General features: G+C 33.7%; 4 protein-coding genes, 1 non-coding gene and 1 pseudogene across 11 annotated transcripts in view; all 6 read right to left on the reverse strand.

The window, feature by feature from the left end:
- LOC132285857 (oxysterol-binding protein-related protein 2A-like) overlaps window positions 1–271 on the reverse strand; it is a 12,990-nt gene extending 12,719 nt beyond the window's left edge. For 2 of the 3 annotated variants that reach the window (XR_009472626.1, XM_059788089.1), the window contains exon 1: window positions 1–271. This exon is cut by the window's left edge and continues 553 nt beyond it. The gene's annotated coding sequence lies outside the window, so the exon portion shown is untranslated. The other variant, XM_059788088.1, reaches the window with a different exon arrangement.
- Window positions 272–11,734: 11,463 nt separating this feature from the next.
- On the reverse strand, window positions 11,735–22,325 carry LOC132284995 (adenine phosphoribosyltransferase 3-like). 5 transcript variants are annotated; one of them, XM_059787149.1, is made up of 7 exons: window positions 21,879–22,324; window positions 21,636–21,746; window positions 19,264–19,356; window positions 17,067–17,216; window positions 16,268–16,329; window positions 13,336–13,394; window positions 11,735–12,085 (listed from the first exon to the last, which is right to left on the reverse strand). In XM_059787149.1, exons 1-6 carry the CDS (start codon window positions 21,958–21,960, stop codon window positions 13,356–13,358), a joined length of 537 nt encoding a protein of 178 aa, XP_059643132.1. In that variant the 5' UTR covers window positions 21,961–22,324; the 3' UTR covers window positions 11,735–12,085; window positions 13,336–13,355. The 5 variants fall into 5 exon arrangements, with proteins under 5 accessions (XP_059643132.1, XP_059643133.1, XP_059643131.1 ...); XM_059787151.1 differs by having other exon boundaries at window positions 12,017–12,111; window positions 21,879–22,325; XM_059787150.1 differs by lacking the exon at window positions 16,268–16,329 and having other exon boundaries at window positions 11,735–12,111; window positions 21,879–22,322.
- A 13,833-nt stretch (window positions 22,326–36,158) lies between these two features.
- TRNAG-GCC (transfer RNA glycine (anticodon GCC)) lies at window positions 36,159–36,229 on the reverse strand. Its single transcript has one exon. It is a non-coding gene; the product is annotated as a tRNA-Gly (tRNA).
- Window positions 36,230–40,940: 4,711 nt separating this feature from the next.
- On the reverse strand, window positions 40,941–50,318 carry LOC132281524 (protein RGF1 INDUCIBLE TRANSCRIPTION FACTOR 1-like). Its single transcript, XM_059783225.1, has 5 exons — window positions 50,215–50,318; window positions 41,999–42,188; window positions 41,810–41,884; window positions 41,560–41,709; window positions 40,941–41,438 (listed from the first exon to the last, which is right to left on the reverse strand). The coding sequence occupies exons 1-5, from the start codon at window positions 50,316–50,318 to the stop codon at window positions 41,100–41,102; spliced, it is 858 nt and encodes a 285-aa protein (XP_059639208.1). The 3' UTR covers window positions 40,941–41,099.
- A 1,155-nt stretch (window positions 50,319–51,473) lies between these two features.
- LOC132281525 (uncharacterized) lies at window positions 51,474–51,836 on the reverse strand (annotated as a pseudogene).
- Window positions 51,837–69,440: 17,604 nt separating this feature from the next.
- Window positions 69,441–71,209, reverse strand: LOC132284187 (probable xyloglucan galactosyltransferase GT19). Its single transcript, XM_059786270.1, has one exon. The coding sequence runs from the start codon at window positions 70,916–70,918 to the stop codon at window positions 69,584–69,586; it is 1,335 nt and encodes a 444-aa protein (XP_059642253.1). The 5' UTR covers window positions 70,919–71,209; the 3' UTR covers window positions 69,441–69,583.
- Window positions 71,210–72,089: the final 880 nt, after the last annotated feature.

The following is a 72,089-nucleotide window of genomic DNA, read 5'->3' on the forward strand; positions in this document are numbered from 1 at the left end:
GAGATCTGTGATCGCTCTGAAACTGAGAAATTGGGGATAGAGAGAGAAGTGATGATTTGGAAGGATTACTAAAATAAGGAGTGCTTCGCTTTTCGATTGATTACAGAATTATAAAATAGTGTGAGTTTGCAACGACCGGATGGCAGAAGCGTAATTAACCACGTCATAGAAACAGAGTTTAGTAAATGACACGACACCATTTTCTCTCACTAACATACGCAGCAGAGAGAGAGAGACACACACACAGACTGTTTTGAAGACAGTGTACCTAACGTTGTGTATACTGAGATGATTACAGCCCAAATGTTGCGAGGACGAAGAATTATAGTGCGTGGGAAATATGACGCTTTTAAATTCGGATTACTTGTCATTTATTTATAATTATTCCAAGTCAAAATTTAAAATATATATTATTTTTTAAAATTCTTAATTTATCCTCTTTATATTAAAAATATAAAAACAATTAAAATTTTGAAAATTCATTTCTCACCACTAAAATAAAAATAAAAAATACGCTCTTAAATAGTTAGATTCCTGTAAATGAACACTTTTTAAAAAAAATTATGAGAGGTAAATATTTAATATCAATGATCACACACGTCATATAAAGACTTGAATCCTCATACGTTACCGGATATGATCCGCCTTTCCTTTATCATTATATCTTATTTATTTTCCTCTGGTTTGAGAGACATCTTCTTCTTACATAATATAACCACTTCTTACAAAAACACATATCATATCAAGAACTGTAGGTGATGGTAAAAACCGTTGATATGATCCATATGATGATATAAGAAATGATTTGTTAGAAGTGATGATATTGGAATGGTTGTGACACACAGTAAAAACTATTTAAAGGTTGTCTTGTATAGTTTTGTATTGTACCACGTTGATTGAAGTTGGTTTCCACGGAAGATGTTGGATAAAGTGAGTACTTTTGGCAAACACATCCCACTTTACGTTATTGGTTGGGTGAGGGTTACAGGGTTGTATGATTATTAGGTTTTAGCATTGCCCTCTTTTTTAAGTGCAGAAGGAATACTACTAGCTAGTCCTTGTGGTGTGCAGAAGCAGAATAGTAATGTACAAGGTACCTAGGCTTATATGGTTTTGGGATCTCAACATTGTCCAAGAATATTTTGCAAACCCACTTTCACTGTACTACTTTTTCTTTGAAACGTCTCATCATCTATGTCCACGACAAATAAAAGCTAGAAACCACCATACAATGGAGACTTGATCAAATGTATTTTTTTTTTTTTGGTTTATAGAAAATAAGACATATACACAGACAGACGAGAATGTGTGTAAAAGAATATTTATATAATAATGCAAGATTTAAATTTTACTTGTTTTATTACAGCTTAGATAATAGACACAGATGAATGTTTTTGCTTCCTGTATGGACAAATATGGGTGTGTGTGTATATATATATATTATATTTTAATAAAATTATTATACCATTGTGTTCGACTAATTATTTTTATTATTTTACAATTTTTTTGTAAAATAATAAAATAAATGGTTAATTACATGTGCCTCCCTTATTGTTTGAGAAATTACTTAAACCTTCCCTAAAAATGAAACTAACCTACACGAACTTTCCTTCTGTGACAATCAACGCGAGTCAATGACGGATTCTGCTAATATCATACACTGAATAAGATAAAATTCCAATATTTCCCGTTGTTGCGGTCAATGACATTTTGAATCTTCAAAAGTAACAAAAATTACCAAAATACCTCATCCCTGCTAAATGTTGAATCCATTAACTATTCATGGAAATATATATATATATATATATATGTATATATATATATATATATATGTATATGCAAAGATGGAGGAAAACATACATGGTGGTGGTGACTGTGGCCCCCATGGTGGTTGGTGTTTATTTATTTATTTTTGGTGTATATGGCATACACTACTTTATACAATTTTTTTTTTTTTTTTTTTTTTTGGTGCACTGCTTTATACACACACATTTGGTCCCCAATCACATTAGAGTAATGATACTTATACATGATTTGTTACAGCGAATTACCTAACTGAATGTTTCTTATTAATTATTTATGCATAATACATGTAAATGGAGGACCCCACTTCTTTACTTATGTATAAATGGACCAATTAAAAAAAATAGGTTTGGGATTCACTGCAACAAATGAGATAAACAAAGGAGTAGGCCCTCTACTTACATGTATTGTGCAGAAAAAATCAATAAAAAATATTCGGTTAGGTAATTCACTGCAACAAATAGGTGCAAGTATCATTACTCATCACATTAACATTGAACAAAACTGAAAGCATTGGATAAACTTTGAATGCAAAATAACAACTCACTGGATTGGTAAAAAAACCCTATGATTCATATCCACTATCTCAAAATGCACTGATACTAGGGTGCTTTAGACATTTATCATAGAAAGTTGAGGGGATTTCAATAAATTAGATAAGTCTATTAATGCAAGTGATGGTCCGTAACTAGGAATGGAGGTATTTTTTTTTTAGTTAAAAGGGATAAGCTTGTATATATAAGAAGAAGAATGTACATTGAGGGCCACAATTAAGTGAGGGGAAAACAAAAGAGAACAACCAGCAGGAGGCTTCGAAAAATTCCAAAATACAACAACTAATATTTAGGAATGGAGGTTCATATTTAGGAATGGAGGTTCATGTAGATTAGTTTCATTTTTAGGAAATATTTGAATAATTTTCCAAATCATATGAGAAGTACTTGTAATTATGACAAACAATAGAGAAAGTCCATGTAATTAACCCTAAAATAAAATTATGCTCAAATCTAACCTTTTTCTTTAGAAGAGATCCTTTTATTTTTTAACAAGACTCACAGTCTTATTTTTAAACCACTAAATTAATCTTTCATGTATACCCTTATCAAATTAGATTTGAAGTTGTGCAATTAAAATTTCTATCAAATAAATGACATGTAATTCATTGATTTTATATTTGACTATTTAAATACGTTTAAACTTTCCCTTTGCAGTTCAACTTTTTGGAATGTATATATATATATATATATATTCACAGGCAATGCTAAAAATAGTCACTCATTTTAAGCTCCAACAAAGCAAAATTAGGGTTCGAATCTTTGAAAAACCGTGAGTATTCTATCCAACAATTATAAAAAGCCCACAATTAGAAATGCGCTCACAATAGCCTTTTAAAATGAGTGACTATTTTTGGCATTGCCTGTGAATCGTATTGATGTTTATCCAATGTTGTTAGTCGTTCAAAGGGTTAACAATAGTTGATGTGCCTATTCCAATGAGTTGGCAAACCAGAGATTCAATTATGTAGTTGGGCATTGAAAGTGATCAAAAAATGTCAATTGGGCAGATCAAATCGTAAACACCGAGTCCCAAAAATAGTGTCACTCCTTTGCTAGACCAAAACTATCACTGTCATTTCATAGCCCATGTGTATTTTAAGTCGTGTTAATACCCCATTCAATGCGGGCCAAATCAAACCTTAGCTTTGTCCCAATCACACGTCATTATCTTAGAATTGGAAAAACTACCTCTCTAAGTCTTATATAAGATGCACTAAATCTCACTTTGCAACAACATCCAATTAATTTCATTGTTTTGAGTGTGTTTCTATATGTGTGGCATGTGGGAGAGAGAAAACTTTTATTATTTAGTCATTTTCTACATTCTTTTCAAGCCTAGTTGCACCGATTGACTTGGGTTAAATGTTTGTTTTATACAATCAGTAAGATATAGTAGATATTTGAACAGTGATAGAAGCTTAGATGGGGTTTAGATGGCGATGGGGTGGAGATCCACATTCTCATGTGTTATGATAGAGAAGGGCGCCTTAACACACGCTAGATACCTCTATTGTTATTTATTTATTTATTTATTTATTCATATAATTGTTACACATATATTTAAAAGTGTATTAATAATTTGAAGTTGAAAAGTCCAATAATTTTGATTCATTTATGTAAGTAGAGACTAACGTTATCATCATGATATTGTTAATACATATGACATAAAAAAATTAGCGGAATTAATTCAAATGTTGGACTCCTATCATTTACTTAAGTACATAACTATATTATATATTTTCATCCATTTTAACACTTTATTTCTTCTTTTTTCCACACTTTTAACACATTTATATTCTATTGATGAATTCATAACTAATCTTTATAGTTTATAGTCATTTATAAACTAAATGACTATAATTACCTTTATATTTAAGGAGTCAAGTCTATTGATGAATTCATTACTAATCTTTAATCTCAAAAGTTATGTCTATTACATGTACATTTTCAAAAAATTACATCTAATTTAAAAAGTCATGTTTATTGGTGAATTCTCAAAAGTCACATCTACTTCCTCATGTCTTTTTTTATTAGTAGTTCCTCACCTCTTAATGTAAAATAATATTTTTCCTTTTTTTTTTTTTTTGGTTAAAAGGTAAGCTTGTATAAATAATTAAAAGAAAAATATACAAACAAACCTCGAAGGGGGGAAAACAAAAAGGAACAGCAACTCTAAGAACAACTCTAGGAACAACATCTCCTTTGGCAACTATAAAGGAAAACAAAAGCATAACATCAAAGACAATATCAGCCAAAATATAAGGCACCCTCTCTAGCCTTCAACCATGGTAGCATTAACCATGAACAATCATCACCATTGCTTAGGATAAAGGCCAGAGATGTCCACTAGATGTGGAGCAGCCCTGCTGGAAGAGTGTCTGTAGCTGTGAGGGAGAAGAGATCAGCTTCAATTCTGAACTATTCCTAAGCTTGAGTGATGCAAGTCTACTTCTTACACACGTCTTAATCTGGGCAATGATGTTGTGGGCAGTGGAGGATTGATTCCTGAAAGCTCTGGCATTTCGCTTCATCCAAATGAAGTAGACTGCAACAGCCCAAAGAAGCTTATGAAGCAAGAATTGTGTTGAAGCCCAGTGTATTGAGCACCAAAGGAGTAAGTCAGCCCAACTGTTTGGCAAAATGTAAAATCTAGCAGTATATTGGATAAACTTCTAAATGTGTGAAGTGTAGTCACATTTGAAGAAGAGGTGATCAATAGAATCCCATGCTGTATGACAGAGATAACATCTGTTTGTGTAGTGCTTGTAAAGCATTGGTTTTGCATCAAGTGTATATAATCTCCCTCTAGCAGCTAGCCAAAGGATAAGGCTGTGTTTGGGTATGTGGTGTTTAAACCACACCACTTTACACCAAGGAAAGATTGGGGATGGGGGGCTGAAGTAAGCAAGGGTATGTGCCATTGTAAAGACCTTAGTAGAGCTTGGTAACCATTCAATGCAATCTGGATCAGCAGAGGGCTGGGGTAATTCATGTAACTGTGAAATGAAGCTTCTTGATTGGAAAAAATTGTGCAGCTGAATTGAGTTTGGATGGACCCATTGGTGGTTGGAAATTAGGCTATCAACTAGAATATTGTTATCTAGTTAAAGAATTTCCACACCAATGAGACTCAATTGCTGCACAATTGCCCTATTAGGTAGCCAGTAATCTAACCATAAGCTAGTATCCTTACCAGCCCCAACCTTGTGCCTTATCAGCCCTCTTGCCATGGATATTAACCTAAGAAGCTTCTTCCAAAAACCTGAGCTCAGACCATTAGTTTTCACTGACCAGAAATTCTTTGTTTTGATGAGGTAGCTAAGTGTCCACTTCACCCACAAACTGTCTTTCTTCGAACAAATATTCCAAATGTGTTTCAGATTGGTTACCCTGTTGGCTAATTCCAAGTTAGGAAATCCAAGACCACCATTAGCTTTAGGCCTGCAGATAGCTTGCCATGCTACTTTAGCTCCTTTGTTTTTCATATCCACCCCAGTCCAGAAGAATCTTCTGAGAATTTGGTTGATCTGCTCTATGACCATCTTTGGTAGAACAAAGGCTTGGGACCAATAAGCTTGAATTGAATAAAGCACAACCTTGACAAGGACAACTCTACCAGCATAGGACAGAAATCTAGAGGTCCAGTTCCCTATCCTTGAAGAAATCTTCTCCACAAGGGTTTGACAGTCCCTTGCTTTGATTGAGGAAGAAGATAGTGGTAACCCTAGGTATGTAACCGGCAGTGAACCAGCTTCAAAATGTAGAAGTTGTAGGATTTCAGCCTTCAATGTATTGTCAATACCACTGAAGAAAACCTTGGACTTTGCTCTGTTAAGTTGCATTCCAGAGATGTTGCAAAACTGATTAAGGGTATCCATTAGAGTCTGAACTGAGGTTGTGTTGGCATGGGAGAGCATCAAAATATCATCGGCAAAAATAAGGTGTGAAATTGAAAACTTCTTGCATCTCCAATGATACTTGAACCTTGTATTTGACTCAATATGTTTGTTAACACACAAGGTCATGACCTCTATTGCAATGACAAACAACATAGGGGATAAGGGGTCCCCTTGCCTAATACCTCTCTTCCCTTTAAAGAAACCAAAAAGCTCCCCATTGAGAGAAATGGAAAATGATGTTATAGTTATGCATTGTCCAATCCAATGTATGAAAGTAGGAGGAAATCCAAACAAATGCAAAGCATCCAAAATGAACTTCCAGTGCAGTGTATCAAAAGCCTTTCTTAGGTCAATTTTGAGTGCCCAGTTGGGAGGGTGGTTAGCTCTGTGATAGCCATTCATCAGTTCATGAGCAAGTATAATGTTATCTGAGATGTGTCTTCCCTTAATGAAAGCATTTTGGGCATTGCTAATAAGAAGGGGAAGGATAGGTGCAAGCTTAATTGATAACAGTTTGGAAATAGTCATGTAAATGAGGTTGTAGCATGAAATAGGCCTAAAATCATTAACTGATGAAGGGTTAGGAGATTTTTCCTATTGAAACATAATATATAACAAAAAAAAGTCACCACTCTCTTATCATTCTGACATGATATTAATATTTAACTCTATCAAGGTAGATAACTTTTTTCATTTCTTTTTTATTTTTTAAATGACCAACCAAATGAAAAGATAAGTGAACATTTTAGTTGGTTATTTAAAAAGCTAAGAAAATTTGAAGATAAAATGAGGTGGTTTACTTCTTCTTCTTCTTCTTTCCCTTTTTTTCCTTTTTTGGTTTTGTTTTTGTTTGTTTAGTTGCATTAAGATTTATTGTAATTATAAATTTATAAAATAATTATTGTGGTAAACTTATGTTACATCAATTTGCAAGTAACATTTTTTAATCACATGCACTTTTATTAGTTTACAGTATGTATGAATTCGTTACTTACTTGGATCTTTTCGGATGCATTGAACGGTCCGTTAATCATCTTATAGGTGATGAGGTCCACTGGCTAAACATCCCCACGCCGACAAAGGAATTCAAATTCGTGTGTGTGTGTGTGTGTGTGAGTACGCGTAAACGATAAAATAATCAATAAAGTGGGGGACAAGAAACAACCTTTAGAGTGTCTCGTCAACGGGCAAGGCTGGTATTTAGTACTATTAATAAAGATTAAGCATAAATAAACCTATTAATTATTCAAAACAATAACTAGCAAATTTAACTTGTATGTTATATATGTATAGACATGTTAGTGTTCTGTTTGGTAGCAGCATTTTTCTATCGTTCATGTGACAGTGCATCTTTTGACTGGTGGTCTCCATTTGAAATTAAAATCGAAGTGTATTTACATAATTAATCCTGAAATTTGTTGGTTTATGTCTGAATTGAGTACACAACAAATTGAACAATCAATGTCGGAGATATAAGATTAATAAAGAGAACAACGGTACATAAAACACAATAAGGAATCACCTGAAAGGTCTACTTTATATATATATATAAAGAGTAGTTTTAAAAGTATATTAGGACAATATATGTTTAATTAATTATATACATTATGGTATCAACCAAAAACAGAATAGCGATTTTTTTTATATATATTTTGGAATGAATATAATAGATTTTGCTGTATTTTTGGGCCCAAGAGAGAATGGATATCGTCATTTCCAAGTTTTATGGGATGCTACGCTAATAATTTTATACATTGTGCATCTAAAGATGTTAGCCAGGGATGATGACTCCATCACTTTATATATATATATATATATATATATAGAGAGAGAGAGAGAGAGAGAGAGAGAGAGAGAGAGGTTTTGGACATTGGAGACAGAAAATAGTAAGGTTCATATGGGTTGTGTTTATTTTTGGTCCCATAGATTGCTTATGCATTGCAGACCACCATGGAAATTGAGATTTTTTAGAGGTGGGACAACTAACATCTATGATGTCCTGCAAAGCTTCCTAATTTTAATTTGTTAATTTCCAAATTTCGCTGTAACTTTTGAGCAAAAAAGATCAAGTTTCACAGGCGAAAAACACGAATTTCAAAGACGTGCTTGCCATGAAAGAGAGTATAGGGCATGGAGGAATGGGTCATAGAGAGAAACCAACAACATGCAGGCCATCAATGCTTCACAAGTACTGAACAATGGAAACTATTTTCATTTTTCAGTACCAGCTACCAAATTAAGTTTCACAGTGCTAATAGAGACCATGAATTCATTCATGACCAATTTCCAGATAGGAAACACCTCATTTGACACCTATGACTGGCCCCCCACCACTCCTAGTGTCCTCAATCCATATAGCCATTATAGTTATATATATAAAATCATATCAAATGTGTCCCTCCATCACAACAAGTGCCAACCCATACCATTTTTCTTTCGAGGCAAAATTCAAAGGACAACTTTTTTATTTTTATTTTTATTTTTTTCTATTGATTTGATTATTGAATCCCAATATGGGTTATGATATCTTGATGCTCCAATCAAGACCGTGTGTCCGTGATGCAATGGGGCATAGGGGGCATGGTCCATGGACCATATGTCCTACTAATTATTGGAACTTTAAATTGTGTGTTTGAGTCTAAGCCTTGAGATTTTCCTTTTAAAATTTGATTGTGACTCGAAAATGCTAATAAAAAGGGTCAAGAAAACAATAGTTTAGAGGTGCAAAGACTCAAAGCTGTACTCCCAAATTTAAAATAGTTTATTTTTAAAATTTGATTCGTGCGTGTGCTTGCATAAAATGCAAAAAACACTCTTCAAGTTTATCAAATTTACAGATGACTCCCTTGAATTATCATTGTAAAAATTTACAATTTATTCCTTGTCACATATTTTCCATTAGAAAAAAATGGCATATGCACCTCATAGGACGTGTTAATGTTGTATTTTGTTCAATATATTCTTTTTAGTAGATTAAATTATTCCTAGAAAACAAAAAAATTACGGAGGGATCTACTTTTGGGACTTGAATAAGAAAAGTCTCACACAGACACACACACACACACACAGCCTTACTCAAAGATTGAGAAAGGCAAAAATAAAACAAAACTAGCCGCATAAAAAAGAGGAAGAAGCAACAAAATGAGACGCAGAAACACAGAGAAAGAAGCACCTGGGAAAGCTTTTTGCATGCATAACAGTCGTGGTGTAAGAGAGGACAGACCTACTAATGATCTGTCTTCATCTCCTCAATTTTTACCAACATATCCCTTTCAGTAATATCATTTTTTTTTCCTTCTCTTTCTGGCGGTGAATCAGTGATCAAGGTGTAGTAAAATGTGTGTGTGACTGTGTGTGTGTGTGTGTGTGTGTGTGTAAAGTTGTAAAAGAGAGTCTATAATGCGTTTTCACCTCATAATCCAAAATTGGCACAGTGGTCCTCTTCTGCTTTTCCCAAGTACACCATAAAAAGAAGATAAGCATATGTCAAGAACTCAGTTCTATGTTATCATGAAAAATGGCACAACCACCAAAATTTACATTTGTACAAACTCAAATGTAAATTGAGGTTAGCCTCATGTGATTGCACAAATTTCTGGGTTGTCCTCCAATGTAGCATAGATATGTGAAATTGAGCATAGGATCATCCAACACGGGCTTATCTCTCCTTGGATCTTGTCTAAAGTAATTTCACAATCATAAGGTCCTGACTATGCCCAAAATTTTGCAGCTCAAGGATTTGGATACAAGCTCAAACATCAAGAATGTAGTACAATCACACATAGATAAGATAAAGTGTGTATTCTACATGAGGGAGAAAACATACTTTTTTTTACTTACATTGACAGCTTGATGACAAAGGCCTTGTTTGCTATGCATTCTATTTTTGCTGTTTTTGTTTTTAGACTGCTACAATGTCGATTTTAGTAACAAAAGCATGTTTGGTGCGACCTTAAAACACTTCGTGAACAGTGACCCAATACCAAAATACCAAAAAAAAATTTATTTTTTTATTTTAACAACTATTCATAGCCCAAAACCATAACAGTAGCACAATACGGGCCAAAAACAAAACGTCTAAAGTTCCCAAACGTGCTTTCGATTTTTTTTCAAAACACTCTTACAGCAAAAACACTGTTTTTGTTTTAGCCAAAAACAAAATATCTAAAACAAATCGCATGTCAAACGTGCCTTAAGCTTTTAGAACCCAATCTTGACACTGGATAAATAAAATAACATGAGACAAGGTTATTAAAAATGACTTTAAAAAACTATGAGAAGTAATTATTAGGAAATAAAAAACAACAATCTCATGCATTGGAAAAGTTGAACATCCCGGGGACCAGCCATTAAGACACTATTAGAGATGCTCAAAGAAAGGATCATAAATTCAACGTCAGTGTCCTCAGTATTGGGCCATGGCCATGGACTAATGCTTCTGCCTATCAAGCAAGATATAAATCATACAATTAACAAAAATCAAAGACAAGGGACCATTTTCAGGTTCTGCATATAACAACGTGATGGCAATTAAAAAAATGCAGAGTGAACAATGAACATGTACAGTATTAAAAGAAGGTTCACATTAGAATATGACATACAAATACAAATGATGATATGCATATATAATTGAGGGAATACGAGTTTAAAGAAGTTTCAAGCCACAATCAGACACCTTATGAGGTCCTTTTGGTCCCCTAAAGCAACCAGGTGACCAACCCACGTGTCCACCCAATTCATGTAAGGAGGTATCAAATTCTTCCTTTGTAGCGTGTTTCAGTTTTCCACCATCATAACCATCACTGTGCAAGCTAACCAAAGTGAATTATTCGAACTTCGTCAACTTGAATATACATGTATCAATCAATCAAAACATAGCCTTATCACCAAGCTTATCTATCGCTAACTGATTGAAACAAACATGCCACAAATGTTTGGGCCTACTACTTTGAATGATATTAGTCTAGATTCCATTATAGAATTTACAAACAAACATCAAAAAACATGAAACATACGTATTTCAGAATGAGTGATTTTTTTTTTCCTACCCTTTTTTAAGTGCTACCATCGCTTCCTCTAAACAATATGCAGGATGAGATAAATCAAAAAATGAATATAACTTTCTTGTAGTTCAAATATATCCACCATTTTCTTACTGACGATTTTTCTACTAAAACATCATGAGACAAGACAATTGGAGGGAAACAAAGGAAATCATGCCCCGTGAAACAAAGCATTTTTTGGATCAACCACCCTCCCTTGGCACAAAAATCTATGAAATTTCGTCGGCATAAAACCTTTAAAATTATGTTGTGTGTGTGGTGATCTCAACACCCACCCACCCAATATACAAATTCTGGCACAATTTCAACAGCCACATTGGAAGAAAATACTTGGGTTGAAATGCTTGAACCCGTAGAAAATGGATCAGAAACCTGATCAGCCAAGACCAGTCAAGCCAAACAATAAGACTACTACAGCCAAATGCACCAACGTTATTCAGAAAAGCTGAGTCCAAAAACAAATCCAAGAAGGGCTATATAATACATCCTCCAGAGAAAATGAGAAATTCCTACAAGATTATCTCAACAAGTCCTCTGTGCATAAATTTAATGTTTCTATGCTAGAAAAGAAACAAAGGTCTCAATTGTTGAGGTTCATCAAGTTCACTACTCATAGCAATGGGGCATAAAAATGAAAGAAGATTCCAGTCCACCAATGTATTTGTCAAGCTACAACATGCCGACAGAAATGTATTGTCATCTGCCAGTGCTAATGAGACTCCACAAGTACATATAATGGCTTGCCTTTCAATCGCTCATGGCCCTGCAATGTCCAAGAAAGTTCAGAGACTAAAAAGCACAGAAAAAATCCGTCATCAGTGGCTAATCAAGTTTCGGATAATTTCTACTCTGCAATAACACGTGTTAGAGCAGAATGCAAACCAAATTCAATCTGCAGATTCTGAAAAAGTGAGTGGATCCTAAAGTTGTTCTGCTCTTTTTATCAAGTTGACCTGGCATTCCTTTTGATTCCATATCCAAGGCTTAATTTCTATAGTATCAGAACTTTGAAGAAAAATAGTTTTCAAACAAAAATGAGGGTAAGCACGTGGGATCTCAGACTTGGGCCATCATCAGTGTTTAGCATATTTAACAGTAAAGCTTTCATAATGGAAAAACAATAATATGTGAATCATTATCATCATCATCTTTGCCTTTATCCCATATGAATGGGGTCAACCACATGAATTCTCTCTTAACTTTTCTATTACATGCCAATTCAACTTCTATATTTAACTTTTTAAAATCATTTTTAATAGCCTCATCCCATGTTATTTTTGGCTGCCCTCTTTGTCTCTTATCTATTATAACTCGTCTGACCAGCGCATCACTAGATCTCCAATGTATATGTCTAAACTATCTAAGTCAAATCTCTCCAATTTTCTTACCAATGGGTGTGACGCCTAATTTTCTCACTTTCATTAGTGACCCTATCTCTTCGAGCCACTCCACTCATCCATTTTCAGATTCTCATTTATGCTACACGAAGGCTGTGTTCTTGTTTATTTTCTAGGGCCCGACAATCCACTCCATACAACATAGTTGGTCTAATAATGGTCCTATAGAATTTTCCTTTTAGCAGCATGCGTTATTCTTTTATCACATAAAATCCCACTAGCTTGCCTCTATTTTGTTCAACCCGCTCCAATTCTACTAGTTATATCACTAGCTTCCAGCCTTCTTTATTATCGATCCTAAATACCGAAAGTGGTTGTTTTGAGTAATCCTTTGTTTTGATGTGAATGAGAATGTGTTATTCACAAAAACCCTTCTTTATTTTTTATTTTTTATTTCTTTTTTACAAAAACCATTATTTCGTGATGCATCTCTCACCAGAGGGTGAGGGGAAAAAAGAAGAAGAAAGGATCAACAAAAGCATTACAATCTTTTATTTATCCATTTCTTTTTGTGCAGAGTATGAAAATTGATACATACCTACAAATACAAAACACAATCTTACAAATTTGAATTTAAGGAAAAAAGTAAAAGTTACAAGAGAAAAAGAATATTAACCTTTAAATCTGGCAATTCAATTACGCAAGCACATTCAACAACTTCAGCTCCCGCCCGTTCTGAGAAATAACACTCTCAAGTCAAATAAATAAACCTAATTTGACAAAGAAAAATGCTTATTTTCAGCAAAGGTATATAATCTCAAGAAGAAATGGAGCATCAAACTTCCTACAGTTCCGAAAATTTAAACTAAATATGTTACAATCAAGCAATAAATCAGTTAATCAAGCCACAACAGTACAAAATTAATTTATGAGATATAGGAATAATCCAAGACCAAGATATTTTTATTTTTGACTCAAAGTGGTTGATATCCTTTAACGATAGAAATGAAGACTTCACCAAAAAGCTACATTATGCAGTTCAGTGACATCAGCAGCTGATATATACAAAGACGAATGCACACAGCTATGGACGCCTAAAACACAGTATGTTTGTTTCCTTTGCTGCAAGTTATGCATATGTTGTGTCTATGATTGCCCCCGATTAGAAAATGACATATTGTTGTGACATCCTTGGACATAATTGACATTTCTTCACACTTTAGAAAAACTATAGTAAATGCTATTAACTCAACTCAGATAATAAATAGCCTCACTAAATCGCATTTTGAGTTCCAAAAATATATTTACCATATGACATGTTTTATCAGATATTTTACAATTATCATGAAACGTGGACTGATTGCATTAATTAAATGTAGAAAACATCAATAGCAGACAACCTTAAATTACATGCAAAGTAGCGCATAAATAATTGCAGCAAGACAACTATAGTTTAGTTTACTTCATCAAGAGGCCAAACCTGTCAATATGGCGTGTACATTCCTGGGGTGCTATATTCTAAATGCAAAATGAGTATAGGACAACATATATGAATCCAACATGCATAAACGTCAGAAACTAAAAAACAAATGTCTTAACTTCTCATTAAGGCTGCAACTCAACCGTGTTGAGTGCGGCACAATCCAGCCAATAGTTAGGTACGACTTGTGTTTTAAACTCAGGGTTGTCTAAAGGTAGGCCCCAGGTACACCCTTGTTATCAACTACATAGAAATTTATAGTCATTTCCATACTTTTCTTTTTCTAACATTGAAACAAATCCAGGAACTCCCCATCTACAACTGGTTAAATAACTTTTTACTTTACATAAAAATAGTTGCAATCAAGTATATGGCTTATGCCAGGTAGATTCACTATGTAAATCATATACTTTATAGGAAAATTAATATACTTTAGTAACCCTCCCCCCTTGGCTCATAGGTTTTCTCGACTTTTCCGGATTGTTGTGAATGGAGATGCTGTGGTTGCCGACTATTATCGCCTTGATAATGGGAGGGTGACTTGGTATGTGCAGTTCTGTAGGCAGTTCCACGATTGGGAACTTATGGAGGTTATAGACTTCCTAGCGTTCATCTATAGCCAGGTGGTGGTTGGATTGGGCACGGACGAGATGGTGTGGGTGGGTACCTCGAGAAGGGTTTTTGAGGTAAAGTCCTTTTACCACAGTATGATGGAGCTTGCTGGCCCTGCCTTCCCTTGGAAAGCTATTTGGAGAACGAAAGATCCACTAAATGTGGCCTTTTTCTTGTGGACTGCTGCATTGGGAAGCATCCTTCTTGACAACCTTAGAAAGAGACGTCAGACTGTGGTTAAAGCATGTGCAAAGAGTCGGGTGAATCTGTCAATCATCTTCTTATTCATTGCTCGGTGGCAAGGGTTGCTTGGTCTATGTTTTTGGTTGCGTTTGGTCTTCCATGGGTTTTCCCAAAATCCACAGTCGCCTTGTTAGAGATTTGGAAAGGGTGTACAGTGGAGAGCCAAGTCATAGATGCTTGGAGGGCCACTTCCCTTTGTATTTGGTGGGGTTTGTGGTGCGAAAGGAATAGCAGATCTTTCGAGGGAGAGGAGTCCCCCATTTGGGCTCTTCGATACAATATTCTTACTTCTTTATTCTTTTGGGTTAATGGGCAGGATTGTAGTTCTATGGATTGTCTTTTGGATTTTGTTGATAGCTTAAAGCTATAGGGGCAGCCTGAACGGCTTTTGTTTTGTTGGGAGCACTCCCCTTTTGAGTTCTTTTATGAAATCATACTTATCAAAAAAAAAAAAAAAATAGAAGAATGTAGGAGTAAACAAAAAGTTTATCATGGTTCTTATAGACTTTGGAAAGACGTATGGTATGATAGAGTGCCAAAGGACATAATTCGATGGGATCTACAAAGAAAACAAGTTACTATAAAACTTATCAAACCTTATTCAGGATATGTATAATGAGACATTGACTACATGTGAAGAAACTAGTGATTTCTCTATAAAAGTAAGATTACATCAAGATCAGTGTTAAGTCCATATTTACTTACAATAGTGTCTGATGAGATAGCGAAAGATATCCAAGAAAACATTCCATAGATAGTGTTTTATTTAATACTTCCAAGGAAGCCTTAGCGACCAAGGTAGAAACATGGAGAAAGACTTTAGAAGTAAAATGCCTAAAAATTAGTTAAACTAAAACAAAATATATGGACAGTATATATATTACAATTCAAGACCAAAGAGTTACTCAACAACTACTTTTATTATTTAAGGTCAATATTACAAGAAGATGGGGAGATAGATGGTGATGTCCTAACTAGGATTAGAGTAGGGTGGACTAAATGGAGGCAAGCTAGTTGTATCCTATATGACAAATGAATATCAAATAAATTAAAAGGAAAATTACATTAGACAATTATTAGGCCAGCTACGTTGTACGGAGTAAAGTGTTGGGCGTTGAAAAAGAAACAACAACAAAGCATTCATGTAGTGGAAATGAGGATGCTACAATGGATGTTAGGAGTTGACAAAAAGAGATAAATTTAGTAATGAACAAGTAAGGGAACAATTAAAAATAGCATCTATTAGTGATAAAATTAGAGAACGTATACTTACGTGGTATGGTTTTTCACAACAAGATCCGAATATGCACCGATTAGAAGAGGAAGTGTTGTTTGCTTAGAAGGTAAGCGACAAAGAGACCGATCAAACTTACATGGGATGAAATAATTATAAATGACTTTAAAAAAGAGGAAACCATAGTGTATAATAGGAAAGAACGAAAAATGGAAATTCATGTGCCTGACCCCATTCATATGGGATGAAGGCAATGATGATGATGATGAAGTTGCAATCAAGCACAACCTCATAATTTTTTAGGAAAAATAATACATCCTTAAAACCCTAATTAACAACTTAAACTTTTTAAGCAGTTGGATGTTATAACATGGTGCCAGCTAAGCTAATGACACCTTCAATTGATGGCATAAATGCTCTTAAAGTACATTGATCAACCGGAACAATAACTGTGCATGGCAAATTTAATTGTTCCTCTAAAGTTCCAGAAAATCTAAACAACATGACCAAACCCAGGTAAAGCTAAACACCAAAAGTCTGACCTTCCTTTTCAATCATTGATCCCAAGTGTTAGTATAAGGCATGACCTAGTCTAGAATGCATTTTATCATGTTCAATAAGGATTTCAGACCCAATAAACAGGTGCTTCTTGTATTCAACATAACAGCTATATCTGACAAGGGATCACATTCCCATTTTCGTGTTATTGCGGGCCCTCCAAAAATATTCTTCTCCCTCAAACAGCCTAAAAATATTGGCATGAAGGCTCTAATTATCTGATAATAAATGACAATTATACAACTACACATCATTAAGCAAGTAAAAAAAAAATTAGTACCCAGTAAATTCATAGCCGCACAAAGAGTGCCACCAGTAGCAATCAAATCATCAACTACCAAAGCACGTTCACCAGCTACAACTGCACCAACATGCATCTCAAGACAATCTCTTCCATATTCCAAGATATACTCTTCCGAAATAACTTCACCTGTCATGATGGCAAAATTTGATTAAAAGGGAACTATTGAGAAGAATATCATCGGTAATGTTTCAAACTTTATATTCCAAAAACTATATAGTACAGATAAGACATGCACAAGGACTTATCAAATTGTCCATCGGATCTGTTTGGTCAAATGAAACAACAAAAGATAAAATACAAATAGCCCTGCAAAGGAACGAAAAAGTTCACCAATAGCTCAAGCTTATCTGAAGCTCGCTCAACCTCATTCATCAGTGTAGACAAGACTGGCTTCAACCTGATTTTTTAGCTCAATAATTAAACAAGCCACACTTGGCTTAGCTGGTGTGCATTAGAAATAAGTTAATAACATAAAAGTTATTTCCGCACATTTGTTACCATAAACAATGCTACAAGACAGCACTTCTATTTAAATCTTCATCCACTACCAATGTATGAGAATGAATTGAGAAAATGAAATAGGATGTGAGGCCAAATCCAAAGAACAACAAAAAGAAATTATAATAAATATTATAAAACATAATTGCAAAGAGAATGGAGTGTCTGGATGGGAATTAAGAAATTGAATCAGCATGATATTTACAACTCATTATTATGAAGAGTGGACCTTAGAAAAGGTAGAAATATGCATGTAATTATAACTTGTTATATCATGAAGGTTATTAAAAAAAAAATTCCTTTTCGTGAATAACCTATCAAAATTATTAACTATGCATGCCTACTGGTGAAATTTTCCCTCACCCAGTTACACTGTCCACATCTACACAATGAAGGATCTAAATGTCGTATCAAAATTGTGACGCTGTCACAGAGAACTGGAACAGAACCGAGTTAGATTATATCCAAAGATACAGGGCTTAAAAAAGACTACATAAATTCCGAAAGATTAAATTAACAAAGTAACATAACAAAAGTGTAAAATAAACAAAATATAGCATCTACAAATGTTGTTGAAAAAATTAAAACAGATTTTACCGTATTTGTCTATTACATATTACGTAATAATCATAACATAGTTTTTTTCATTGGATTTATTCTTTATCCATACCATAGATCCAATGACATTTAATAATTTTAAAATATTATTTAAAAAATTGCAAAAAAATTAAAAAATTTCAAGGATAGTCATAGATATGGGACATATGTGCATAATCATATTCATTAACTTCAATGTTGCAAGACATCGTGGCAACTCTGGGATAACTCGTACTAAGGTCATGTAAGATACCCACAATGTATTGGCCAATAATTACTTTCTTTTTTTTTTTTCACTGCACAATTCTTACCCGGACGGCATCATCTCAGATGTTGCAATGGGTCTCGTCAACCGAAAGCACCGATACTGAGGTGATTAGGGTTAATCAATTTATTCACAAGCTATATTTCAAACCTTGCAAATAATCTAAACATAGATGCATTTTTAACAAAACAAATTTTCATTATAAAGAGGTTCGGAATACAAAAATTACCATATAAATCTCAACTCCCTGCTTGAAACCACTATTAACTGCACTATCTTGTATAATTAACGCCCAACTACATATCACAAGTAAATCATTCAAAGCAAAGCACAGTCTCAAGAACAAGATCGAAACCAGTGTTTGAGCAAGGGCAGTTAGTGGGTAGCAGTTAGTAATTGGATACAGTCGGTATTATATGTCAGAAGTACCCTCACAAAAGAACACCTGATGAAAAGTATCTTTCCAAAGGTCCCCAGTACGAGTTCAGTTATCAGTAAAGATTAGCATCAAAATTGATTAATGCATGACATGACCACTTAGTTGAGTATGCAAGCATGTGATAAAAATTGACGATGATGCGAGAACAGATTTGTTTCTAAAACAACTGAAAACAGAGCAATCCAATGGAATGAAAAAGCATTACCAACAACCCAATAGTGCATGAAACAAATGGTCATGAATATTTTATGAATGGTAACAAAGGTAGAAATATACATGTAACTGTAACTTCTGAAAAACATATATATATATATATATATATACATGTAACTCTGCCATTATGAATAAGCAATTGCAACAGAAGAATGAATTACCAGGTAACTTCTTCGGTTTTCGCAAGGGGACAAACTTTGCTCCTATTGCCAATGCAATGGGTGGACCAAATATAAAACCCCGAGCCTCTATTCCTGGCAATACAAATGCAACTTTATCATGAGAACTAAATGCATGGAATGACTTCTTGAGTCTAGTTCAACAAGATGCCAATTTTTATTTTGTTGCTTGGTAGTTTAATTATACATATACCTATGTGAGTGTAACACCACATCAAAAATCCAAGTAGCCAACTCTAAATCATCAATCAGTAGGATGAGTTATATCATAAATTGACTCCCTGATCTATGCATACATGCATATACATATCGATAACCATATATATTCTTATTTAGAAATCAGAACAGAACTTTTCACCATTGCCCATCAGTTTGGTATTTCACGGCTTGAAATTTCTCCACAAATACACTAACATCTAGTTATGTACACAAGCTATTCACGTACTCAACCCTCTAGCTCAACCAAACAAGGAGTAAAAGCTTTTTGCATAAATTGAAATTGTTCCTTGTAACATTTCTTTGGAAGCACCACGGAGGATATTTCTTGCAGATAAGGGTCCATAGCACAACATTTAAAATTTAAATACTGAAATTGGCACGAAGATCTCTAGTAAGTCTCAAAATCAGACCCAGAAAGGTACAGTCTCCCCTAATTGGACTTTATTCGAGAAAAAAGGAAAAAAAGAAAAAGTAGACAGTTTGCACATGTAAGTTAAAAACTGAAATGTAAAGAAAGAAAACAAAAGGAAGAAGAAGCTAAAATGAAAAACCATATTGTAGAGTAATCTTGCATACAGCAAGAAAATCCATACTTCATTTGAAAGACAAAAAATAATCAGTAAACACCGCATGGAAAGCAAACCACACTAACTAAGACTAGTCAATGAATCTTTGAGATACGTAGTATTTAAAAACTAACACTTGCGATTTGAGAAAGGACATAGGAACAGAAGGGGAATGGAAAATAACAGCAACAAAGCTCAACATACTATGTTGGATATGATGGTTCCAACCCTAAAGACCCCGCATGTTGGTATGCTCAATGCAGTCTCGCATTGCCACCTATTGTATGAGCTATCTAATGAGCGAAAACATATTCATACATTAAACTAATTCACAAGATAAGATCAACTTGAATGACAACTAACAATCTCACGGTGATCCATATACACTTTTTGGGAAAATATAGTAACTTTTCCATACAAAAATTATACTTTGCGAGCAAAGATTCTGAATGGATATAAAAATTTCATCTTTCATGAGCATAAGACAGAAATATCCACGTACTACGCAGAGAGACAAATTCTAGTTGACAGCAATGATAACAAAGTAAGAATTTGATAATATATTCAACCAAACTATTTTTCTTTTAAATTAATCAAAATGGAAGTTTCCACTAAGGGTCCAACCACTAAAAGAGATCATGAAAGTGATTCAACTTTCCACAAGTTCATAGTACTACTGTTAGTAGCTTTACAGTATACAGAGGTAGGGTGAGATATAAAACACCGTGTTCATCTCATCAACAAATAAATCAAACAAAATGAGATGCCTTGGGGTATAAAATTGAATTAGGTTATGCTTTACATTTACTTTCTAAATATATGACCATAATTCTATTAATTTCTCCACCTTAAAAAGTTACTTGTAATAGTCTTTAATTTTAGTTTCATTTGAAGAAAATACAAGAAATTTTGGAAACTCACTATTCACTGGTTCTATCACAAGATATCAATAAAGTTCCAACAAATTGAACAAACCAATATGCACTGTTTATCAAATGATTTAGAAAATAGCGAAAAGGACAAAACCCCAGTGAAAGAAGTGGAGCCTGGACCTCACAATATAATCTTTCCGGCAATAATTGATGATTTGAAAAAAGAAATATATATCAAATGGCATTCAAATATATAAACAAAAGACAATGCATATACGAGGAAAAGAGAATAAATTGAGGCTCATAATAAACACATCCAACAGTGAAATGTTGAAGGAAACCCACAATATAATGCAGCCAAATATCGGCCCAATATAAAACCGTCATCACGCAAGTGGGTCCAACTTTTTTCAAAAAATGCGAGCATCCATCACCAACCACCATAGGCTCAAATCGGATCGGAGCACATGACACAGCAACACCTCTGAACCGCTCATAATATCACACAAAGTAATCAATAACACACGCCACTAGCAACCTCTATAGTCAATCTCAAAATCACTCCAAACCTCCTTTCAATTCTAAAATGTCCCTTAAAAGCACTCAAATATTTAACCAAACCTTTGAATATATATATATATATATATATATATATATATATATATGTATGTACATGTTGTATGTATGTATTGTATACCTGCAACTACTGATATGTTTTTGCCTTTGTACCGCTCGACGAACAAATCGATCGTGTCTTTGAAGGCCTCTGGATCGAGTAACAATGTAGTGATGTCTTGAAACATTATTCCTGTTATTATTCCATTGATAATCATTATTTAGTGATTGGTAAAAACGATTAAACACAAAAATGAGGTGTGTTTGTGAGATTAAACGAATTTATATATATTCACACACATATAGAGAGAGACTGTGTATGTACCTTGCTTGGGGAAGTTAGGGACAACACGGATTTTAGATTTGATGCCATGAATTCGAGGATCATCGTCTCTAGATACCGACATTGTGGATGTAACAGAGTTCTCACTTCTCAATCTCTCTCTCTCTATATATATATAGGAATGCTCTATGTATACGAAGAGAAAATTAATTGTGATGTGTAAGAGAATCTGTAGAGAAAGGAAGAGATTATAGAGAGATAAAGGAGGGGAGGTAAAGGGACAGAGAGAGAGAGAGAGAGAGAGAGAGAACAGGGAAGGGAAGGAAGGTAAGGTTATTTATAAGAAGGTTGAGGAGTTTAATTTAGAGAGAGAGAGAGAGAGAGAGAGAGAGAGTAGGTGAGGACTGAGGAGAGGGAGAGGGAGGCACTCTGCACAAGAATGAGGGAGAGCGCGAAAAGCAGTCTCTCCTCGATATGTATATGGACTGTGTATATATATTTTGTTGGATAAGACTTTTAAGACTGTTTTTTCTTTTCTTGGTTTTTTCCCTTGCTTGTAATGTAAAAAATAATGCTTTTAATTATTTATTTATTTATTATTATTATTATATTTATTTTTGACAACAAACACATTTGCTCCCGTGTATATCTCAACTAAACAAAAAAAAAAATCTTATTAATCTTATTATTCTCCCCCCTTCTTACATAATTTTTTGAGTCCGTCTCTAAATACGCATAAGTGCTTAAACAAATTAAAATCAATTCACACAAGAAAAAAATACAAAATTTGTAGGTGTATTTGAGAATATTTAAAATTAAAAACATCTAAAATGATTTTTGGAGAGAGTTGAACCCTTTGATTTTGAAAGGAAGGTATATATTTGATTAGGCTACATGCCCTTCTCATGTGTGGCAAATTATTGTTTCTAATATGTTTAATTCCCTGATTAATGTGATTCAAAGTCCATCTTATGCCTGATATGACCTTTTTACTCAATAATATTATACAGTATTCCCTACCAATATTATATTCTCACTTTTTAAAGGTCATTTGTTAGTGATGTACCCTACTAACATCTCCTTTTTAATAATATTATTCTTTTCTTTTTCTCTTTTATTGTTTTCATTGGCACAATTCATTGTCTGTTGTCACCTATTGTACTTTCAGACAAGTGTAGTGGCATTGATAAAAGGTTATATAAACCAGGAATAAATAAAGAACAAAAGGTTATATAAACAAGCACTGAGACCTTTGGCTCTTTGCAAATAATAACACTTGATATTATCATTATTACAGGAATGATGGCTTAATTCACTTATGAAAACCAGACAAAAAAATGCATATACACTCACATACTTATCTGGTATATAATAATTTTCGTTTTTTTTTTCACCACATTTTGAAAAGTTAATTGTTACCGTCACAACAAATACATACGTTTGTGTCAAATGTACAATATTATTGCCAATTAGTACATCATGTCAAGCTTATTACCGATATATAAACATATTGCAAACATGGCTAACACAAATATACGGAATCCCTTTGTCCTACATGCACCAGATCTCGCCGGTCTTTCACCTTTTGACTCTTTATCACTAGACAAATTCACAATTATGAAAGAAATAACATTGTGTTATATCATCAATATATTTTCATTTTATCACACTCATGATACGAAATTAAGATTTGATAATAAAAATTTAAGATGTATATTCCATTAACATTGGACTCATGCCAATAAATAGCCACACAATTATCATAAGCAACTCAACAATTGTATAATCCTACCATGAAATATCAATATCTTATTCTAATTCTTGTTATTGTTGAAATAATTCGTTGACAATTCAAATATCGCCATTATTTTTGTCAAAGAAAGTTAGTTATCTAAGGAATTGGAACTTTGAATAAACTTGTTTCAAGTTAAAATGTCTAGTTAGCTAATAAAAATGGTCACGGTTAAGCCAGAATGGTTTATACGTTGCTCCTAAACATGACAACATAAGGCCAACATACGTTCATGGCAAATTGTAAATAAATAAATAAATAAAAATTTTGAATGCCACTTTTTATATAAATATGGAAAATGTACATATTTCACAAATCAAATGAGAATTTTCTGTCTCTGTGAATTGGCATCTAATATGCTTAAATGTAGAAGTCAAGTCCAAGACTCAAAATAAAAGGTTGCTAATTACAGATATTTGACAAAATGACTATATGCGTCTCCTAAGTCATATGAATTGCTTTCAGATCTTTATAGCAAATATTTTCTGACCAATTCTCTCCCCCTTTATTTCTAATAACAGATAGATATCTTTATGTCTTGCATTCAAACACTTTCAGCGACCGCAACTACCTGCCTAACTCGTGCTATATATATAGACAAAAATGTAATGGCAAATTCACACAAAGGTTTGACTATAGACGAGCATACGTTGACATTTTTGTTTCTGTGAGAGAAACAAAGAGAGGGAGGTTGGTAGGACCACAGAAATTCAATTAAAAATTGAGATTCAATAAAATTACGGAAAAATATTTAATGTGCCTGGTGTGCATCAGATTACCATAATTGTTCATATTTTTGCTTGTTATGCACACGCCACACGTACACGACACGAACAACTGTAATGAGTCTGGTGTATGTTACCATCTTTGCCAAGGGTAAAGAAATTAAACAAAGTAAATTTAAGTACTTATAGATGCATGAGTAATAAGAGGTAGAGAAGTTTGTATAGAATGTAAGAAATGGATAGAGTGACCAAAATGAATAAAATTATCAGAAATGAGTTTAACAAAGTAAATAAAGGTGGAAAGACTTGTAATAGGAAAAAAACAAATGGAGAAAGATAATTCAGGTGACGTCATTGGTATTAAGGTGGTTAATGATGATAATGAAATATGCGAATGTTCATTTCATTTTCTTTGTACCCAAAATTCAAATACCATTAAAAGGCTAGATTTTTGTAAGATTAAGTTAAATCACTATGGTCTCTATGTTTACCTATTTGAAGCAACACTAATTCAAGATGAATTTGATTAAGATAATTTGGACATATAAAAAAAAAAATTAAATACTACAACCATGAAAAGTGACATAGTTCATGCAGAGAAAAGATCAAAATTAATATGAGTACAATTAGTAAGGAATAATATGTTAATATGTGATCTGAGTGGCGGCTGTGGTCAATTTGATAAAGTGAAATAAAAAAAATAAGATTCACGTAACCAACTCCAAATTAATTAAAAAAAAAAAAAAAGAAAAAGAAAAAGAAAAAGAAAAAAGAAAGAAGAAGAAGAAGATGTTGAATTAATTAACTTATTAAATTACACAAACCTCTCCTAATGCTCAAGAAACCAACGGGCTACAAACACTCTACCAACATAAATGAATCACCTTTTTTTATTGTATTGTAGCTTCATTTTGCTTTTTGTGAAATGTTTGCCGCCGTGGTTATACCACGTCAACGATATAATTTCTCATGCAAAAGAGAATGGTTCCACCTGAATTCAAGTAAACTAAAAGGCAACAAATTAGAGATGCACACAATTCAGGTAGGTCCGATTCTAAGATGAATCAAAATATCCCAACATTCTAGAAATATTAAAACTGAATTGTTAAAACCAATGGAATCAAAACGAAAATAATTGATTCGGTTCATTTCTACAATTTTAAACTTCTATATATATATATACCAAAATATATACATATATTCTTATTAATCAAATGGAGAACCAAAATCTGAAATACATATATCATCATCTTATGTATTATGGCACACGATAAGTTTATTTAATTAGTTTTTGGAGGCAAAGAAAGGATATACATTGATAAAATTAGAACATATAATCCTAAATAACAACATTGCTTAGCCATTGCAGAATTGCATGAACAATAACACTTCTAGCGCTGGCCCAATAAAAATTGAACTATTTATTTATTATAATAAGGTTAAGTTGCTAAAATCTCATGTACATACGAAATGTGCAGAACTCCCCTACATTTTTCAAATTGAGCAAATAAGAAATTTTTTTAAACCTGAAGATTGAAATACCTAAAATGTCATTAAAGCATAAAAAAATAAAAAAATAAAATTATATGCACAAATTCTATTAAGGTTGTGTTCCGATGCATGTAATTGAAGCTTTGGAATTTAAATTAGAAAAAAAATTTATCCAAATTTTTGAGTTAGTTTTCTCCAATTCCACAAATTTTAATTCTAAAATTTCAATTCCATACAACCGAACATAACTTTAGGGTATTTTGTGATTTTTATAACAAAAAAAAATTGATTAAAATTGACAACCAGGAGTCAATTTAATTGTTACAAATTTTCAAATTATGGAATTTATATGAACATGCTAGGAGGCAATTTATATGCACAATTTTTTTTCCCTACCAAATTAGGGGAGGTCCGAGAAACTTGAACACAAGCATAACTGCTTAAGGAGCTAAGCATTCTACCAACTAGATCACTGACTGCTCACATGCACATATTTATATAGTAAGGCTGTTTCTTACACAATTTTTTATGTGGCGGTTTTATTTTTTATTTTTTGCTTATTATAATATACATGTGTTTGTAATTAATTTTAACTTTAATTAACCAAACATGTAGAGATATATATATATATATTGTACATAAAATATTTATGTCCAAGTTTGCTAATCACTATTTTTTTAACACTTGTGAATTGTGACTCAAATTGAACAAGATAGAGGTGTACTTAGGGGTGACAATTCATGTTTGCGAATCATAATTATGTCACGTCGATTTAAGGATATTCTACTGAACAAGTAAACCTAAACATGACCGCTTAACAATTGTGGCAGAACCTCCAACACTAACCCGACCCGTTTATCAAACGGATTACAACTGTTAACTTATTTAATGACCTATTTAATGAAACAAGATATTTAATACTTCATCAATCCATAAATACTAAAAAAACAATATGTCTCAATTAACCCGTAATCAAACACCCTATAATCAAGTAAATAAAATACAAATATATAAGTAAAAATTATGAGACCTATTAAGAATTTATGTTGAAATGACATAATTATTCATAATAATTGAGTCTACACATATAATATGTTACTCATGTTATACTGACGATTATGACATGTTGAGTTAAATGTGTATAAATAGGTTATACGGGTTGAATCATTCAACTCTAATTCAACACGATTAAGTAAATGGGTTAATCATATCAACTTATTTATGACCCAAACTTATTTAAGGTCAACTAGGGGCGAAACTAGTTAATGCCTAGGAGGTCTTGCCTATTATATATATACTAAATTTATTTTGTTTTCCATGTACATATGAAAATATTCATATAATGCACCCCTAACATTTTTTATTTTCTAAAATTTTTTCTTGTAAGTTTTTATTATTATTTTTTTTCTCGTTTACTCTTTAAATTTGTTTGATTTTCTTATAAAAAAGTTAAATTTTATTTTTTGAAATCAATTCTAAATTTTTTTTCTTTCAAAGTTCTCTTATTTATCTTATTTTATTTTTTTTTAAATTTTTGTCAACTATTTATCTTTCTTATACTATATATTATTTTGTAACTAATTTTTCCTATTTATATTTGTTGTAGTATTCATTGAATTTTTTTTTTTTTTACACCATGCCTTCCCTTTATTTAATTTTTAACTCTGCCTCTTAACTCTAAAGCCAATAACTTAAAACTTATTTATCTCGCGTCTTGTTGAAGTTATATTGGGCGGTGGTACCCAACTTTGCCACCCTGTACCCTACCTATAGGAGTGTCAAGCGAGTGAGGCCCCCCTCATCCACAACCAGAAGAGCTGCTTGTTCTAAACCTGACATGCAAGGACCAAGGAGAGAAGGGGAACGGATGATAATCACGTGCTCTTCACACGCTCGGTCGGGGGCTCCACGTGATCCATCTGGGTTGGGTCTGTTATCTTGCTTATAGACCATGACGTGACTCCGTTTAGATCTTCATGCTTCGTACGCACCATACACCATGCATCTCAGCTTTTTGTACGGTCTAGATCTTCTCGCTTGTCCAATCCTCTCCACACGTTGATCAGAGAGCTCTAGTGGACCCAAATGACCGCTCTGCCCCTCTTTGATTTTGGACCACAGCCTTTGATTCCAGTTGCCAGATCGTTGTCTAATTTGTCCTTTCCTCATCTGAAGTGGAAACACCATTTGTGTTAGACAACTCTCGCTTGTGTCTCTTTAAAATTTAGTAATTTTTTAATTTATACCTTTTTAACTATATTTTGAAAAGCCTAAATTTAATAATTTTTATATATAATTTTGTAACTTTAATTACAAAGTACAAATTCAGCCCCCAACCTCAAATTTCTGACCCCACCCCAAGGTAAAAAAAAAAAAAACAAAACAATTGTGAAACAGGCTCCAAGATAAAGCTTGGTCTGAAATCGAAACCAAACAGGCTACAAGATAAGTAATTCATGGTTATGGCATCCAAGCAATCTTTAAAGTGTTTGTTTTTGATGTCTTTTAAAATGTGTAAACAAGAATGATACATATCTATCTAGACCATCTATATATATACATATATATTTATTTATACATAAATGAATGTGCGTCATACATATTAACATTGTACGTAGATTTTGTCGCAACCGACGAGTCCACAGTCATTTTTTGTATTTTAGTTTTTATTGGCTTCGTAATCATTTACAATCTCATATAAAACATGTTCTTTTTTATCCTCTTGTGGTGGGTGGTGAGACAAAGCTCATGCTACAATTAGTGACCTTTAAAATGATGTGCAGCTAGTTTTTTCCCTATAAAGTATTACCAACTTGTTATTATCTATACCATCTCGAATACACAAACACATAACCTACGAACTAATACACCCTGCCCTAGAGTCTCATCATATTTCACGCCCAAACAAGTGCTGTTGTAAACAATTGTATCAACTCTTTCCACAATCCTATATCAATTTGAAAATGTTATCGTTTTGGTTATGGAGACATTAATATTATAATTAGTACTAAAGAGAAGAGCTGTTGGAGAATGTTGATGATAATCAAGATTTGCTATGATATACAAATCAGTTTTTGTATTGGTTGATGTGACACTTGTTGACATAAATATTTAGAATGGGAGAGTATTTTTAAGTGATAAATTTAACGTTTCCCGAATCAAGAAGAGGTTTTAGAATACATTTGATGATACATTTATTAAATTATATAGACGTGTTTTTAATAATGGTACACTCAAATATTGTATAAAATCTGATAATATTTACATGAATTGAAACGAATGGTAATAAATGGTATCAAAATTATTTCTTCTAAAAATAGAAAACATACGGGAGTTCATGTGAGTTACTTGAGGAGGAGAAACTTACGCGTGTACTTGTTTATGACCGTGTAGAATGTGCATTCCAATTTAAAATTTGTGACTTTATGCTAAAAGATGAAGGGAATCCATGTTGCCCTTATCCCCAACAATAGGATAATTATGGGGATCATAGCCCATAGGAGTAGAACTGTAGAAGGGGAAGGAGGACCTCCTTAGTGGGGGTGGAGTAGTGTAGTAGGGTAGTGTACCCTAAAACTCAAAGGGCGCAGACAATAGGGGTTGTGTTTGGCAGGGTACTTGAATTTATGGGGATGGGGATCTTTCTGGAAAGATAGAGTTGAGATCTTCTTGTCCCCACTTTTTGTACCAACCCTTCCCACAAACCCATCAGTACTGTTCTCAGAAAATGAAAATGAGGCTGTAGTTGCATTGGACTATTCTCTCTTTGTAGTTTTGTGTATGAATTTAAATACATGAAACTTGCATGTGTGCGTGATTAACTGTTGTCCACTCACTATGTTAACAAACCACTAATTAAGGTGTGACTAATTCTCTGAAAATTCATTAATTTTTGCTTTATGAAGATATGAACTACTGTACAATATCACTTTTTTTTAGTTAAAACTGTACAAATCACTTTATTTAAAAGTAAAGTGCATTTATCAACTAATTTCTTTCATTTTTTATTTTTTATTTTTATTTTTAGGTAATGTCATGTCTAAAGTTTGGAGAATGCTATATTTTGCAGTTATTTAGGAGATTTGGCAAGACTTTACCATGATTTGAAAAGAAGATCCTTGGGAGGTTGCCAAATCTATTTGATGCAGCCTCTGCATCTCTCTATTCATGCAGTTACAGGCATGTTTTAGGGTACTTTTTCATTCCTATTATAAATGGATGTACTCAATTATTTGCTATATATTCTTTTTCTACCTAGACTAGATAAAAATTCTTATCCATCCAAATTTTGTTTTTCTCATTTCCTTTTCACATTTTATTTCTAACAGAACATTCCATAAAATGGTAATCCTGGCCAAACAAATGGATAGAATTTAGCAAATAATTGAGTAAATCCATTTATAACAGAAGACGAAGAAAAACCAATGCTGGAAAATGGAAAATAAAAATTAGTAAATATGATAAAAACATCATGGATTATCAAATTGAAACATTGCCATTTTCACTGCTATGTGTGCCTACAAAATCGTTTTTGTTTCACTCTGTAAACCCACTTTGAGGAGAAATTATTGGTGATTTAATTCCCTCATATGGAATATTACTTAGTGATCTAGTTGATAAAGTGTCTAATTTTCCAAGTAAGTATGCTTGTGTTTGAATCCTCCGTCCCCCTTTATTTTGCCAAGAAAAAATAAGTCATATGTACCACTTCATCAAGTAGACTATCCATGTAACATTGCTCAATCAGATTACCCACTTGGGCAAACTATTAGCCATTTTTCAAGTTATTAACATACAGTCAAATAAGAAATTATTAGATTGTTGTGAACCATTAATACTTAGTGGACCAATTCAATTTAGACTTTTCAATTGAAAGAAATTATTAAATTGTCGTGGACCAGTTCAATTCAAACTTTTCTATTGAAAAAAATTATTATATTGTCGTGAACCATTAATAGCGGACCAATTCAATGCATATTAATATATTACAAAGAATTCTTATGACGTAATTTTCAACATTAATTTATGTTGGATTAATTCACCAAGGATCAAACTAATAGTTTGCTAGAATGTTAGACCATCTTTAATTTAAAATGCCATTTTTACATGCCAAATCTATATTTTGAGAAGAACTATGGTGTCAAATTGTTATATTTTAGTAATTCTGCTCTAATAGTACATTTCATAAAAAACGCTATTTTTTTAACACAACAATCATTCTTTTTCAACTACCATTCCCAACTACCAATTTTCAACAACCAATTTTTATTTGTGAGTAGTATTTTATTTAGCTTATTTGCCTCATTAAAAATAAATAAAATATAAATGATATATTTGATTATATTATTAGTAACTCTAAACCAAAAAACAAAATATTTTTAGGGCAAATTATTTTAGCTGAACTTGCCCTCTCAGCCTCCCCAATCGCCTCCATCTCTACTCTCGTTCTCGACTTTGAACTTGCCCTAATAATCTATATGTGGTAGACATATGAAAAGATTAATAAATAATATTCATATTTTCATGCCAGCTTCAAAAAATGTTGATCCTTTTGGTTATTGGAGTGTGATGTACTTGTGCATATTCATGTGATATTTTTTTTATCTTTCTATATATATATATATATATACACACACACACATTTAAATTATATATATTTAGTTGGATGATGCATATTTTATATGGATAGTGCTGAAAAAAAGTAAATACGGAGTAACTTTTTAATTTAATTTTATTTTAAAGCACTTGTATGGAAAAGCTTACATTTCACAATTTTTGTAAACTATTATGCGGCGAGTTTATGATTAATGATTATGACATGTGACTAATAATTAATTATGTGCCTATGTATCTCTCTCTCTTAAATAACAAAATACATTCTCTCTCTGCAACTCCAAACTACAAAATCTACAAGAATCAGAAGTTCAAAACCCATATATTTAAGTTTGGCAGAAGTAATAGCAATAGTTATATTTGACAAAATATTTGGCAAAATATTTGACAAAGTTATATTTTGGCAGTCTATTGGGGAGTCCATATTAAATCCATCAGCTATATTTTGAGATTGACAGGTCATTGGAATCGCTCTTATTATTTAATTAGGTTAGAAAATCACGTGGTGCCGCTCATAATCATAAAACATCATAAGTGTCATTATCTGACTAAGTTATCACGTTTGAATCAATAAAAATAATAAAATATAAAACATCGTTGCATTTATAATTCATTCACTATTAATATAATATTTATTTACTTTTTTCATTGATAAGAGACTCTCACACACACTCATTTTGTTCATTTGGAGCCTCAAACTCTCGACCATCTACTTTGAAAGGCAGATAAGATACCACTTAATTAATCGATCACTATTAATATAATAAAAATATATTTAAAGGATTGATTTTTAAAAATGAATCATTAAAATGGGAGGAAGAAAGTAATTCTCACAAAACTTCTCATCATTTGAAAATTCGAAATAAAGATTGAATAGCTTCTAGATGGAATCAAAAATTTTTTTTTTTTTTGATTTGACGTTTCTTGGCGCTTATTTATAATATATTCTTGCAAAATATCCAAATAAGAAAAAACAAACACCAGAAGGATAAGACTTGAGAAAACATGTGATGGACCAAAACGACTGAAAGAATATCTGGCTCAAAATTCTCATAGAAAGATACCTTTGATGTATGGTCTCAGATTCTCAATGGCCTCATTCTCATCTATGAAGGCGACTGAAAAATGTTACATGATGGTTCTTGAAATAAATCAGAGACTTTGGTGCTTTTTATTTGCATGGTTGGCTAGGTTTCTTTGACGTATATTATATATATCTATATAAGGTTGGCTAGGTTTCTTTGACGTATATTATATATATCTATATAATATATAGATATATATAATATACGTCAAAGAAACCTAGCCAACCATGCAAATAAAAAGCACCAAAGTCTCTGATTTATTTCAAGAACCATCATGTAACATTTTTCAGTCGCCTTCATAGATGAGAATGGCCTATATATATAGAAGAAGAGAACAAAATATAATATACAAGTCTTAAAAATTAATCATGTTTGAATGAGCTTTCACTGACCGCGAGTCTTAAAATAGCTACAAAAAAATTCACAGCATTAAGTAATTTACTATATGTTAGTATGTTTTGCAAGTATATATTGTTCATTATTGGATGAGGCCTGGTGTGTTATTCTATAAACATGGGACATCAAATGATGAACACACATGCAGTGGTTGGAAGAATTTCTTTTTATTTTATGAAACAATGCTAAACTCTCACATTGAATAACTCGAATTAATCCCATCAAAGTTATAGACTGGAGGTACTTTATCAATTTTCAAAATAGAAAGTCGAGAATTTAGGCCTTACTTGGTTTGTAGAACAATTTTCTGTTTTTAGAAAACTGAAAATAGAAAATTGTACAAAAAACTTTGTTTGGTTTAATTTTATGAAAATTCAGTTATAAAAAAGTCTGTTTTCAAAGAACTACCTTTTATTGTTATTTGAAAACTGTTTCTGTTCCCTGAATTCTTGAAATTGTTTTCAGAATTTACAAACCAAACAAGCCCTTAAATTCTCATAAATAAAAAAAATAAAAAAAAAACATTTTAAATGTTTAAGCTGATGATGCATGATTACATGTGATATCACTTGTAGAATAATGATATTTGCATGGTTTAGCAGGCAAATATTTCCAGTCTACTTATCATAACTCTTCTATCATATTATATATTTGTCATATATATAATATGTGTTTTTAGTTTTCAAGTGGTAATCAGGGTGGGTCAATTATATATCATGAAGAAAGAGAAGGTGACATGTCATAAAATGTGCATTCATAGTCAGCTCGCAACAATTATAAACCCTGTCATGAACACCATTCTTGGACGCAAGCATGAAATACATTAAGCAGAGCTTTGAATATGCTTAGCAAAATCTTTGAAGATTTTTCAACAACTTTTCTATTATAGTCTCTCAATCATAATATACATCACCTCTTCCCCCATTTTTTTGTGTCTTAATTGGCAGACCTATAAAAGAAGGGTATAAGTTAGTTAAGCAAAAATAGAAGACTCTAATTTTACTATTTTGCTCCATGGCTCACAATCGCGGTATAACGAATTCAGATAAATATTGTTATAAATTGATCGAAACGACTTATTTATGAAAGTATGTAACAGTTTAAAAAAGGATAACGAACCGACCGATACGACACTCTTATAATTAATATATATATATATATATATAATCTTTAAATGACATTTTAAACATTTATTTTGCTCACTAAACATAAACAACTTTTTGACATTGACTAGTTTTGAACTTCAAAAAATTATCTTATGCGTGTGCATGCACCATCTTGTGTGTGTGGGTGTGTTTGAGTGTGTGTGTGTGTGTGAGAGAGAGAGAGATTGGTGCCATGTTCCAGCCCACTTATTACTTGTTTAACAAAGTTAACAAAGCAATTAAGTACACCATGACTTGATGATCAATCATCCCACTTTTCTCCTCCCCATTCCTAAGTGATGTTTATAATGATATCCATACCATTAAACAAATGTGCCTCAGAGTCATAATCATTATTTAATTAAATCGCTAGATTTTCCATACAAAATTATCCATCTTAAGGTCCAAGACTATGAAATGTTGGACCTACCACAACCGCAAGTCTATACTACTCTATCACTTTCAATCTAACTCATCATTTTTATTTTTATATTTTGAATGGTAAAATAAATACACATATCTTTTCCCCTACTTGTTCGGACTCAAATCCCTCCCTCAGTCCCTCTCTCTCTCCCTATGCGAGAACAAAAATAGTTATACAGCTAAGTCAAAAATCCTTTTATTCTAGGCCATCATTTACTCAACGACAAAGAGTATATATATATCCCAAACTATATATTATATATTTATTAGAGTATTTTAGTGATTGTAAGCTGAATATAATACCACTGGCCGTTCTTAAACAATTCTGTCTAAGATTTAAGTCCTAGATTCGTTAGACAAAAAACACAGTATCCGATGAGGAAAAAATCCTAGGAAAACCAATTTAGTTTGTTCCCGTGACCCATGAAGACAAACCCCACGTTTACAAAAGAACAAAAGAAAAAACACTCCTTAGTCCTTAGTGTGTGTATATATATTTTAATATGTATATGATCAATGCTATACAGAGTCAAAAGTTTATGCCGACTAAACAATACCATCATGGGATGATCAAATAAATATTTTCATGTGGGGTCCATTGGATCGTTGTTTTTCACCCAGTCGCGTACATTAATTAGTAAAATAAAAATTCAAAGAATATGATTTAACTTCTTCAAACTAGAGGTTCAGTGGGAGAAATTATTCAATGCTACATGTCCATAAATACTTGCTGGAATAATTTAATTTAGATAATTAAATTAAAAAATTGACACTATAAAAATAAGGAAAATAATATATTTAATACACTTTTGAGATGAGAGAGTATAAAGAAATTTTAACAACGATCTGAATTTAATTAGTTGTTACAAGGGTCATTTGTCTCACATTAAATCTGGATGGGGAAGTAATTCGAGTATGCAACACTACTCAATAGTTTGAGTTTTTGGGCAAATAGATAAGCGCCCGCCTGAAAGGCGTCCGGGTGACTCACCTGGAGAGACAAGGTGGCCGGATCGCAATAAGGGCGTTGCGAGTTCGGAAATATTACAAGTGTCATTTGTCGCACATTAAATTCGGATGGAAAAGTGATTGGGTATAAATGGATGAGTATGTAATATTACCCAATAATTTAAGTTTTTGGGTAAATGAACAAGTGCCCACCCGTTACACTAGTCCATCACATGTCAAATGGACTTGGAGCATCTAATAAAGTGTACGCCTTTAGACCATGTTAGACTTAATATTTTTGGTACATATATATACATATATGTAAGCCTAGGGGTTAAGTAAAGCTTTTAAGTTTTGTTAGTGTCTTTAATCATTTTTACATATAAAAAAAGCATTCTGAATGAGAAGCACAACTCAGTTTGGGCTTGAAGGAGACCTGTACGTTGCACAAAGGTAGTAGGCCTAGTTGTTTAGCCCCCAAAGATTTTGGGTTCGTAGTTTGTACAAATTAGTGGGCCTCTTCCATTGCACTGAATTATCACGAGACATTTTTGGCTAAGCATTCATGTGATTCATCAATAATTAATTATTTGATACTATTGATGACTTTATTTATAGATTTTTTTAACTGTGAAAAAAAATAAATACGCATTGTTTTTTTATCTGTATATCATCACTGCACAAAGTCAAGGAAAAAAAATTTATGCACCAGCCGGGAATCGAACCCGGGTCTGTACCGTGGCAGGGTACTATTCTACCACTAGACCACTGGTGCTTTGTGATTTCACCGTTCTACATATCATTATTTCACACGATAGAGAAGAAAACCAATGGCCTTGCTTCTTTAGCAGGCTCTTCGCATTAAGAATTATTTTTTATTATGCTGACAAGTTACTTGTAATCTGTTTTGAAAGCAGCTCTTTCCATCACTGGATTTCGTAAAGGATTACAACTAGGCTGGTTCGAGGTAGAGTCCAATTTCAATCACATATATAAAATGTTCAATTCTAACTCAATTTTAATTCAATTTTTAATCTTAATTAATCAACTCAAGTCCAATTCATCATTCTATTTTTAAACTTGAGTTTGTAACTTAGATTGAGTATTGAGATTAGAAAGTCCGGCTAATTCGGTTATCCATATGATTAATGTCCACTTTGAAATTTTTGTGATGTTTCAGATTAAATTACTCTTACAACACAAGAAATTTATAAAACATTATTGCACTTTTTTAATAAATTACAAATAAATTTTTAGAAAATTAATTCTATACCATGTTTTTTTTTTCTTTTTTTTTTTTTATAGTTCGGTACTCATACATTCATACCTCCACTGAGATTTGGACCCCTTACCTCCCTTTAAGAAGTAGGAGTTTGATACCGTTGGGCCACTAGGCCATTGGTAATTCTCCACAGCATTAACACACAATAAATTAATATTTTTAAAAAAATAAGTTGAAAAGAAAAAAAAAGGTGATCATAATTAAAATATTACATATATTAAAAATAAAAAATATATATGAAAATGATATTGAAATTCAGGTTGGGTTGCTAGCACCTTAATCCAAAATCAGACTTAATTAAATTTGCATTAAAATCTTTTCAACCCAGGCCTAAACTTAATTATAAATATAGTTGCTCATGCTAGGAAAAAATCGGGCTTGGCTCGGGTTGGGTTCGTATTCCTCAACCCAAGTTGCAGTTATACCGCAATCTAGTAATATTTTCTCCATCTTTTTAAGGAAATATCAGTTCAAGTATTATTATTACTTACTCATTAAAGACAAAAGTAAGTGTGAATTTTTTGTCAACATAAAAAATAAAAATGAAGAAGAAGAAAAAGAAGATAGCAGTATGTAACATGGTAAATTTCTTATTTAATTTATTAATGTCATTCCTATAGTTTCTTTTTTATTTGAATTGTCAGGGTTAATTACATTTACACCCTTTGAGATTTGCCCGATTGACAGTCAGATAAAAAATAGTCATTTTTTTATAATGACACCCCCTATTAGATTTTGAATCTAAACAAAGCCTACAAAAGAGTGAAATGTCTACATTACCCTTCCATATATTATATGTTTGATATAAAATATTATAACCATTAAATGACTGGAATGCCCTTATTTGAGGAAAAAACAAAATTATTTCACCTACCCCTACTCTTTCTGACCTCTCAATCCCCTCCATCCAACCATCGGCACCACCACAACCCACCTTTGCCACCGCCATTACCCCTTAGGCTTGTCAATGGATCGGATTCGAATTAGATCGATTACATTTATATCCGATTTGTTAAGTAAACGGATTATTAGATTCGGATCACTAACGGGTTCTCGGACTGAATGTCCCAATCCATATCCTATTTAGTTCGAATTCGAATTGAATCGGATTTGAATTTGGATTAACATCATATTTACTAACATATATATAATTATATATGTTAGAGGAAGCGGAGAATTGCTAATATACATAATGCTACATAATATAATTATGCAACCAAATGAATGCAATGATAAATAATTAATATATATAAATTTAGTAATATATAACTAATATATATGATATTCATATATAGTAAATTGTAAATTATTTACTTTTTATTTTATTATTTTTTTTTTGCTAACATCGGAACTCACCTAGGCAGGGCCCTTTCGGGACCCACCCCAGGTTACAATTTACTCTTTGTAAATTATTTACTCTTTATTAATGGATAAAGAGTATGATATTATTAGTATGTATATTAAGACATTTATTAGTATGTGGATGAGAATACCACACTATTGTATATAAAACATTATGATTTTTTTTTTTTTTTTTTTTTTTTTTTTTTGGGATTTTGGGATTTTTGGGTTACCTCTAATACAATTTTTGAGTTACCTCTAATACAATTTTAATAGAAGTATTGATAATAATTTTACACATACATACATACATATATATATAATTTTAATCGGATCCGATCGGCTCGGCGTAATCCATATTCGATTTGTTAAACTAACAGATTATCGGATTCGGGTCGTAATCGGATTATCAGATTTTTTATTCAATCCATATCCGACTAATCGGATTGGATTTCGAATGGATCTGGTCTATCACCCCATTTAATTTTTAATATTTCAAAAATACCCTCACTCAATTTTTAAAATGGGCCACTTCACAATTTTTTTTTTTAAAATTTGTCTACAATTTTTTTTTATTCTTCGAAGATACCCCCCTCAAAATAATTCCTAGGTCCGTCACTGGCGTACTCCATTCTTTATTTTTCTCTCTCCACTCACTACAACGTTCGACACACCCAATTATGGATTCTCAATCTTCGAATCCCAATCAGTCCTCGGTTCACGCTACTTCTCCGTCGATACGTCATCGCTCACCACCAATTCCACTCCGTCTGATCAAAAAGAGCCCAACAAGGGTAACATCCTAGTTGTGAGTGTACACACACACACACACACACACATTATTAAAAGAGCTAAAATCATAAAACCCCCCACTACTTTCAAATTTTGATCATAAACCCCCCAACCTGTTTCAGAAAACCCTCAACTTTATAAAATTTGATCACAATACCCCAATATATGTATCCGACTCGTTAACCGGGCTGTGAAATGACAAATTTGACCTTACTATTTAATGTTAAATTAAAACTAAAAATTATTTTTATAAAATTACAATAATACCCTTTAAATCATCTTCGTCTTCACCCCACTTTCTCTAAAACTCTCACCTCTTTCTCTCTCTCTCTAAAACAGAAGAGACCCATCAATTACTGGGTGAGTTGACCCATCAATTCCCTTCACATCCATTATCTTCATTCTTTTCTCTCTTCAATTTTATAATTCCTAACTCCCACATTAATGTAATCCATGGATTTAATGGCTCTTCTCTGGTGTAATCAAAGGCTCAACATTTGGGATCAATTCTAGTTTATACCTAGAACAAATTGTTGAAATTTATTTATTTATTTATAATTTTCAAGACAATCAATCGGTACCTTCGATATCAACGTATAAGAACCTACGAAGCACTGACACATGGGAATAGGCTGTCGTATTGGTGTCGGACACGTGTCTGTGTTATGCGTGTATGAGACTCCGACAAGTGTCTGACACTTCTATAAAAGTGTCCTACTTTTTTAATATTTTGTTTCATACCGGACATGACGAAAGACACGTGGGCAACACACATGATATATATACCTCTGATAAATCAATTTGAGCTTTGTCTTAGAAAAATACGAAATTTCCACCCTCCACAACTATTGGCAATGCATAATCTAGCAAAAGCCATTCCCTCTTTCCAATCAAATTAGTGAACTTCAATTTGCATGATTAGCAAACAAATCAGGTGAAATTTCAGATGAACCATTAGGTCAAGTGGTTGGGTGCATTAAAAGCCATCACCCACTGGTATTTGACTGGAGAGAGAGAGAGAGAGAGAGAGAGAGAGAGAGGCATTGGAAAGAGACAGTATACAAATAAATGTTGTTTTTCATATTGTGCGTGCATAGGGAAGCAAGGAGGTCTGTGGGAAAATGAGGAAAGAAACAAAAAAACGAAGACATGTATTTGATTTGCAACGCATGTGTCACTCTCAACTGTGTGAGTGGGGTCATACATATATACAATTATACTCTTCCCGGCTTCCCGCAATATACAGATTTTTAGGGTCCCAATTCTCGACCAACCTCAGACCCTGTCTTTTCGTATCGGACCCTTTTGCCCCTCTTTTAGCTATCCCAACTTGCTAGCTATTTAGTGATGCATATAATTGACACACCCATACTACTTCGTGTCCCAAATTCCCTACCAATGTTATCCCTTTCTTTTTAAGGGAAATTTCTAAAAGGCCAGAATGACTAAAAATTGGCAGAAAAAGGTTTATACTATCCTTCATTCTTTCTTTTTTATCTTTTTATTTAAAAATAAATAAATTATAATGAGAACGAGTTTAATGAGTGTTTTCAATTTCACGATAAACTTTTTCTTTTATAATTAAGGTCTACATTATATAACTTTAATTATTGTGTTCATGAACTCTGTATTATGAATAGTATAATATGGTTGGAATCCCTCAAAGTTCCCGTTCGAAAGTCCCTTAATTTGCATGATGTCACTCACATTTGCATTATTATTTCAGTATTGTAAAGTTCATAAATCTAACCACTTGTAAATTGTAATATGATAATCCATCTCAAAACTCGGTTTAAAAATTTACATTTTCTGACCTAAAGAAAACTAAAAATGACTATACAAGAAAAAACATGGTCCACATTCCTAATTAGATAGTAAAATAGATCATTCAAGCTAATAAACTAGCACATAAAAATAAATTGTTCAAATGAGAGAACATCTCAAGTAAGCAGTATAGCACTATCCTTTAAAAGGATAAATCTGTACCCCGAACATAAATTAGTACTCATGATAATTATGAATAGATTAAGTAATTATTTAAAAACATATAATAACTACAAAAATTGGGATCTAATAATACAAGACATATCCTCAACTACACAACTTACCAGTTACTTGCTCTTATATTTTCTGCATTCTTTTGATTTTCATGATAACCAAACAAACAAAAACATTCTATTTTTCTTGTTCTTGTTCCTCACTAAATCTTAATCTGCAGACTAATTAAGCCTTAATACAACGGAGACCGGTGAGGAACACCCTTCCGCCGGTTCAGGGAGACGCCAAATTCCATTGCCTTGGAGCATTTCAGCCGGTACCGAGTCCGACAAGCCGAGATAGAGCTACGTTTCTTCTTCACAAACTCAGTAGTCGCAGTGCAAGAAAAAGTCCTACAATTCAGTGAAGAAACACTGTTTGAGCTTGACCCAGAAGAAAATCCTAGCGAAATGGGCAATTCAAGTACTGATTCAGGGGTCATTTGGACATTTTCGAGTCTTGGTCCATCCAATTCGAAGTTGCACAAATGTTGCTTCATTACACCAACTTTGTCACCACCCATATGATGAACCTGTAATGTCCTAAAATTGTGAGTGAGCACCTATAGAGAGACACCCAAATAGGAAAAATAAAATGGGTATATGAAATATGGTGAGAAAATTCAAAATAGTGAGAATTGGTTACATATATACTTTGCAAGAGAGAGAACAGAAGAGGTATGGGTCTTGAAGGTTTCGGCTACACATAATGCAGAGATTGCCAGAGCCTTTGAATTGTCGAGTGATTGGCCTTTGTTGCAAAAACACAACTTTTGAATTGTTTGTCGTGTATGACTGCATTAATTAAACAAATTAACACAAAATCAAGTTTGAACAGAGCATGAATTAAAAACAAGTGTGTGTGTGTGTGTGTGTATTTATGGCAAGTTCAGGGTCAACTTACTTGAACAAAGGAGCAATCGATCAATTTCTGGGCATCATTCAATCGTATGACGTCTTGATAAACATACCTTCGAACCTGAGAGCCAATTTTGGGTTGTTGATTTACCATATTGAGCAATGAAAGATAGTGAATTATAGTTAAAATTTATGGTTTTGAGTTCATGGGTTGATTGGTTTTTTGTGGACAAACCTGTAGGAGATGATGATTCTGGTGAGGAGGCAAGCAATGGGGGCATAAGCAAGTGCAGCAATCCAAACAAAATGTGTTCTTTTCATTTTTCTTTTGGGATTCATGAACCAAACACGAGTTGAAGAACTTTTCACCAAAAAGAACTTCAAGCCACTGAGGAATTGAAGTCAAACCTACCTGAAAAAAAAAAAAAAAAAAAAAAAAAAAAAACAGAGGAAATTAAATTGAATTGAATCCTGTGGAGAAAAGATGAGGAATTTCAAAATTGGACATAAAAAGGGAAGTGATAATTCACCATTTCTTTTCCTATTGCAGAGAGAATATGGAAGGAGATGGGACTACTAGCATGACTAGAGAGTGGCCACCATAACCTTATAGAGGTAAGAGAGAGAGAGGAAAGGAAAGGAGGGAAAGGGATAGAGGGAGGAAAGATGGAAATGAAACGGCGGTATAGCTAACCGAGACTGCGTCTTACTGTTACCAGCAAAGCAAACAGTAAGTTTGGGGAGGTTGGTCCTCATTTAAAGATGGGCAGAGAGGTTACTATAAGTCTACAATTACCACTGTACTAGTGTATACATGGTCATTTATTTTTACTGTACGTATCATAAGTATCTATCTAGTCCCTAGCATCCAAAATTCAAAACCAAATCTTTAGCCCAAATCCTGTCTCACCTATACGACCTTAAAACTCTCACTATTCATTACAATCCTACTTCACCTACGACCTTAAAAATCCTCACCATTCACTACAATTCCTACTTCACCCAAATCCTTACAACCCTCACTATTCACCAGACTCACCACATTAGGACATTCGGCTGGGAGAGCCAATTTTGGCTCTCTCCACGTTTATGAATTAGAGTCATATCAGCTTTACTACATTTATGTTCTGTTTAGTAGGATGAAAGAAAACTGGACGGTAGAGAGAGAAAAAGACACGAATGAATCAGAAAGAGGTTGTGTATTTTTTTTTTCTTTTTGTTTAATTAAATGGAAGAAAATAGAATATGGTAATATCTTATTTTGTTTGTTAAGAGAGAAAGGAAGAAAAAGTAATAATTATAAGAAAAATTTAGTAATTTAAAATATTTATAATAATATTGTGTTTCTTTCTTAAAAAAAAAAATTGTGAAGGAAAAATGATATTTCACCCATCTTCTTCTCACTTCTCTCCTTATCTCTTCCTCACAAGCAGAGCATAACGTGACTCATTATATTTGTGACTAGCTCAATCAATTGGTCTGGTATTGGCAATAAATAAATATATAACCAATGCGACCTCGCGCCTGCCGCGGGGGGATGTAAAGGCGCCTGCGAGCCCAAAGTTTTTTGGGCGCACAACATCCTAATTAAAAAAGTGGAGCTTAATTGTGGGCCGGTTCGTGGTATTCAGCGAATCAGCCCGCAATTAATGAATAATTTTTTTTTTGTTTTTTTTTGTTGCAAAACGGCGTCTTTTTGGTTGCTTGTTTTGTTTTATTCTATTATTCCTGAAATAGTGCGCTAAACAGTGCCTAAAAAAAAAAAACAAAAAATATGTTATTTTGAGATTTTTTTTTAAATAAAAAATAAAATAAAATAAAATTCATTAAATAATAAATATATTGTTTAGCCACAGTTTTTTTTTTTTTTTAATTTTAAATGTGTACCACAAATTTTAAATGTGTACAACAAATAAGCTTTTTTTTCCTTCCCCTAAATTATTTATTTATTTATTATTATTTTTTTTAGAGCGAAAATTTGGAGGGTACGATGGAGTGCATGTTTTTGGAAAACGAAATCTGCTGATGTGGATCTTGAAATTGCTAACGTAGCACTTGAAAAAGCTGATGTGGTATTTTAGAGAGGCAAAATCCAGAGAGGCTAGTACAGATGGTCTTATGAGGCTTGAAAAAAAAAAAAAAAAAAATTTATGTGGGGCCTATCTTTTGGGTGCCAATTACTCATGGATACCGAATGGCCTTCATTGGTGTTTACAGTGGCTTGCCATCTTACACACACACAAACACATTTTATAATTAGAATCTGAATTGAAAGACGTTTAATTCATGCATAATTTAAACTCAACTGCAAGAGTTTAAGAGTGTATTTGGCAACCATAATTGCTTTGTGCATTTACTTAGATTTGAAACAGAATCATTTCAAGTGTGTTTAATATTATTTGTAAGTTTATTTGGTAACGTGTATATTTGTTGTAAGATTTTTAAAAGTAAAAATATAAAAGCATATTTGGCAAAAAAATATTAAAAATGTCATTTAAGAGTTTTTTTTTTTTTTTTTTTTGGAACAATTTTTTGCTTGAATACTGTCAGAAGCATCAATTTCTTTGTTTTCGATTTTGACCTTTTTTTCGAAAGCGTTTCGATAATATTCAAATTATCAAGCGCACTTTGTACTTCTACTTCGTTATGGTACACTTGTAGAAACAACAAAATACGAAACAAAAACAATTGACAGATGAACCCAAGGCCAATTCAATTTGTAACACTCGAAATATATATTTTTTATGCACGGACTAAATAAGGCTAGTAAACATGACAATTTGTTTATCTAATTTTTTCTCCTTATTAAGTTTGCTATAACGTAAAGCTGGAGTTGAAGAAACGAATGAAATGACAAGACGAAGATGAAGTAAAATCTGTTCTAGAACTATTGAATTACAGTGAAGCCTGCCTACACTTTAATGCCAACATCGAGTAGTAGTGGACTACGCAACTGGTTAACTTTTTGCAGTTTAGAGTCTTGGACTCCATAATTCTCTGATAGGGACTCCATCGTTATTTATTTCTCTCTTGCAAATATTTCAGACATACAATAATTTTGCCCTCTACAATAATATAAATATGCCCAGTTCTGGAATGATCTCAGAGGGTCTTCGTCTTTATTTGGCTTTTCTTTTAATTTTTTTAACTTGAATTTAAGATTTTATGGGATGAAACAGTAAACATGACGGTGAACTAAATCAAGTGGCAGAATTATTCATTCTTATTGATGAATTATGTACTATGTAGCATAAAAAAATGCATGTAATCTCATTGATGAAGGGGAGTCTGGACTCTGGAGATAAATAAGTGGAATATTGTAGCCTGAGACCTCAACTTAAATAGTACAAAAGTACAATTCCAAATTGGATATCTAATGGATACAAACATTTTTTTTTTTTTTTTTGTATTATATGCTAGAATTATTTATAGAAGAAACAAATATAAAACCAATAATTGAGTGACCTAGAGATATCAAACTCTTACTTTTTAAAAGAAGGTACGTTATGTTCGGTTAGATAAAATTGGTGTCTTAAAATTAAAAAAAAAAAATTAGTTTAAAACTAAATTAGAAATGTTTTGCTTATTTTTTTCTAAAACATTTTCCTTAAGGGTCTGTTTGGTTAGATGGAAATATATGGTGAAAAGTGAAAGTGAAAGAAAGTGAAGTGAAGGAAAAGAAAATTAAGTTTTCATGGTGCATTTGGTTAACATGGAAATTTTTCAAGAAAGTTGTGAGAAAATATTATGTTGTTAGTTTGGATAGAATGAAAGAGAAAAGAAAATGATTGTACTTGTCAAAATTGTACTTATAATTTAAATACTAAAAATATAAATAAATTTAAGTAAAATTAATTCATACATCAAATTTTGTTGTTGATAATAATATTCTGAACTTGTGTGAGACACCAAGTCACCGGAATTTCTCTACTCAAAAAAAAATATATATATATATATGATTTGGACCTTACAATTTATATAATAATTGTAAGGATTTTGATGAAGTCGAATAAGATTAGGATTGTTCCACTATATGTTTGTTTATATTAGGGTTTTCTTTTTGAATTCAAATAAAATTATATAACTATAAAATATTTTGTATTATTCTTTTTAAGAAACGTATATATTTCGTAAAATTTATAATAACTCTAGTATCAAAATTATAAAACCTAGTTGATATGTATATACACATATTGAAAATTAATATAACACACTTAAAAAATATCCACCATAATATGTTATATGTATATACGTATTTGGAAGGGAAAAAAAAAAAAATAGAAGAAAAAAAAAGGGAAAAAAAAGAATAAAGCAATAAAAATAGATTAAAAAAATTTGCTAAAAATAAGGTCTCTCCAATTTCACGATTTCATTTACATTTGGAAACAAAATGTCTATAAAAAAGGGACAAAAAGATAAAGGAAACCCAAGTTATCCAACTAATAATTATGGGTATAATAGGAATTTAAAATATAATTTAACAACTTTCTCGAGAAATAAAAATTTTCGCGTGTTTTATACCGGAATCGTTTTAAAGAAAATTAGCTACTTGCGAGAATCCAATTTCCTGAAAATTTTCCCACAAAAAATTAATTTTTTTTCTGATTCTTTTCTTTTCTTGCTAGTTCTACCTAACCAAACGAACCCAAAGATTCCACACATCTTAACTTGGCATTAGTTTCTTTTCTTTTCCTTTGAATGTTTCACTTATTTTTTGATAAAACATTTTCCTTTAGAATTCAAAAAGTTATGGTGCCATTTCTCAAATTACTAGTATAAGAAGTGGAATTTCTCGAAGTTTTTCATTTTAATAGTTGAATGTAAGAAGGGAAAATAAAAAAAATAAAAATAAGTGTAATCGGTTTGCAAGAAAAATGGCTTCAATTTAATGCTCATGAATCATGATAAGCTAAAATCAATTAAATAAACAATTCAAAATCAATATCTGTGTTTGGCTGAATCTCATTAACAAACAATCAAGTTACATATGTAACTAGGGGATTTTTTTTGAGCCCAGTTTTTAGGTATTTCTTTTTTGGCTATAATTAATAATTGTAAATAGATATTCAGACCGGCCCATTCAGCCATTTTATTCACTTTATTTTATGGCAAGATTATTGAAAGATTACTACTACTACACTTCAAGTCAAACAAAATATAAAAATGTATATAAAATGAGGAAATGTTTTGCTTATATGTATTTTATCATTCTATCTCAGTGACAACGGCCTTTCAATTTTTATGAAAAAAGATTTACACAAAAATTTTGAATCATTTATTTTTACCTCCAGCGATTGTTTTATACCTTTTGTATAAAAATATATCATCCAATAACAACCAACTAGTGTCATGTCTGAACACCACATAATTTTTACAAACCTACTTAATATAAGGTTCATTTGTTAATAGAATGAAAAAGATAGATGTTGATTTGTTAATAGAATGAGAAAGATGAAGGGAAAGGAAATATGTTGATGTAACTGCGTAAAAAAAAAAAAAAAAAAAAATTTACACATTGGTGACGTGACAATGTATCTTAATAGACGGCTAGAGAAAAAAAAATTATACATCATATGTGGTAGTGTATATTTTATACAAAAAAAGTGTTTTAACAAATTGCTAGAGATACTCTAAGAAATTAAAATTATTATCCAATAAGGAGTTGAGTTTAGAGCTCTATAAATAGATATATAAAATAAATATATAAGTTTTTTTTGTTGAGAGTTATGAGTTTGAGAGAGATGTAGCCTCATGAAGGTTGGAGTTGAACACTAATGGTGAGAAGGAATCTCGTGTAGTACACGGAGAACTTGGTCATAGTGAATCTTCTCTTATATGTGGATGTAACTCTGGTTTTGGGTGAACTACATGTATCTTAACAAAAACATTCCACAAATACTCTAACCCTATCCTTTTATAGTGCAACGGAATCAACTAGATCTATAATAAGCTTGAAGTCCAATCAAATAGAGAATATCATCCTAATTGACCCTCGACCCTAGTGTATAAGTGCAACGGGTGGGCACTTGCCCATTTACCCAAAAACTCAAGTTGTTGGCTAGTACTGCATACCCACCTATTTATACCCCATCACTTTCCAATCCGAATCTGATGTAGGACAAATGACCCTTGTTATATTCTCCCCCCCCCCCCCCTTGAACTCGCAACGCCCTCTTTGCGGCACGGGCCACCCTACCTACCCAGGCTAGCTCACTCAGACGCTTAGCGTGATATCGGATCAATGACTGGTTTGGCTCTGATACTAAATGTAAAGAATGGACGCTTACCCATTTACCCAAAAGTCCAAGTTGTTGAGTAGTGCTGCATATCCACACATTTATACCCAATCACTTTCTCATCCATATCCGATGTGGGACAAATGACCTTTGTTACCTAAGTCACACAATTCGTCCAAATAGGCCCCGCTCCCAAGCTCCACACGTAAATTTGCGATTTGGGAGTGAATTCGCACAAAATCCGCGAATTCAATTTTAAATTCGCGAATTTGTTTTCCTAATTCGCGATTTCTGTATGAATTTACTATAATATTTCTGAATTTCGTCATTTCTATTTTTTTGAATTTTTCGTTTACGTAAGGGTATTTTCGTCTTTTTACCATTTTGCGTGCCGGGCGTTGTGGAGTGTGCCGATAGTGTTCGAGAGTTGGTTGGAGCATTTTATTAAGTTCAAGACTCTTTGAAATATAAGGTTTGTCATTTTTGCAATTTTTCAGTCTTTCGGGCCGGACGGTTCCGTGTGGGACCCGCTAACGAAATTTGTCGCGTATGAGAATTTTAATTGGATCCATTGGCATCACATGTATTTTGCTTGATGTATTTTTTGTGGGTTTTATATGGTTTGTATATATATATTTGTGTGTGGTGTAAAAAGGGAAATAAAAATAAATCAAACTGATAATAAAATTTTGGTGGTGGGACCCACCACCACTTTAAAGGTCAAGAGACCCTTTTTGGCCTCTCATTCTTCCTCTCTCTTGGCACACCATCTCTCTCTCAATCTCCTCCCTTCTTTTTTCTTTTCTTTTACTTCAAAGCTTCAAATCATGATTTCTCTCTCATTTTTGAGAGATTTTTGATGCCGTTTGCGGTACGTTAAAGAGCACGACGAGATCTACAATTTGATCGGAGCCAATCTCCATTTGGCCATTATTTGGGGGATCTCAAAATCCTAGGGTTTGAGGTGAATTTAGGGCTTTTCATCAATTTAGAGGTACAGGTTTCTAATATATGTTTTCTTATACTTTTGTGAGTTAAATTTCTACAAATTGTTGATTTGCATGCTAAATTAGCTTGAATTCTTACTAGTTGCTCATGTGTTGTGTATAGAAAATATGTAACAATGTGCTAGTTGATAAATTGTGTAATAGCATGCATATGTGAAATGGAATTTACTCTTTGTATACTTAATATGCTAAATGTTGAAGGAACGCACGAATTACTTGTTTTGGAAATTTAACTTGCAAAGCATATGTGATGTTCTATAGTTGAATTATTGATTAGAAGTATGAGGCATTCATGCATCCATTGGGAAAGGAAAAAGGGAAAAATGTTTTAAAAGCAAATGAAAGGATTTTGGGGAAAAATGTTTTGAAAAGTGTTGTGAAAATCGGACGCCTAGGAGGCGCCTAGTGATCCGTGGTGTCTATGTAACCTAAAGGGAAGTTGAGCTACCTAGGCCCAGATGACACCATGGAGGTGCCATGTGATCGGGGATTGCTAGCCAACTTTCTCCTCGTGACGCCATAGAGGTGCTATGGGTCAGGTTGCATTGACGGTTTGGAATTACGTAACGGAATTGTTTTTTTTTTTGGGAATTGGGGAGAGACATCTCATGGATTGCATTCTTTAGCATGGCATGTTCTATTCATGACTTGAGTTACTGCTAATGATATTAGTGTTGTATTCTCCCGAAAATTGGCATGATTCCACCCCTTCACTCTCTATTCATTGTATGGATTCACGGGGACATAAAAAGTGTATCTTAGACACTTCCTACTGAGCGTCTAGCTCACCCTATTACTTTAACATTTTTTCAGGACTCGAGAAAGAAGTGGCGGATGATGATTTACCACAAACTTAGTTCAAAGACTCGGCGACCCTTTTTTTTTTTTTTTTTTTTTTACCATCTCTTGTGCTCTTGTACCCATTCTTTTGTAAAGCCCTATTTGAAAATGTATACGTTTTGTAAAGTATGCCATGTAATGTGAATGTAATACTTAATGATGGTTTGATGTAAATTTGGAACCATATAGGCATATTATAATGAATGGGAAATGGTAACACAAATTATACATGATATTGATGTCTTTAACTGTATAACATTATGCATTATTGCCGTGAATTCGGGATTGAATGAATACTAGATTTGACTCACAATAAGGTTGAGATTTTTGAACTTTCAGGTTGCACAAAGCAGTGTTCTAGGGCTCACCAGCCGGCTGACAAACCATTTAGTAGCATTCCAGTGAGTTGAGACTTGAGAAAATTTGTTTCAGCCGGTTGAAGATCTTCATCAGTCGACCGACCTTCCTTCATTAGCTGGCCGAACCCTAATTTCAGTTGGCCGACGAGCCACTGTAACAAGTCCTAAGAGCTTGCACTTTGAGAACCGTTTTGGCCGACTAACCATCTTAGTTAGCCGACCGACCAAGGGCCATCAGCCGGTTGACCTTCCATCTTTGACCAGTGTTTTGAACCTCTCATCTTGGGCTGTGATTTTGAAGTGTTTTATGCCATGTAGTAAATTGAATATTAACCACGAGCACGAGAAATGACCTTTGTACCCTTGTTGAACACAGGTTCAGGTAGGGACCCGGTCAATGATCCGGACCTACGGGTTTGGATCGTTTCATTTACTTTATACAGCTAAATTTATTAGAGTCCCAATGATATGGAACACCTATATTATCATATATGCATTTATTACTTACACTATTACTCAATATATATATTAATTACTTAAATTTCACGTGTGCCCCAACTGTATGACATTGCTATACAGCCATATATATATTAATTATACATGTTTGAAAATATACTACTAAAAAACAAATAAATTACGTATCTATTAGAAAAAAATTAACTTCTTTATTACATATATCATTAATGGAATAAATAATAATGAATATATTTGTATATGGATTTAAATAAATAAAGGACGAATTACAAAAAACCCCTCTTAACTATTACCCATTAACAAGAAATTCCTCTTATGAATTTTTTTTGACAAGAAACCCCTTCAGCTATCTTGAGGGGGGTATTTTAACTCAACCCGTTTAAGTGATCTCTTGAAGTCATTTTTTTGGACAAAATTACCCCTAGGAGGAAGTTAACCACCTGTTTCATAGAGTTCTCCGGCGACGTAGCCTTCTTGTATCCTACCCGCCCTCTCTAAAGAAGGCATCAAGGCTCTGCTTTTTAAAATTGACTCTTTCTATCTGTAATCTGGATCTCAATCAGGAAGCCTCCAGCTCCCTTTTCCCATTTTCAATCCTCTCTAGATTGTCAACTCTGTGGAAAAAAAAAACCTGCTCACAATGCAAGACGTCGTCACTGACGTCGCCGACCCCTGCTCCGTCGTACTTCGCCTTGATCCGGCCATCACCACCAAACTCACCCGCTTACCACCACTACCCTCCCTGCCGCCTCCTTCGCAGGCATCATCTCCGTCGCGGTACGACCACGCCTGTTTTATTTGTCCATTCTTGAATTCACGTCGGTCACCTGCTTCGACATTAGCCGGAAATTTGCCAGATCCGCCGCTATAAAAGTGGTCGTCATCCTCTTTAACGCACGTGACTTCCGCTCGGTCCTCTTCATCATGAGATGAATCGTGTCTAGGAGTTTCAAACCCGCCGTTTCCACCTCCGTGACAGTCCCGGTCATCGGCTTTTTTGGCGTAATCGTCTCCGGTTGGTTGAGAGCGATTTCTGGAGGGCTTTGGTTAGGGTTTTGTTTTCTCCGATGAACATTTGCGAGATCCACAAGTCCAGAAGTGTTGAGCGAAACGCCCAGACAGGGCTCCATAGTCGCCAAACTCTCCGATGACGCCATTCACAAAAAATTTCTTAATAATTGTTAACAGAAAAACAAATACATTGTATAATTGTTCAATTAAATCAACCATGGTTTTTGAGGAGAACTGGAAACAAAATGGATGGAATGGAGTTTGCAGTAGGACGCGACGAGACTGTATGCGCATTGGGTTCCGAGGCATGGGGTTTGTTTTGTGCTGCTTGGTGACTGCGCAGGATCTGTGTATATGTTTTGATATAAGGGTAATTTTGTTCAAAAAATTCCTTCAAGAGATTACTTTAAGGGGGCTAAGTTAAAATACTCCGCCAAGATAGTTGAAGGGAGTTTTTTGTAAAAAAAAAATTCAAAAGGATTTTTTCATAAATAAATAATAGCAAAAATATTTTCCTATTTTAAACCCTAATTAATCAAGAGAGAAAGAGTGTTTCTGTGTACTAAAGAGTCCTCAAAATCTATAAAAAGTTGTTTATTAATCAAGAGAAAAATAGAGTTTATATAGACTAAAGAATTCTCAAAATTTATGAAAAGTTGTTTTAAAATTGTATAAGTACTTTTCTAAGAGTTCCCGTAAGAACATGAAATTAAAAAGTCACCAAAATCTAAATTTTCGCACATACAGAAAAACCCAAGAGTTGTATTTCCATGTCCAATAGGTTGGACTTTTACTTTACATGAATGAATTTAATTATATTAAAATGCATATTATGAGGTTAGAGCTGACCTACTGTTCCAATTCCAGGCAGTAGCAGGTTGCAGATCTGGCCAGAGCATCCATGGACCCAGGTCGAACTGGGCCTCCCAAGAGGCTTAGAAAACAACCTTCTAAAAAGCTTCATGAATTTGCAGATTTATGGCTCATTAACTATATTAGACCCGTCCGGCCGTCCCCATTGGTGCTGGAAGAGTTGCACAAAAAAAAATGCACTTACAATTGATTCAAGGATCACAATGTGAGATATAGATTTTGTAATGTAATTATAATTTTTATTTATTTTGAGTCTTGAAGTTTAAAGCGGAACAATAAGTGCATCTTATATTTGGACTGGTTGAGAACGTCATTTAAATCAGGCATGTGACTGAAGAACATTTGTGAGTATGTTTAAAATTAGGTAAGAGAGTAGAGGTTGTAAATAGCACTCAACAAAATTCAATCGGTTGCATTTTATCTCTTAAAATGAAATTACAAAAGAATTCCTACATCACACTAAATTTAGTTCTTATATTTTAATACCATAATTGCCCTTCATATAAAGACATGACTTAATCAAATTCTTTTTAAATCTTTCCTAAATAGGACTATTTTACAATTCTGGGACTTCTTTACAATTCTAACTCCTTTAATTCATTAATGTTTTCTCTCTGGTTTTTTATTAGATTAAATAATGATAGGTAACACGAAAGAGAAAACGCCAAAAGTTCCGAATTTGATTTGGCTAAGTCACGTTAGAATTAAAAAAGAAAGAGTCATCTCTTACATAGTATAAATGAAAATGAAAAAAAAAAAAAAAACAACAACAACAACAGGGTGTTTTCTCTTTCCCCTCGTAAACACGAAACTAAAAACTCTCCAAAATTGGATAGAGAGAGAAAAGAAAATAATTACAAACCGAAATTACTTGTTCCAGTTTTTTGTAAATTTAAATTTACTAAGTAAAAATTCATAAACTATACAAATATAAAACCACATATTTATTGTTTTAAAATTTATATTAAGGAATTTTTAATCTATAATTTATATTAAGGTGACGTTTGAGAGTAGGGGTAAGGTGACGTTTGAGGAGAAGTGTTGTATATATCCAATTTTGGAGAGTTTTTAGTTTTCTTTTTCTAGGAGAAAGAGAAAGCACCATGTTTTTTTGTTCCTTTTTTATTTTTATTTTTATTTTATTTTATACCACGTAAAAGGAGACTCTTTCTTTTTAAATTCTAATATGGCTTAGTCAAATTAGATTCTGGGAGTTTTTGGGTTTTTTTTTTTCTTTTCGCATTGCCTATCATTACTCATTAAAATTTAATGAAGCTTAGTGTGAATCGATTGGAATTAGTTTTATATAGAGTAGTGATCCCTTACTCCCCATGGAGTAAGAAAATTCTTCCATACTTTATATAGTGACCATTAGGTTTTGACCATTAGATTAAATCTAACTGTCAAATTTCAAACCCACCTATATACTTTTCTTTTGACATAAAACTACTATCACAATTTCTAATTTCTAAATTTAAAATTTATCAATACCATTAATTACAATAATAAAAGGTAGGTACCAAACAAATAAAAATAGAAATCGTTTTACCTCTGGAACGTCTTACTACCACTAATTGGAATTTTTGTTTTCTTTGATGTCTTTGATAATATAATAATAGGAGTATTAAAGAAAACATTAAGAAAAACAACTAATTTACAAGGGAAATCTAAAATTTCATAAAATAAAAGAATTTTTGTCGTGAATCTCTTCATTATGTCAATAAATTTTTGTTATTATAGTAGAACTAGAAAAAAGATTTTGTGTGACTTATTATAACATATGAGCAATTGAAATGTGTTTACAACTAGTTAGAATTTGGAATAAAATAAAACAAAATTAACAAAAAAAATGAAACAATTTGTGAAGTGTTGTGCAAATCACGGATTACCTTAAGTTAATCAAGTGGATAAAAAAATAGAGATTATATTTTTAATTTTTCATTATTTTTTAGTCGATGTTTTGCATATCAAAAGTGCACTTTTTAATTTCTTTTTCACATTCAAACAAATAGGCAATATCAACTTTAGTATCAAGTCATGGATGCAATTCTTTAACACTTATAATTTCTTTTTTTAAGAAAACAAAATTTTGATTAGTTGTAAGACGGAATCTCGAGAAGTGAAGAGATATCTATTTTTTTTTTTTTTTGTACTTACCTTTTATTGTTATAATCAATGGTACTGATAAATATTAAATTTGGAAACTAGAAATAGTGATAGTGGTTTTGTATTAAAAGGAAATCATATAGGTGGGTTTAGAAGGTGACATTAGATTTAATCTAATGGAGCAAGAGATCAGTACTCTCATTATATATATATATATATATATATATATATATATATATATATATATATATATATATATATATATATATATATCAATCGCGATATTCAGGCAGAAAGATTAGATCTATTTGTTAGGTAGAATGTACGTGGCACAAAAAGACAAATTAATATGACAGTCAAATGGTCGCACTAACATGTCCATTAAAATAATATGAATTTCCAAATACAAAATTACCCTAATATTGCCTTCTCGTATTCATCCTCCATTTTTTAGGATTACTTAACTGAGTTTGTCGCTTCAAAAATAACTGTAATTAAAAATTCATTAAATCTGTTTTATAAATTTTATCATAACAATATCTCTCTCTCTAGATAGATGTGCAATTCAATTCCCATAACTTTGTTTTTAAAATTTTATCAAAACACTCTCCCTCTCCTTTATATATATATAAAATAATATACAAAATTTCGCAAAACATAAATAAATAATAAATAAACACTAGGGGAGGGGCGGAGCTCCTGCCATATATACATTGCCATATATACATTATATGTATTTTACTATATATATATATATATGTAAGAAATTTTATAGAAATGTTATAAAAGGCACTCCCTAAAATTTTAAATTTCTAAAAATATATGATAATTTTTTTTTGGGCAAAGTACAGAAAACCCTCCTCGACTTGTAGCCTTTTCCAGTAAACTCCCCTTGTCTATTTTTTTACTAAAGAAACCCCCTCAACTTGTAGCCTTTTTTCCAATAAATCCCCTTTTCTAATTTTTTACCAAATAACTCCCCTCAACTATCCGAAGGGGGTAAAAGAGTTGATATTTGGACCAAAACGCTCTTTTATTTAAAATTTAACTCTCCCAAATTTCAAAAGTTTGTATTTCACAAACCGTACATTTAAAAATTGTAAATAATATATGCACGAAAAGTTTATGAAATAAGTATTCCAGAAATATAAGATTTATATAACAAACTTTTTCATAACGAGAGAGAAATAGGCAATTTAAAAATCTACTCCAATAATCTTATTTTATTTTTAAAAAATAAAATACTCAAGATATTTGCAAGAAAATTTTCAGAACTATTCATTTACATATGGAGCCGAATATGTAAAAAATTTAGCCTCAACAGAGATCGATTTTATTAGATATCATATTTTGCGTCAAAATATTTTCATTCTTTTATAGACTCACCATTTAAAAAATAACTAAAAATAAATATTCGGTCTCTGTTGGGGCTAATTTTTTTATATGTTATGCTACATATGAAAATGAATAATTTTAAAAAATTTCTTGTAAATAACCCGAGTATTTTATAAAAAATAAAATAAAATAAGATTGTTACAGTAGATTTTTAGATTTTCTATTTCTCTTTGGTTATGAAGTTTTGTTAAACAAATCTTATATTTCTGGAATCCGCCTTTTATAAGCTTTATGTGCATATATTTTTTGCAATATTTGGATGTATGGTTTGTGAGATATGAATTTTTGAAGTTCGAAAAAATTAAGATTTAAATAAAAGGGTATTTTAGTCCAAATATAAACTCTTTTACCCCCCCTAGATAGTTGAGGGGGGTTTTTTGGTAAAGAAAATTAAACAAGGGAGATTTATTAGAAAGGGTCTCAAGTCGAAAGGGGTTCTTTGGTAAAAAATTAGATGAGGGGGGTTTACTAGAAAAGGCTACAAGTCGATGAGGGGTTTTCTGTACTTTGCCCAAATTTTTATTTTATTTTATTTTATTTTATTTTTTTTTGTACTTTTTAAATTCTTTTGATTCCTTATTAGAAAAAAATGTTATATTCCCTTTTTTAATTAAATTTCAATTTTGCTTTCTTTTCAAAGTTCTTTCTTTTTTCTTTTTTCTTTTGCTTTTCCTTTATTTTTCTTAAATTTATTTATTTATTTTTGAAAGTATACTTCTATATTTTGGATTTGTGTCTTGTTGCATTGTTAGTTTCAATACATTTCTTTTGAAAGTGATTTATGCTTGTCACTATTTTTATTAAGACATTGGTGCATCCTTAAAGCGACTAAGACTAATTAAATTAATGAAAACCATGGGGCAGTTGAATTTTTTTTTGTTTTCTTTTTTGATAAAGTACATTACACCCCTTGAAATAAGATCCTGGCTATGCACCTGATCAACACTCTTCTGTACGAAACCAATAATAGACTAAATGAACTTATCGATCGAGTGGCGGACCTAGAGAACCGGGTTCATCAAACTTAAAGAGGTGAAAGAGAGAGAATGCCACCAAGGAAGAGGAACGAGTGGTCTCTCAGGGCGACTAGATGGCGACGGCGACGCCGGAGATAACTAGGAAGAATAAAGTGATATATTTGTGTATTGGGAATCAATGATGGTGATGGAGAAAGGGTGGGAGAAGAAAATAAAGAATGGTTTAACTATGGGATAGAGATAGGGCTGCAACTTGGGCAAGTTAGGCAGGCTTGGCACTCATCTCGGGTTGGCCCATATAGAAAATCTTCACCTCAAGCCCAACCACTGCCCAAGCTTAGCCCATACATAATTTGTCTAGCCCGAGCTCGCATTAAGCCCACCTTAAAAGAATTTATGTGTAAAAAATAAATCAATTAATGCTACACCCATGACTTAAACCTGAAACCTTAAGTATAAATTTCAAGCACACTACCAATTTAGCTATTACACTTTTGTGACTAAAGTATAATTATAAATATATATAATATTTTCGAGCTCGGGTTGGGGTTCGAGCTTCATCCATATCAATCCAAGCCCAGCCCGAATTGAGTTCAGGCTCAAAATATATAGCCCAGGTCCAAACCGAAATTAGAAAATTATTGCCCAAGCTTACAAAATTTCGGGCTGGGGCTCGGGTTATTTCGACCTAGATAGAGATGGATGATGAGAGATATTACTAGTAATTGAGATTCTGGAAGGATAATTTTGTCTTTAAAATTTTATATTTCTAAGTGTAGTACAGCTATAGTGACACATCACGCTTGAGTTTTGGGTCTGAGTATTCAATGCAAGTATCATTTTCCTATATATATATATATATATAAAGTTGGAATGTATAATACTTAGTTTTCAAATTATTTACAATAAAGTAGTTTTGAAACTTTTGCTTAAAGGATTCAAATAAAGAACATATAGAATTTTGAGTTGTCAATCAAATCATTTGTTATGTAATATGGTCAATTTTGTGTGCTTATGAATTCCTAAACAAGTATATTGTTAAAAAAAAAAAAAAAAAAAAAAATCATATAATTCATGTTCTTGTTTTTAGCAATTTGTACTTATTTATAGTTTCGTCGTTTCTTTTTTGTGTTGGTGTTACTGCAACAATCACTGTTGTTGTGTTTTATTTATTTTGGACTTTGGGAATGTGTATATATATATATATATATTTTTCTCCAAGCAGTAAACCTCAAGTACAAGAGGAAAAATCCTCATTGAGGACAGAAAGAAGTTATGATGGCCAAATTTGCCAATGTAAGTCTCACCCCCCCCCCCCCCCCCCGATGAAAAGCCCACTTACCCCCTTTATGAGCAACTTTGTTACATAATCTAGGACACCATAAGAGCTTAAATCCTAAATTATTAAGTAACAGAGACTCAATATCTTGAGTAATAGCCATACAAAGAGAGTTAGATGGCCTAAATTTGCCACGGATTGACAATCCATTTCAATGTCAACATAAGCGTAACCCCACTGACAAAGCAACTGTAGTCCTTTTCGTAAGACGAGCTTCCGTGGCCTCTGTTTGTGTTGGATTCTCTCTCTATTTCTTTTATTATTATTATTGACATTCTTCTCATCAACTTGATTCTCTTGGTCCCAAAAAAAAAAAAAAAAAAAAAAAAACCACTTCCTCTCTTTGTTCAATATATATTACACTCCTAATTCTAACACCAACGAGTACTCTCATTTTTTTCTTTTTGGTGTTGGTAATGTTGTTTAATGGTTTCCGTTTTGGTAAAGAGGGATTTGGCAGCATAATCCAAACTTTAATATGAAAGGGCAATTATTAAAAATCATATGAATCAAAATGAAACCCTTTTGTAATGTCATTGTTTGAATAGAGAAAGGAAATGGAGCGCATGATCCACCAGGATAGCATATGTCATGGCGTGCCAATTGGTCCAATTGGAGAAAAGTTAGGTGACATGCGAGCCTATGCTGTGGAGAATTAGTTTCTAAATTTTTTTATGCTTTGTGTATAGATTGTAAGAAAATGAGAGAGAGTATGAGAATATTGGAAGGTTTTGTTATCAATTCAGACTATGGATGTTTATAAAAGCGAACAACTCATTTGCTACATCAAGTGAGAGTATAAGTGTGTTATACTTTTGATAGTATGAGAGATTAGACTAAAATTACTCAGATATTGAGTGTATCATTTCATTCATGCTTTGAAATTCAGGCTGTGGATATTTATAAAAGCAAATAACTCATTTGCTACATCAAGTGAGAGTATAAATGTGTTATACCTTTGAGAGTATGAGAGATTAGACTAAAATTACACAAATATTGAGTGTATCATTTCATTTATACTTTAAACTAATATTAAATTTGCATAAAATTAGTCATATTATAAGTGTCCTAAATTCTGCATATTATGGTAATGCAAGATATCATCCATCTCATTTGTAGTTGATGAGGCAATATATATCCTTGTAGTTAGTTACTCTAGTTAAAAGTCAAAAGTCAAAGATTGAGTTTTTTTTCGTTCCATGCCTCTTGGTTAGGGAATTTTTTTTTTATTTTTTATTTATAGCAAATAAGTTTCTTTGTTTCAATGAGTTAATAAACTCGCCTTATGGGTAGTTTTTTTGGTGGTTTCAATGTATTTCTTTGTTTCTATGACTTTTTTTCTTTTTTTTTGGAATTTTAAGCAAGTGTATATATAAAATGAATAATTACAATGGTGGGTTATTCGGCCAAATACAACCCAAAATGGTAACATGCTTAAATAGAGGCCCAACAGAGGAGAGCCCATGACCAAATTTCAAACCTAATAACCGCAATTAACGGCTTATTTAGCCGTTAATGGAGGTTATTAGTGGACAATTCGGTTTGTAACCCTAGAGGAGGACGCTAGAGCAATTCTCAGTCAGGTGGTCTTGGTGGTGGACGGCAGCAATCGGGAGGGGAGATTCCAGTCCTAGAGTATCTGTCTCTAAGAGGGGCAGTCACGAAGGAACCCCAATTTGAGAATAACAGTGATGGTGGAGGTGATTTTAGTGAGAACCATTCTTTGGGTAGAAGATTTCCCTATGAAGATTCGTTCATTCTTTTCTTCCCAGGTGTGGTAAACCATTGATGAAAAACATAGTTTGTGAAGGAGGTTTGTTAGTGAATTTCGTTTCCAGTGTGCAGAGATCAGGTGGATCAAGTTATCCCAATTTGTAATTGCAGTGTAGAATTGACATTTGAGTTTGATGAAGTGCCAAATTGGGGATACAAAACAGCAAGTGAGGAATAAATACTGGTGGGATTCTGGTTGAGAATGGCATAGAGCACATATGTTATCATAGCTGGACATGGATCTGCTGTCTAAAGTGGGTAACCTGGATTGGACTGCAAGCCATAGATTGAGCTTCATTCGAGGAATTATAGGGGAAATCTAGACTAAATTATGCCAATGGACTACTTGAGAGTGTTCTATGAGGTACAATGTTGTATGCTTGAAGTTGTACTTACCATTTGGTGATGCTTACTAGTGCTTACTATCACTTCTTGAAGAACAAGGGGGATGTAGTAGCAGTAGCTCTGGGATTATAGAAGTTAGGCATATGGGGAATGACCAGGATGAGTTTTGGATGACTGTGGCCACTGTGGTTGATTTATGGAACCCTGCATTGGTAAGAATACTTTTTAGGAAGCAAGTGCAAAGAGGACCCCCTATGGACCAATTGTTAACCAGAATAAGGTCTCTGAGCCATTGCTAATTTTGTGTTTGAGAAGTAGTCTAGCAAGATGTCTGAGCTGCAAGAGTTTCCTCAAACTCCAGGAGTAAGGATGTGAAAAGTTAATTGTCCAAATATTCTTTGATTTGATGAGGTGAACTCTACACCAAGTGATCCAAATTCAGTCAGTGTCATTAGAGTGAATGTCCCAAATATACCTCAGGATTCCAGCTTTGTTAGACAACTCCAAATTTGGAATGCCGAGGCCTCCTTAATTTTTTGGCAAGCAAACTTTGCTCCAAGTCACTTTAGCTCCACTTGTCTTCATTTCAGGCCCTGACCAAAGGACTGCTCTGAAGATTTGATTGAGCTCATTGATAACTACTTTGGGGAGAATGAAGATACTTTACCAATAGACTTGTGTTGAAACCAGTACTGCTTTTATAAGTTGAAATCTACCTGCATAAAAAAGAGATCTTGAAGACCAATGTGAGATTCTATTTGTGATCTTTTTAATTAGTTGGCTGCAGTATGATGATTTCAGGTTGGTAATGATGAGAGGAACTGTGATACCCCTAGGATCCGAGACACGGGTTGATCAGGCCCAGACCCAAACCCAAACCCGAGGGATATCAAACAATTAATATGTAACCGAACACAGAATAAAAGATAAAATAAGAAATAAAAATAATAAGCTGAAAAAATGCTAATTGAAAATCCTTAAAATAATATAATTATTGAAATTTGTTAAATCCAAACTCCATAGGTTTACAACTTGGGAATCCATCCATTGGACCTTTTATTAAAGATTCTTAAACCGAAACTAAAATAATGGAAATAAAATCTAAAGCTAGCATAAAGAAGACTCCTATATAGTTGGAGGAATGAATATCCGTATCTGCTCTGCACGTCCAAGCTCTAACCCTGAAACTAACTAACACCTGAAAAATAAAGAAGTGGGTCAGGCCCACATGCAAGTCCTGATCTACTACAATCCATACAGTAATCTGATACGTAGATACATCCTAGGAAGACTCAACAATATCTAGAGTAGTCCATATAAGTATAAAGTACACACTATAGGACGCTCGCTAGTCCAGTAGGTCTGTCTCAGCCTGAATAGAAGGCAACATGCAAATACGTACCCTAAGGTGGGCATGAGTACCTAGACCTACCAGGGAACACCAGCTATGTCCAGTTATCCATCCTAGGCGATATACTCGCCCTAACCATGGTCATGAGACTCAAGCTCATACCACAGCACCATATAATATATATATAAAGTCCGTACTCCTCCTAATACAAAATATCATTCAACCTTGTAGTGGTTTGATATAATGTATAACACATCCATCCTGAAACCAAAAGTAGGTCACTCAATTTACAATTGATATGACATATGCAAGTGAAGGACTTAACCTTTACAATTAATCCATACCTTAATCCAAATTAGGTAGAACTTAGTATTTTAACTAGTCCTTACCCAGTATGTCACCATCCCATATCGGTACATGCAATCCAATCCATCCAACATAATTATTAAGATAATTATTGTTATTTATCAACCATTATCCAGAATATGCATAAATACAATTTAATACATATCACATGACGTTAGGAAAATCATTACAGAACCTAAGCATCACATTCCATCCATTAAAGTTGCTAATACGAGTTATAGCACTCAAATCCTCCATAAAATCCATAAATTGATAGAATTTACAAAGTATACTTATCAATTTATTCCATATCAAGCATAGATAAATTCAAGTATTTATTCTTCTTATACTTCTGTTTAAATACAACCAAACAGTAATAAAATATATATGCCAGAAAAATTCCAAGTTCCAGTACATGGTTTTAAATGTTCAAAACAGTTAGCAACTCCCGATATTTCTTATATTTAATTTGCTCCAATCCTTAACCCAATTATGGATTAATATTTCCCTTAGTATAACAGGTTTATTCCAGACCCAACAACAATTTAAAATAGTTTAAACAAAGTTCCAAGAACCTATACAGACCAAACAGTGCACAGAAACAAAATTTGGTGCGTTCAACTGAGAGCAGGCTCTTTCAAAACAAAGAGCCTGCTCCATTGATCTAGGAGCCGGCTCTTAGATGCTAGAGCCTGCTCCACCTTCCTTTGGAGACTGCTCTAAGGTAAAAAGAGCCGGCTCCTCCTCTTCTTGGAGCCTGCTCTTCTCCCCTTAGTTGCCATCGTTCGTTCTGCTGCATCTTCTTCAACTGCGGTGTTTTCCAGACCTCTGTAAGGTTCTTAATGGTTGTTCTAGGGTTCAATCTTAGTTCTAGGGTAATCTTAACCCATTGATAACCAATCCTAACTTGTATAGAACACAACCCTTTTTGAAGCAACCAATTACAGAATTCTTAGTTCTAAACTAATTTGATTCAAAACAGATTTCTTCGGTAAAATTTGAATACTATTTTTACTACTTGATTCAGAGTTTAATCTCAATCCCAGATTAATTACTAATCATCAGTATACATTCATGATCTCAACTTAATAAAAAATTTAAATATAAACACCGAGAAGAACAAATAACAGAAAACATCAAGGTTTATGCAAATCACTTATTTCAATGACATTTATATAATTCATACATGCATACAAGACTTGATATCATGTTGGTTTAATCCATTTTTTTAGCCTTTAATTAATCCCTGAAGTCTAACCAGGCATGCACATAACACGAATTAAAGGGAAGGAGAAGAACAAGACTTGCCTTGAGTTTCAGGCTTTGAAATTCTAATTCCACAGTTTCTGTATTCTCCCTTGAACTGCTCTGCCAATTCCCCAAGTTCACGCTCTGTTTCTTAGCAACCCCATGTGTTACAGACGTAACCTTATGTTTGTCTCAAATCCTAACCCCGAGTACGTGTATGTATTTATAGACTTAAACATTAACCCTAATCCATAAATAAATTGGCCCATTGAACAAACTAGGTTTAAAACAATGTCGACTAAATTACATAAGCTTATACGTACGAGAACCAGAAATATAAAATCAATGAATTAAATAATAACAACTATTAACAAAAAAAATGAATAATTAACAATTAATCAAATAATTAAAACAAATAAATAATTAACAATTAAGCAAATAATTAACAATTAAACAAAATACATGCCATTTAATCAACACAATAAACAAGTAAACAATTAAATCAAAAATTAAATACTAGAAATATCCTTTTAAAATTAGGGGTATTATAGGAACCCCTAAATATTTGACTAGAAGGGATCCAATCCCAATGCCAAGCATGAATGTGATTGCAGCCTCTGTATAAAGATCAGTTCCAGTGAAGTAAACATTGCTCTTTGAGAGATTAATATCCAATCCAGACATGCAACAGAAGTGATCAAGGGCAGATTTCAGCACTGAGATAGATGTAATATGTCTATGACAGAACAACATGAGGTCATCTGCATATGAAAGGTGTGTGATCTTCAAAGGTCCACATCTCCAGTGGAACTTGAAGGTATGAGCTCTTCTTATATATTCATTGATGATGGAGGATAATGCATCCATTATAATGACAAAAAGGAAAGGTGAAATGGGGTCACCTTGTCTCAAGACTCTTTTCCTTTTGAAGAACCCTTGAAATTCCCTATTTAGAGCAATAGTGAAAGAGGGCGAGGAGATGTAGGCCTGAATAAGGGAGATGAACTTAGTTGTGAAGTTTGGCAGACTGAGACAACTTAGGATGAAATCCCATTTAACTGAATCAAAGGCTTTTTTTAGATCAATTTTGATGGCACATTTTGCAGTAGATGAGTCATTATGGTACCCTTTGAAAAGCTCATGAGCTAGGAGGATTGGATCTCTGATTTTCCTGCCACTTATAATTGCTGACTGTGATATGTCAATGATATGAGGGAGGGACTGCTGCAGCTTGTATGCCAGAATTTTTGCAATGCATTTATATATGGAGTTGCAATAGGATACAGGCCTGTAGTCATGGATGGTGGTGGGTTTTGGCATTTGGGGATCAATGCAATATATGTATTATTTGCTTTAGATATCATCTTCCCATTCCTGAAAAATTCAGAGACAGCTTTAGTGACAGTTCTTCCAACAATTCCCCAAGCTTTTTGAAAAAATGTTGCATTGTATCCATCTGGACCAGGGGCTTTGTCCTTGCTGAGCCTAAGCATGCATGATTGGATGTCACTGTGGGATGGGGACTCATCCAAAAAACTGTGGAGGTGAGTAAGTACCAATCTGGATATGAATGGCTGTAAATCAGTAATGCTGTGTGTTGAAGGGGGAAAGCAGCCACACAGGTTGTGAAAGTGAGATACAACTTCTGTTTTGATGGTTTCCCTATTAGTTAGGACTCGACCATTATTAGTGGTAAGGGAAACAATTTTTTTCCTGTTGTTTCTAGATGAGAGGGATTTGTGGAAGTAGGAAGTGTTGCAATCACCCAACTTCAACCATGTTATTCTTAATTTCTGCCTCAACATATCTTCTTGATGTTTTGCCAGCCTCAGGTATTCATTGGTAAGTGATCTCTCTACGTGCTTTAGGAAATCATTGCTTGGATTGGTGTCAAGGTTAAGTTAACAAGAGTCCAGCTCCATTTTGACTGCATGTAGTTTAGAATCAATATCAGTAAATTCTTTTGTGTAGTTGGTTTTGAAGACATGCTTCAATAATTTGAGCTTTTGGACACATTGGTACATTACTGTGCCCTCAATACGAGTGCTCCATACTTCTTGTACTAAAGGTAGGAACCGGGGATGGGAACTCTAGGTATTAAAGAACTTGAATGAAATACATCTCCTTGGTAGGTGGAAATCCATGGAAACTAGAATGGGGCTGTGGTCTGAGATCCCTGGTGTCAAGAAGTTGCACTCAAGCAATGGGAATGAGTTGGTCCATATTTGGTTAACCAAGGCTTGATGCATTTTTTTGGCAATGCAGGCTACTCCCAACCTTCTGTTGCACCAAGAGTAAAGTATACCATTGAATTTTAGGTTTTCAAGCTCAGCTTTCTGCAGGCACTCTTTAAATTTAGTCATGGCTGGGTACTATCTCATTGTGCCACCATGCTTCTCTCTAGCATTTGGGATTACATTGAAGTCTCCTATCAGGAGCCAAGGAGATTAGGTAAAGTTACCTGTATGTAATATGATGTTCTCCCAAAGCACTTGTCTTTCGGTAACAGAGTTAGCTGTATATATGAAAGAAGTGAAAAAGGTAACATTTTGGCCTGTGATGGTGATGCTGCAGTGGATGGCTTGTCTATTTGTGTCAATCACATTGAGATCAATTACATTTGGGTTCCATAATACCCATATTCTACCTAAATGGGAAAAACTGTAGTTGTGCACAACGGACCAAGAGGGGCTAAGAATCTATAAATAGATTCAATGTTGGTGTGAAAGACTTTAGTCTCAATAGTTGAGACTAAATCCAGCTTTTTTTTAAAGATCAGCTTTTTGATTTTTGCATGTTTAGAGGGTTGGTTTAGCCCTCTAATGCTCCATGTGAGGAAATAGATCATTAAAAGGGTGGGAGAGAGAACCTTCAGGATGTTTGTGGCCTTGGACAAGACCATTAAACATCAACTCTGTGCTACCACAAGACTTCCTCCTTGCTGCTTTCTTCATGGATCTTATTGTAACCTTCTCATTGGTGGACTTTGCAGGTGGTGAAATTAAGTTTGTTGAGTGGTGATTTATCCCTTGTTCCTTAGACTATGGAAAGGTTGATGGTGAGGTTGGGTGGGATGTCTTATGAGGTGATTTTGAAGGGAATGGTGTCATATTTGAGAAATTTAGTTTCTTGGAGCACAGTGGGGAGTAGTATGGTGAATGTGTAATGGATAGATTGGGAGAGCTTGAAAATGTGTTCTGCACCATTGTGTCTAAGGAGGAGTGGCTGATATGTTGAGTAAGGGTGGTTGAGATGTTGGTAGGTGGATTTACTTCTTGAGATATATGTGCTAGGGTTGAGAATTGGGTTGTAGAGATGCTGGAAAGAGGTTGTGGTAGGGGTTCATTAATGATTGGGATTGATTTTTTTCTTTTTTTTCTGACTGTTATCCATTCAGTGTTGGGTGGATTGGTTGCCGGGCTGTGATCTTTCTGTAATGACCTGGAGTCATTGGGGGTTGCATTGTGATTGGTGATAATATTGTGCTTGGTTTTGTGGTAGATTGGTTTGATATAGTTTAGGGGGCATTGATCATTTGTGTGGCTTAGTTGATTGCATTTATTACAGATATTTGGGAGCTATTAGTATTCAACTTTGATTTGTTCAAGGTTGTCATCCTCAATTTTTAGCTATACTTTATGCTTCAGTGGTTTGGATAGGTCTAGATTAATGCAAATTCTTGCAAACTTAAGCTTAATTTTATTCTCTGTGGTTTCATCTACATAAAGGGGCTCTCCCATTGAACTGGCTATATAGCTAAGGCCTTTGTCTGTCCAGTAATTAGGTGGAATACCATGAAATTTGACCCAATAAGGGATGCAGCCTATGTGGTTTAAGTGAGGTTGGTAAACTTGATTCCATTTCATCAAGGAAAAAGGGTGGCCTGTAATAGTCCATGGCCCTAGTGGTAAAACCTTTTCTACTTCAATGGTTGATTTGAATTTGAAGAAGAATGAGTTTCCTTCTCCTTGGATAGTGTCAGTGAGCCCATGCTTGTTCCATAGCTTTGCCGCTGCTTTTTGGATGACCTTGAAGGGGATTCTTTTGTGGATGGATATCCCTACCAGATGGGACTCATTCCAGAAGTGGAGACCTTCATCAATAACTTCTTTAGGAAGGTCAATGATGTTGGACGAGGGTAAGGAAGAAGGAATGAATTCGAATCTCATTTTGTCGTTGCATTGTTTGATCACTTCAGTCCATGATTTTGCCTGCTGGGTAATAACCTTAGGTGGTGGGGGATGAGGGTTGATAGGTTGAGGGTCAGTGATGTGACGTAGTAGGGTGGAGATATGTAAGGGTTGGGCATTAGTCAAATGTGAGTTTGACTGTAGGCTGAATGTAGGTTGTAAAGTAGGAGATGGGATGTGGTTGGTGGGAAGGCTATCTGTGCTTACCTCTATTGGAATGGTGTGTGGGATATGTGGTAAGGGTGGTAAGGTTGACTATATAGGTACTTACAGTAAAATTTTGACTGTTTCATTAGAATTCAAATTCAAATTTGAGTTCAATCCTGGGTCCACATTGGTTGTCAGGTCATCAGAGGTAGTGGATGATGGTGGTTGATCTGCCTCTTGAGTTCGGCAGTCTCAGCTTGTAGCTTTGAAATTGTGTCCTTATAGCCTTGGTGGTTGTCTGGTGGAGCCTTCTGGATTTTGAATTGGGTTACTTCTTCCCTTAGCTTTGAGATGATCTTGTTCTTCTCTTTGAACATGTCCAGTGCTTTGCCCAAATTCTCATCCTTCCATTGCAGTTATTCTGTGAGGCGTTCAATCTAATGCCCGGGGGAGCTGTATAACAATGGGTTAAAGTTCCTAATTTGCTGAGTTTGCGAGGTTGAAGGTTGTAGATGATCTGGAGTGGTTTCTTGTGAGTGAGGGGGTGAGTGTTCCTTTGGTGAGGTAGGAGCAGTGATTGTGTTTCTTGTGCTTCGGATTGGTTTAATAATAGGTGATGGGAATGCTTTCCCACTAGGGGAATGTGGTAATGGAGGGGGGTACACCTGTGTAAGTAAGGCTGTTGATGTTGGTTCTGTTGGTTTCCTTGGGGTTGTTTTTAATGTAGTGTCATGTATTTGAGCTGCAAGTGGATTGGTTTGTTTGCGTATAGGGGTGAATGGTGGCTTTACATGGTTGGGAATGGGGTTATTTATTGAGGGAGGTTGATGGTGGCTGTGAGTGCTTTGGTTTTGTGGTCTGGTGAGAAGAGTCTTTTGTTGGTAGTGAAAGTGTGGTTGCTGTTGTAGTTTGTTTTTCTTCTGCTTGATCTGGGGTTGTGGTTGAGGTTGATGGAAGTTGTGTTGTTTTGGATGGGGAAGATGCTGCTGATGCTCATGATGTCGTTGTTGTTCATGGTGATGCTGGTTGGGGAGAGGAGGTTTGGGGAGAAGGGGTTTCATGGAGCTCTTTAGTTTTACTAAATTTCCTTTATAGTTGGAGAGCACCTTCAGTTGGAGAGAGAGAGAGAGAGGAGAAATATTATTCATTAGAGTTGTTCAAACGCACGTTCAGTAGCTAATTGTTTCTATGAACATGTTTGGATCTTTACATTATTTTGTTTAGGGAAAACCACCCTTGGATTGCAACTCTCAGATTAAAATAAAAAAATAAAAAAACATTCTAACCTCCAAGTCTGTTAATTAACCAAAAACTCTGGTAGGAATACTTTTTTGCAATATCAAAATTAACCTTCAATTACATTTTTATTCTTAATTAATACTCCGTACATATGGTGCGACAAAATTAACACCAGACATATGACAAAAGTTTAAAACGAAGATAAAAAGTTGCAAAGCTCAAAGGGGCCAGGGTAGTTTACCCTTTCTTTTTAACTTCCCCTAGTCAGACAATAAATGGATTTAGGATTTACTTTTTGCAGTAAGGAAGAAGAAGCATTTTGTATTGCATCATTGAATAGCTTTTTCTCCTGATCTATGTCAGGTACTGTGGTATATCTACCATGAATGCCCACAAAGAGGCCCAAAAAAAAAACTATAATCTCAATCAAAATCAAATGTATTATTATTGTCAATGAAATAATACAAAACTTTAACTTGCTCTACATCTTTCTTATGAATAAATAGGGTGCAGAAAAATAATGGTAAAATATCACAACAAACAAGAAGAATTATTGAAATGAAAATCATTGAGCTGCAAGTTGTTTAAGTCTTGATTTGATCCTCTGTAACGTACCCTCTATGGCAATATCAAATGCATCAATCTTTGTCCTCCAATCCACTGAAGTTCCGTGCTTCCTATACATAACTCTGGGCAACAATTCCAGAACTCTCTCTCTCATCCTTCTAACTTCAGCCCTTGGAATACCCATCAACACATCTACAATCTTTAACCCTTTGAACACCACTTCCTCTTTCGGAATGAACACCGAGAACTCGCCGTATTGATCATCCGGCATGTGCCATCTGTACTGCAACTTCGCCGACATTTCCTCGAAGAACACCGGAATACACCCGGCCACGATTGAATCGAATGTGGACCGCCTCGACGGGGTGTCGCCGGGAGGCTGCAAACAAAAGGTGGATTGCAACATTGGCCTCATGAATCGAATTGGGTCGTGCTCACAAATCCCATTCGAACAATCCACAAACTCGCACAATTTGGAATACCCAGCACTGACAATCACCATATCTGTACTGTTATTCTCGCATTGGAGTCTAATGCTCCGCCTTATGTTCGGGGATTGTGACACTCCTCCGCCTCCGGCGAAAGCCATCAAAGTCGTCCGCCGCGAGCGGCGGGCACGCACGATCCATGACTGAAGAAATGCCGCACTGGGAGGATGAAACGACGTTGGGTACGGAACTGCCTGTTCTTGCCACGGCCACGCTCTGGACTCCAACGTCAACGCCGTGACGTTGAAGAACTCCGGCAATTCGAGAAACGAAGTGCCCCAGATCGGCGGATCGTTCGACAGTGGCTGAGTGAAGTCCCACGCCGGACGAGCCATCACCAAGAAATGGTCGTGCCCGGAGTTTCTACCCCAGATGTGAGGCGAATCGAAGTGTCGAATAAATTGGAACAAATTGAGGCCGTGCTCGAAGCTAGAATTGGAATCGGGGCCATAGAGGTAGCGGAGAGAGTCGATTCCGGCATAGTACGGGAGGTAGATGGCGTCGGCGGATTCAGGATCGGAGGTGAGACATGGGTATTCTTGCATTCGACGGTGGAAGATGAGCTCGAGCATGAAAGGGTCTGTTCGGTACCAGCTGTGCGAGCGATTGTGGGTCTTGAGGCCGAGACCATGGTTGGCCAAGTACGGGCAGAAATCATCAAAAAGAGGGTATTCAGAGCAGTTGGTGAGGAGGTCGGTGTTGAATTGCGTTGGGAGGCGTCTGATGTAGATCAGACGGCCGGTACAATCGGAGGTGGGGTCGGATTCGAGATCGGATTGTTGGGATACAACTGAATTGGCTAATAAGAAGATGAGAGTGATGAGAATTGTGGGTTTGATGGCCATGGAAAATTGGGGATAATTTGGATTAGAGAAAGAAACTGGGTGTGGAGATAGATTGAGTGGTTCTATTTTCTTTGTTATTTTGACTTTTCTTTATCGTGGAGATTTTGAATAAATTTTTGTTGATTTGGTTTTTGTTTTGTTGTGCTTTGTTACAGAGATGAGAGATTCGTGGGATTGAGGAAGGATTTGGTATTGAGATAGCATTTAAGAGAGAAGGTAACAGTTGAAAAACAAAAAAGAGAGATAGAAAGCAATTGAGGTTGAGTGTTGACCACCGCCTTTGTCGGTGGAGGGAGCAAGGTCTCACTTTCCAGTTTCCACCGTATCCGGCGCCATTATCTGCTTTTATAGTTCGAATTCTATTGGGCGTGTTTCTTACCATGATAATAGTAATGTTAATTAAGCGAATCAAACAAGAGGAGGGTACAAGTTGACGGAGGTGAGAGTAATTTTAGTCATAAACTCAACTCTTTCATACACTGGTTACTTTCTAGTTTGGATTATTTGCATATATACCTCTGTCCTATGTTAATAATTTACTATCTTATTTTTAAGTGTCTTAAATTAATGGTTAATAGTTTACTATCTTATTTTTAAGTGTCTTGAATTAATGGTTCATTTTAAAAAGTCAAAGGATCTTTCCGTCATAGTTATTTAGTCAAAGGATCTTTCCATCATAGTTATTTATATTTTTTTTAAAAATTCAAACTTAATAACTATATATATCTAAACTAAAAAGAATAAATTCGTAATTTTAAAAGGGAACAAAGCACATGTCCCCTTAAAAACTTCAATTTCTAAATATACATATTTAATAGGTGACAAATGGAGTATTTATTTTGGACAATTCTACCCAAAGTATCAGTTTTGTAAATAATCCTTCATGATGGTAACTTTGCGAGGTGGGGATCTCAATCCCAATAACCGGTGAATTTTTTAATTTTCACTCCGGTTTAAAATTTCACCCCACCCCATATCTTCTCCAACCCTGCCTCCATAACCTAATAATTAACACACACTATAATTTTTTTTTTTAGCATATAATTTTTCTTATTTTCAAATTCTAAGATTCAGCTCAACTAAGTTATAATTTTTCTTTAATTGTGTTTCAAGAGTGTGTTTATATATACTTAATCTAATTTTATAATATATCATAGTAAATTTTATAATC

Source organism: Cornus florida, unplaced genomic scaffold (genome assembly GCF_030987335.1).
Source record: "Cornus florida cultivar Cherokee Brave unplaced genomic scaffold, ASM3098733v1 CherokeeBrave_3.0.0_Hap2_Chr11, whole genome shotgun sequence".
Lineage (NCBI taxonomy): Eukaryota > Viridiplantae > Streptophyta > Magnoliopsida > Cornales > Cornaceae > Cornus > Cornus florida.

Coding starts and splice junctions, on each gene's coding strand:
- LOC132284187 (XM_059786270.1), bottom strand. CDS start 70,918: ATGGCCATCAAACCCACAATTCTCATCACTCTCATCTTCTTATTAGCC.
- LOC132281524 (XM_059783225.1), bottom strand. CDS start 50,318: ATGAAGGAAGGTCGGTCGACTGATGAAGATCTTCAACCGGCTGAAACA. Junction 42,189..50,214: donor AATGGTTTGTCAGCCGGCTG/GTGAGCCCTAGA, acceptor TTTTTTTTTTTT/TTTTTTTTTTCAGGTAGGTT. Junction 41,710..41,809: donor TCGATTGCTCCTTTGTTCAA/GTAAGTTGACCC, acceptor TAATTTGTTTAA/TTAATGCAGTCATACACGAC.
- LOC132284995 (XM_059787148.1), bottom strand. CDS start 21,960: ATGTCGGTATCTAGAGACGATGATCCTCGAATTCATGGCATCAAATCT. Junction 21,747..21,878: donor CCCTAACTTCCCCAAGCAAG/GTACATACACAG, acceptor GAATAATAACAG/GAATAATGTTTCAAGACATC. Junction 12,086..13,335: donor TTGAATTGCCAGATTTAAAG/GTTAATATTCTT, acceptor TGGACATTGCAG/GGCCATGAGCGATTGAAAGG.